This window comes from Lethenteron reissneri, chromosome 2 (assembly GCF_015708825.2).
Source record: "Lethenteron reissneri isolate LAM-NWPU_2019-01 chromosome 2, ASM1570882v1, whole genome shotgun sequence".
In the NCBI taxonomy this organism is placed as follows: Eukaryota; Metazoa; Chordata; class Hyperoartia; order Petromyzontiformes; family Petromyzontidae; genus Lethenteron; species Lethenteron reissneri.
Window position 1 is genome coordinate 811707 of NC_083780.1, and position 72089 is coordinate 883795.

The following is a 72089-nucleotide window of genomic DNA, read 5'->3' on the forward strand; positions in this document are numbered from 1 at the left end:
CCTAACTCCTACCACCACTCTACCCCGACCTTGCAGTCGCATCAGGATCAGCATTAACCTTGCCCTGTGATGTGAAATGGTCCGAGGGGTTTCCCCTCCAAAACTTCACAGAAATATTCAATTTGCAAACCAGTTCCTGGTGAATGGATATCACCACTTTTTAGTTTACGATTCGGGGTGGTGCTCTCATTTTTTGATGGAATCAGAGAGTGATTTGTGATCTTGACCACCACCCAACCTTGCAGTGCCGCACGGCTCTCCGAACCTCTGAGCGAAGGCTGCAGTCAGCCTCTTCATCCTGGGACGTGGGATATTGTAGATGGCGAGCGTGGGCCTGCCACTTTCTTTCAGCTAGCCGGAACACCTCCCTCCTTGCAGTCTTAGCAGCTACATGAGCCACAGCCCTGAAATCCACCCATTTCCCCTCGGCATCAGGAGGCTCCCTCCTCCTGGCGATGCCAACAACCCCAGCTGCAAGCGATGATGGGATTCTCTATTGCAACCTTCATCAGCCAGCCAAGACCAGGCTAGTGTGGGTTTAAATGGGAACCTGGGTGGACACCGACCACCGCAGTTGAAGGGCTGGCGCATCCTCTTGCTGATGGCAAGCCGATGGTCATTGGAGCTGATCTCTCTCCAGTCGTCTTACACACTGCACAAGGTCTCCGCACACTGTGACACACACAGACAGTACATTGATGCACTGACAGGCACACACACAAACAAGTTATCAAACACAGACGTTCACACGTGCACAAAAACGTGTTGTTACAAAGATCCCCTATATAAACTCTAACACTGTTGGGGCAAGTGCCGTTAGCGAGTACCTATGAAAGTTGGCACAGCACACGAGGTGTGACGTATGACAACACCACGCCAGTGGCGATGTTTGCACACCCATCCAGATACTTCTGTAAGGTTGAGGCGATCCATGCAGGGGAGGCTCACGACTCGTTCACTGTTGACGACCGTGAGCGGGAATCAAATTTGGGTCGTCGGGTTCACAATGCAGAGCCCTGACCACAACACCCCCCCACCGCCCCCCACAAATGCATGCACGTCAGCAGCTCAACAAACCAGTGTAAACACGTGTTACCATCATCATTAACAATTTGTCTCACAGAACTACAACCGCTGTTCACCACTAAGTGGCAGTGATGTCACTACGGCGCTTGTGCCGTACTAAGTGCACTTGAGGCCACGTCAAATATCAAAGGCTCGCTGGCAAGTCACGGAACAGACCCAGGTGATGGCTGACAGATGCACCACCTGTGCTCCACACTGTGTCATATCGCTGCGTTTAATCCACCCGGTGCTCCGCTCGTTGTTGTGAGCGTCGCTCCTTTGCCCTCCGCTGTTGCTGTTGCTGGAGGGCGACTGCCTCTAACCGCCCAGTCGCGTTCTTCACGAACCTCCTCTACGGAGGCCGATCTTGGCACCGCTGGTACCTGTCAGTGACAAGTCCACTCAGCTCCACATCCTCCCGCACCGCATCAGTCGACCTCACACACGCGCAGGCGTGCACGGGCAGGTGGTGCTCGTGGCGACATATAAATGAGCCCGCCACCGAGAAAGAGACACAGAGTGTAAGCTCACCGAGTTTAATCGCGCTGAACGATAGTCATGCCTTCTGCCCCGAGACATGCACAACTGGACGCAATCAAGCACGCATGGGCTTGACCTGGTGAAGAGTGCCAGCGAATGAGTGAGAGAGAATTAGTGTTGAGTGTGAAATAGAGTGAACATGCTCTTTGGTTCTATCGGTAAAGTCCGTGTCTGCCTCAGCAGCAGACCATGCTTTCCCACCTGATGACGGACGCTTGTGTTGAGCCCGAATCGTCGTGATTTATTTTATTTTCTACCTAAGTGACTTTACCGAAAAAAACAAAAAGTATGGATTCCTGCAGTCACGAAAGCTTCAAATCAAGATAGAGTGAACATGGTTACACCAGTCTCTTGCATTCACCCTGACTCGCTGTCACCATTGTGTAAATGAGTGAGAATAGATGGCAAAGATAGTGAATGCCTCATTCAATGTGGTGCGCAAACTCTTCCTAGGTCGACTCAGCCTAAAGTTTGTACCAGGTGCGGTGTAAACATCAGCACTTGGGAGACAGATGTGGCCGGGCGTGGTGCTGGCCATCCACTCCATCGTGTGCCTTTGCCAGCCTTCATTGGTGCTCGCTAACAGCACTTGCCCTGACAGTCTGCTAAGGCTGTTCGGAGTATCTTTATTTTTGCAACTCTCCTATTTCTCTCAAATGTTTGAAAACATCACAAACATAACTCTAGTGTCTGACTCTTCTCATCAGATTGCCTGTCCTTGCGTCTTCCCTCGACCTAACCTCAACATCCTTCAGCCTGTCACCATAAACATCGCTACAATGATATATCCTCTTTGTTTGCCCTCCTAATTCACCGTTCACTACCTCTACTCACCCCCACCCCATCATTTACCGGCCTCGTCAATGCTCCCATCTCATCCGGGACCGTTCCCTTAGCTCTCAAGACTGCTGCTGTCACTCCCATCCACGACAAAATCCACTTTGGGCCCCGACATTCCAGAACATTTCCATCCAATTTCCAACCTCCCCTTCCTCAGAGACGTCCTACACAGGGGCATCTTCTCCCTCCTCTCTGTGATCTCCACAACCCCACTCCATTCGACTGACACTGCTCTCCGACGTCTGGTCAGTGAGCTAATTCTTTGCTAACACCGTGGATCCCTCTTGCTCCGAATTCTCCTAAAATATTTCGGCTCCTTTTGATACCATAGACGAGGCGGTCATCCTTGAGCACTCCCACAATGGCGTAGGGGTCTGCGGCACACTTACCAACCCAAATGGCTCATCTACCACCTACGCGTGATTAAAATGTCCAACAGACTCCTCACCCGCACCTATAAATCAGAGCACATCTCCCAATACTCCGCTACCTCCACTGGTTCCCAATCCAATCCTGAATCAACTTCAAGATTACACTCACCGTCTTCAAGAACCTTAATCGACTCGACTCTCCCTACCCCTCCACTCACTCTGCTCCCCTCTATGCACTCTCTACCTTTTATCTCACTCTACTCCCCTCCACCCTCTCTCCTACCTCTCCCCTCTCAATTCACTCTACTCCCCTCCATGTGCTATCCCACCTCTCCCCTCTCATCTCACTCTACTCCCCTCCACGCACTCTGTTCCAGTAACCAAGTATTTCCATCGAAGCCCCCAGTGAATTGTCGCTCAGTGGCAGGTCACTTATTCTCCTGTGCTGCCTCCAAGTCTGAAACTCCCTTCCCCAGCCATCCCGTGCTGCCGTGGCTTAAGGCCGTCCTCGTTTCCTCTCCCAAACACTGGCTGCCCCTTTTTCTATAGAAGTTAAATAAATAAATAAGTCTCCTTTCACCAAGATGCCCAAGTTCCACTGCCTCTAGACAATTTCTAGAGATGCAATTGCATTTACACGCTAAAGGAATAAAAATGGTATCGTTTACCTTTGTGTCAGTATCAGTGTGTGTGTAAAGATGTTGAAGAGTGATTTGTGGTCGCGGAATTCCATCTCTGCTGAGGCATGTTCCATCTTCTCAGCAACTCGAAACCACCACTTATCCCTGTAGTGCCATATGGCTCTGTGAACCTCCGAGCAAAGCCTACGGGCTGTTATAGATGGTAAAAGTGGGCTGCTGCTTTTTCTCAACTAGATGGACCATCTCCTCCATTAGACAGTTTTGGGAGTGTTTGGACTGTATACCCAATGCAGCCAAATAAGCTGCATGAGCCACAGTCCTGAACCTCACCCATTTCCTTTTAATATTAGGGGGGGACGATGTCAACCTCAGCCACAACCAATGATCGAATTCTCACCTGCAACTTTCGTCAGCTAGACTCGACCAGGCTACTGTGGGTTTGAATGAGGTCCTAGGTGGACGCCCACCACATAAGTGGAATAATGGCAGGCGCATCTTCCAGATGAAAAGCCGATGGTCAGTGGACAGATCAGCTCCACAGTAGGTCCTGGTATCAAGATCCGCATTTGCTGTCTCGTCACTAGTTCTTAATGTCTGGATGTGCCGATCCCAGAACAATATATTGGATGACTCTATCCCAAGGGGTCACTTTAGTCATCCCCTGACAAGAGGTCAAAGACTCATAAGCCTTGTCTGCATCCCTCTACTGATGTTCATCTTCAGTGGGGGCGTAATCCCCCCATTAGAACCATTCCTCCCCTGCTGTAGAAAGGGAGGAGAGCCCATAACAGCCTGTAACTCACAGCCACTGTTACCATAATGATGTTGGGCAGGCCCAGGTAAAGCTACATAGCTGGACGTCAGAGCCATTCCATGTTTGTGTGAGTCTGCGGGCATTTGTGGGTGTCTGTGTTTGTGTGTGGTCACTGCGTGCATGTCTGTGTTTGTGTGTGTGTCTCCGTGCCAGGTACTGTCTCTGTATGTGTGTGTTGACGGGTATCATCTGTGGTTGTGTCTGTACGTGCATGTTGACGCGTGTCTATGTGCGTGTCGCTGCTCTTCACGGATGTGTCCGATTGTATGACGTGCGCTTCACTGGGAGTGTGAGAGATGTTTCCGTTGGACACTCCTGGTGCTCCGTTCTCCTGTAGTACACACAAAGACAAAGATCCCCTGTGTAGTCTTAACAGACTGTAGGACCAAGTGCCTTCAGCGAGTAGCACTGATGAAGGCCAGCAGGGCACACGAGGGGTGGGTGGCCAGCACCATGCCGGCCACCGCGACACACACCATCACAGTGCCCCACCACTCCCACTTCCTGGCATTGGAACACAAGCAGTACCACTCTCTCCATCCTCTCTCACCTTCCCCCTCGCCACACTCCCCACTCTCACCCCGCTCTCCCGCCTCTCTCCCCGCTCTCTCACCTTCCCCTCCCCACTCTCCCGGTCTCTCCGCCGGTGCACGTAAAGTGTAGAGGCCGCCAGGACAGTCACCGCCGCAGCCATGAGCAGCCACCCGGGCAGGTACACGGCACACTGCGGGCACGGGATACAGCAACCACCAACAACAATAACCCGGGCAGGCACACGGAACATATATGCAGCCAACCAATTAGCATGGCTGGCTACATAGAATACGAAAGAAGTTCAATATACATACAATACACAGATTAAACAGCATGATCGACTCCCAACAACACCTTGAGCCACAACCACTAACCACTAACAATCGGCCAAAAAGCAGGACCCTCCCGGGGAGAGTCTAAAGACTGAACGTGTCTTTCCTGTGTAAATTAATGTCACTGTTATCGTTGTTGTTTTTCTTATTCTTAGGCAGGTCCATTCGCGGTCCATCCTATGGGCTTAGCGATTGTTATGTTGTCTGAATATATTTAAACTTTTAAACTATTAAAAACAATTATTAAACCAGGTAAGGCCCACTGAGCTATGTAGCTCTTTGTCAAAAGCGACCTGGCCACAAATTATAGCTCACCGAGGTGGCCTATCAAGTGAAAATGTATAGAACCCAAATACGCTAAAATTAGACAGCCCAGAGAAAAACCCACGCGACCACGGAGACACGCAAACTCTAAATATACAGCAGACATCAGGGTCGGGATCGAACCCATGACCTCCTGCATACCAGGCGAGGAAGTTAACATCTGGCCACCATGAATTGAAACCTCGTCATGTTCCTCCCTCCACCGTCCGGTCACTCTGCATGTTATCCACTGGGCAGTGATGGCAGGACACATGAATAGGACACATCACTTGAGGGAGTTTTCGACCTAGATCCAAGCTCATCGGATGTACAGGGCCCACACTCCACCAGATCCTTCCAATCCAAAATGGGACACGACTCAACCCTCAGTGGTGTCGGACGGTAATGATGTGGTGAGCAATGGGGGGAGGTCCAATTTCAATTCGCTATTCTCTTCATGGCGTTTGTAGCCACCACAGCAGCCAAATGGGGCTCTGGATGGGTGCAAGGGGCTGGTAACCCCTCCACCTTCAACCCATTGACCACAAAATAACGTGAAAAAATCTAATCAAGCTTGTTCTGGAGGCCCCGGGGGGACAGGTGTCTATGGCGTCTCCTGGCCAAACCCCATTTGTCGTGGCAGGAGTCTGAATCCTTACCCTCGGCGTTCCTCCAGAAACTACAAAACGCCACTATGGGTGGCCACGTGGAATGTTTGAATGTTCAATGCGGAGGAGAGGTTGCCACTCCTCTGTCAGGAGCTGGACCGGTACCGCCTGGATCTCTGTGGGATTCAGGAGGTCCGGTAGACTGGCTCTGGCTCCAGCCACCAATGAGGGTGGACAGTCCTATACTCGGAGAAAGAGACTGCCAAACAACAGGGAGTGGTTCTTCTCCTAAACAAAAAAATGAACAGAGCGTGGGAGCATGACGGTGAGGCGTGGGAAGACGTAAGCCCCAGGCTACTGTGGGCTTGCCTTCCCATCAACCAGAGGCGAAGAGTGGTGGTGGTTACTTATGCCCCCGCCAAAGATGATTAGTGGAGGGTTACAGACAAGGCCGATGAGTCAGATGCATTCTATGACCCCCTGTCACAGGTGCTAGCTAAAGTGGCCCCTCGGAATAGTCATCCTGTTGGGTGACTTTAATGCCTGAGTGGGTCATGATTTTGGTACCTGGGCTGAAGTATTTGGAAGCCATAGGTTAGATCAGCTCAATAACAACGGTAGGAGGCTGCTAGACTTTTGTAAAGCCCATGGGCTTGTAATTATCAACACGCCGTTCCGGCATCGGCACATCCACACAACATCATGGATGCACAGAAAACATCATGGGACAAGCTGCCGTGCCTCAAATATTGGAAGAAGATGTCACACCCTGTGAGTGGCTGGCTCAAGTGCCATCTGTTGAGGAAGTACGGAAGGTGATCCAGAGTGTTAGACCAAGAAAAGTGCTGGGCAGAAATGATCTCCCAAGCGAAATGCTGGGGGAGGGTGGCGTTTGTGTGCAGACTGCCCTTTATGATATCATAATAACAGTCTGGACCATTGGACAGGTTCCGCAGGATTTAAGAAGGGGGACCGCACAGACTGTAACAACTACAGGTATCACCCTACTCTTTGGTTTTTTCGGTAAAGTCACGTAGGTATAAATAAATAAATGAAAAAACAACTAAATTAAATCACGAAGTTTTGGAGGCAACACAAGCTTTTGTCTTCAGGTGGAACCGTTACAGCCAATTTCACTGTAATAAGAATTTGGCTGTGACGGTTCCACCTGAAGACGGAAGCTTGTGTTGCCTCCGAAACGTCGTCATTTTTTTTTTTACCTAAGTGACTTTACCGAAAAAAACAAAAAGTATGAATCCTTGCAGTCATGAAAACTTCAAATCTAGGTATCACCCTCTTCAGTGTGCCCAGAAAGGTCCTGGAAAAGATTATTCAGCATCGCCTTACCAGGCACGCTGAGAAGCTTGCGGAGCCCCAATGTGGTTTCAGGCCAGGGTCATACTGCACAGATGCCATATTTTATTTCCGTCTGCGACAGCAGAGGTATAGGGAATTCCCACAGGACCTACATCTCTGTTTTATTGACCTGATCAAGGCCTATGATACCATCATTAGGCCTGGGCTCTGGGCTGTTCTTCGTGCTTTCAGAGTCCCTGACTCTCTACTCTCTGCTCGCAATCATTAAGGATCTTCATGATGGTGGACAGGCCCGGGTAAAACTATGTGGCTGGGAGTCGGTGCCGTTCCCTGTTCACCTTGGCATGCGAGAGGGATGTCCTCTGGCTCCCTTATTTAACATCTATTTCGACCACGGAGTTTGTGAAGCCTTCAATGGCTGTACCAGAGAACATACTCTTTGGTTCTTTCGGTAAAATCACGTAGGTAAAAAATAAAAATAATTCTACCTACGTGACTTTACCGAAAGAACCAAAGAGTATGCGTCCTTGCAGTCACAAAAACTTCAAATCTAGAATGTACCAGAGAAATTTCCATCTGGTACAGATACAATGGGAAGCTGATCGATGCCCAGGTGCAGTCAAGGGATGGCTCCCTATATTGGTCAACCATCGTATGTATGCTGATGATCTGGTGATTTCTGCTCACTCAGAGGAGGAGTTGGAGGTGCTGATGCTGAACCTGGAGCGTGCCCCTAAAAGGTGGGCCCTTACCATCAGCCCCACCAAAACTAAGCACCTGCCTAGGTATTTTATGCCAGCAAAAACTCCACCCCTCAACTCCCCATTGGTGATGGGGCAGTTGTAGAGAAAGTGGAAGGTTTTCCATACCTGGGCAGTGTGCTCATGACCAGCTCCGGTTTGACAGCAGAGGTCTCACTCCGAATGAGTCGAGCGGCATTATCTTCTCATCAACTGCGCAATGCTGTGTGGAAGCTACCTGGTCTGTCACTCCACACAAACCTTCAGGTCTTCTTGGCCACAGTAATGCCTTCCATTCTCTATGCTTGCGAAACATAGACCCCCTAATGGAACATTTTCGCCAGTTAGAAACATTTAGGCTGTCCTGCCTACAATCCATCCTGGGTTTAACCGGGCTGGATTGTGAGACGAGCTCACAAATCCTCTAAAGATCTGGACAAAGTCCCATCGGTGAGCTCCTCTGGCAGGCAAGGCTGCATTGGCTGGATTATGTAGCTCGCATGCCCAGTCAACACATGCCTAAACAGCTTTTTTTCGACCAATTAGAGGGGCTAAATGGGCATGGCACCGACTAGACAAGAGATGATACAAGAGGATGTGGAGCTGAATGGACTTGCAGATGACTGGTACCAGCAGTGTCAAGATCGGTCTCTGTGGAGGAGGCTCATGAAGGACGCTACTGAGCAGTTTGAGGCCTCCAGCAACAATGGAGGCCAGAGGAGCGACACTTACAACAACAAGCGGAGCGCTGGGTGGCTAAAGCACAGCAAGTTAGAACAGTAGGGGGCACAGGTGGTGCATCGGCCAGTCATCTCAGTCAGTCAACCAATAGCACCTGGGTCTGTCCCATGACCTCCTGCCAGCGGGTGTCTGACACTTCATGTGGCCTTAATGTGCACATAGCCTGGCACAAGCGCCGTGGTGACATCACCACCACTTAGTGGCGAATGCCGGTTGTTGTTGTTGTGACCCACGGACTAACCGAATCCCAGACCCCCGATGCCTTGACCCCCCCGCACACACCTGGACCCTGCAGGACGCGGCGGGAGATCCGGCGGGGCCTCCAGCGGCCCCCGCCACGAGGCGGAACGCCGCCACGGCACGCCGCGCATCCCCCTCCTCCTCCCAGCAGCGGTACTCGCCGGCCACGCGCGACAGCTCCGCCCCTCCTCCGTCCGTGAACACCAGCAGCCCCGGAGGACCCTCCCAGGGGGCCACGGGGACCCAGCGGGGGGTCGCCCGGGCCGAGGTCGCCGCCAGGGGACCCGCGGGGAGGGGAGCTTCGGGCAAGGGGCCCCGGTTGAGGGGCGACCCCCCCACCGCGCGTACCCCTGGATGGGGCTCCAGGTCCGACGCCACCACCAGGCGGCGTGGGGACGGCGTGGGGGGCGGGCCGGGGGGCTCCTGGCCGGGGCCCTGCCCAGTAGGGACCCCGAGCGGGTCCTGCCCCGGCATCAAAGGTCGGAGGTCGTGCATCCAGGTGGCGCGCGCCAGGTTCGAGGTCAGAGGGCACGGGAGGAAGATAGCCGGGAGCCACGGGGACACAAGGATGTCGTGCAGCGGAACTGAGATGCGGAGACACGCGGAGACACACGGAGACACGGCAACAAACACGACCGGAATTAAGACATGGAGACATGCGGACACATATGCGGACATGGCAATAAACACTATCTCAACTGAGACATGGAGAGACAGAGAGAAATGGGTACACTGAGACACGTGGGGGACATGGAGGCACAGGGAGATACACGGAGTCATGGTGGAACGTGGAGACACAGGGGCACGTGAGGGCACTTGGGGTAGGAGGGCGGGTCCACGAGGATTGAGACAGCTGCCACGAGAGACGTGGAAGCACAAGTGGCACGGAAGGTGCAAATCTATGATGGGAGATGGCGATGATGAAATGGAGATTGCGATGATGGCAAGGTATTCATGATGATGACGTGAGGATGATGGAGCCCCCACGCCTCCTCCCCTTCTTCCTCCTCCTCCTCACCTGTGGTGTCAGTGCGAGTGACATCGCACACCCTGGCCGTGATGCCCGTCTCCACATTCTGCAGCAGCCGCCCTCCCCTGTGACTGCAATACAGAGCAGAACTTGCTTAGCGCGACCCCACAGAGCGACAAATGCTCTGATAAAAGCAGATTCCACCACCCCGCGATTCGATTACCGCAATTCTTGGTCATGATCCCAGCACAGAAATTTAGACTGAGGGCATCACTAAGTCTAGATTGGCTACCACATTCTGATGAGCTTCCCCCCCTCTCCTCCCCCCCTTCAACTTGCTTATAAGGGATTACATCTTGAATTATTGCCTCACTTGATACAGCTAATTCGGCTGTGACGGTCCCACCTGATGACGGAGACTTGTGTTGCCTCCGAAACGTCGTGATTTTTTGTTTTATTTTATTTTATTTTCATTAATTTTGATGTTTTTACCTACGTGACTTTACCGAAAAAACCTAAGAATAGGCATCACTAAGACCACCGAGAGAGAGAGGGGGGAGAAAGGGGGGGGGGGGAGAGGGGGGGAGAAAGGGGTGGGGGGTGACAGGACGGTGCGAGAGGTTTGAGTCGCCGAATGGCGGGTGGATATGGACAGAATCAGAATATTTATTTATGCTGGAGGAATCCGGTGAGCTATGAAGCTTTTTTTTCCACAGATGTCCAGTGAAGAGTGAAGAGGACGAGTGGCGGAGCGGAGTATAGACGGGGCGCTGAGGTAGGGTTCAGTCACGGACTTTGATGATGCCTGTTTGTATATTTGGAGCTCGCGTGATCTCTCTCTCCCCATGGTGGTGACATGGATTTTTCTCCGGTCCTTCCGGTTTTTCCCTCCTCCAGATTTACAAACATGCGTTTAGATTATGACATGGCTGCTGCTATGAATTCATATCAGCCACTGCGATGATGCGCTACCACTTGTGGCCAGCTTATAGCTCAGTGGGCTTTATGTGGCACATTAGGAATGGATCACTCTTTTAATTATATCCTTGTGCAGCAAGGGAGTAAAAGTGTGGTTCTGTGAAGGTCCTGATGTGCTGTGCAGTGCATCAATGCATGTGTGTACAGCAGCATGTGATGACTGAGTCGGGCCTGTAGGTGGCTGGCAGGGTTAATGAATAACCGCACGTGTAAACCAGCCACATGGTTAATGGCGTCTTGGAAGATTTGCTGCTTGTAACACGCGCTGTTGCATTTTACAGGTAAAGGACCCAAAGGTTGTTTTGGATCGTTATATAAATGTTCTAGACTTGTTCTAGACTTTAAGCTTGGCTTTGAATTGTTCGTTTGTGATATATGCAATTAGAGGCGTTTTAGCACTGTGCATTGTAAAGGGATGATGCACTGTAATTTGTTACTGTCATTGTAATTCTCTAACTCTACTGTTTAGTCTATAACCATGCCCATGTACCCGGAGTATGACTACTTGCAATGCTATTGAGAATATAACACATGTAAAGTAGTAAGCTGTACAATGGTGAGATACAGTACGTATACTGTACACATACAGGACATATAATGGATGTAATATACCGATATAAGTGGATGGTATAGATAGACATACAGCTTAGGATTAAAGTAATAGTTGAATAGTGATGTGCAAATGTGATTGTCAAAGATAAGGATGGTTTATCAGTAGTAGAATTGGGTTTAAGAGAAAGGGTTAATGAATAACCGTACGTGTAAACCAGCCACATGGTTAATGGCGTCTCGGAAGAATTGATGCGTGTAACACGCGCTGTTTCATTTTACAGAGTGATGGTGCGGTTCTTCACAAGATTGATATTAACTACAATAAATAAATGTGCTTGCCCTCGATTTGGAGCACCTGCCCACGTCCTTCATTTCGAGTGTGCAACATTTACCTGGTTATTAAAAGTTTAGTTTTAGTGTAGTTAATGAAAAGGTCTACGGGCCAAGTGGACGGAGTGGAGAGTTCAGGCGAGTGGTGTTGTACATGGAGTTACTCGTTGAGTGTGAGGCATCGCAGCAGTAGCCATGATGAGTATTCGGAAGCCACTGGAGCTATGCACTTTTAAAATCTAGATTGAAAACTAATGTCTTTAGAAATGATTGTTGTGTTTAGTTTGTTGTTCTTCCCCTGCACCTCTGATGAGCACAATTGTCTACGTACGGTGTGAAAGAGGTTCAACATACGTACAAGATACACGTTATTCCTTTGCTGACATTGTTCATGAAGTTACAATAGACCCGGCCTACGTTGAGAGAGAAGCCTGCGAGTCGCCCCGATCGTCGCAGTGGCCGTCATTGCACATACACTCACAAAGCAACACTGCCCATACACATACCTCATCAACACGGAGGGTGTATGTACATTTATCTGTATGTGTCAGTACGTGTGCATGTGTGTGTAGCCGTGTTCTGTGGATCGGTAGTGTAGCGGTTAGCGCTGCACTGCGCTATGGACCGGGCGGCCCGTGTTCGATTCCCACTCACAGACACCAATACCAGTTATGATTATATGAACCGGTTTTCGGCCTCCCCTAGATCGACTCAGCCTCAAGTGAGTACCTGGTGCGATATGTAAACATCGCAAAGGCGGCCGGATGTTGTGCTGGCCACCCACCCCTTCGTGAGCCGTACCGGCCTTCATAGGCTGCTCGCTCACAGCACTTTCCCAAACAGTCTGTTAAGGCAATACGGGGGATCTTTGTCTTTGTACGTGTGTGTGTACTTGTTCGTGTGTCTGTACGTGCGTGCGTATACCTGTGCGTGTACCTGTGTGTGTACCTGTGCGTGTGTCTGCACGTGCGTGTGTATACCTGTGCGTGTACCTGTGCGTGTACCTGTGAATGTGTCTGCACGTGCGTGTGCGTGCATCCCAGCCGCAGTGCGGGTCACGAGCGAGGATGCAGTCAGCGCAGGAGGCGAGGCGCGAGCACGAGGCGGTTGGGAGCTGCAGGCACGAGGCCTCGGCCAACACAAACACCGTGCGCTGCACACACAGAGGTCCCCCGTGTAGCCTCACTTAGCATGTTGGGACAAGTATATACGTGTGTACGTTAACGTTCTTTCGCACCGTACGTAGCCAACCGTGCTAATCGGAGGTGTGGGGAAGGATAACAAACTAAACACGAAAAAATCAGTTCTCAAGAGTTTTCAATCTAGATGATTTAAAAGTGCGTAGCTTCTGTAGCTTCCTAGTATTGGATTAGCGTTCCAGACGGCCACAGAAGTGTATCTGAAAGCAAGCAATAATAGAATAATAACCTATTTTACAGTGCCTTTCATATTGAAATTTCTCAAAGCACTGGACATAAAAATGAAGCAACACTCACAAATACAGATTAAATCTAAGCGAAATAGAAAGCTGATAATAACAATATCAATCTCGAAATTCCAATAAAATGAAGAAGTATGATTCATAATTGCATAGTAATCCAATCAGACAATAGAATAGTTTTTTTAAACCTTAAGTTACAGGGAAAGCCTGTATAAATTGGGGATGCAGTGACCGTCTTTGTTCGATGGTTAGCCAAAAGGCGCTGCGAGGATGACCAGAGCTCGCAAGATGGTCTATGCTCCATGATGAGATCAGCAAGGTCTTGTGCTCTTAGTGAGGAGCAAGTACAAAGGCCGCCATGGCACACGAGGGGGCGGGTAGCCAGCATCACCACTTCTGGCCGCCTCCGTCTCCCTGGTGCCGATGCTTCTACACACCGCACTTAAGGCCGAGTCTACTTAAAGGAGGCCCTGGACTGGTTCAAATATTAACCACGATAAGAATAGGGTTTTCTCCTTTTTTTTGGCAACAAAACTGAAACCTTTTTACAAGGACTCATGTCTGCATTAATCACAATACTTGTGGTCAGAATGCAAACAAAACACACACTCTGATAATATATGCATTGTCCTTGAAACTGATTGGTCCACACCAGAGACAGCTTTCTTTTGAGCCTCGTCACCACTACTGTTGAACAGTCGACCAAATCTTCGGCCGTGAGCAGGAATTGATGCTGGTGACCGGGTTCGTAGTGCAGTGCACTAACCACGGCACTACTGCTCCTCATTATGTGCAAAACACATGTACACGCACGCACGTACATGCTGCTTTTATGGAGCGACAGGCCAAGCCAGGGAGCCGCCACCTGAGTGTTACATGGTGTGGATGCTGTCACCTGATTGGCTGAGAGAAGCAGACGGCTGATTGGCTGGGGCTCGGGGAATAGGTGAGTTTCCTCGATGATGTGTGACAACGAGCCAATTAGGACGGCCTTGTACAGCACACCTCGTTCTACAGCACACACACACCGCGTCGTCATAACATGCACGTCGTATTATCATACGACACATGCCGCGTTATCATACCATACACACTCCGCGTTATCATACCATACACACGCCGTGTGATCATACCATACACACCTTGCTTTGAACACGCATGTCATCATACACACCTCGTCATACATATCATACACCCCATCATACCGTGTACACCATCACGCCATACACACCGCATAAGGGTGAGTATTTTTAGTGTCAGTATTTATCTGAGTTAGAACCTCTGTGTTAGTATCTGAGTTAGTCTCTCTGAGTGAGCTAGTATTTCTGAGCGAGTTAGTATTTCTGTATTAGTATCTCTCCACGTTAGTATACTGTTAGTTATTATTTCTGAGTGGGCACAAACTGCTGTGTTATTTTGCGTTAGTCGCACGAAGCCCACGGAAGGCCTGGAGTAGTATATGAGGCGAAGCTGATTCCAGACAAGACTTCAGAAACCACACAGATGCAGGTTGTGCTGGGAGTGGGAATGCAACGGATAGCACGCTGCGCTACGAATTCGGTGACCTGAGTTCGACTCCCGCTCAAGGCCAATGCCAGTGACTATCTGAACCGGTCCTGGGTCTCCCCTAGGTCGACTCAGCCTCAAATGAGTGTCTGGTGCGATGTGTTACCATCGCCACTGGGGAGACAAAGGCGGCCGGGCGTGGTGCTGGCCACCCACCCTCTCGTGTGCCGTTCCTGGTACTACTCGCTAACAGCACTTGCGCCAACAGTCTTTGAAGGCAATACGGGGGATCTTTGTCTTTGGTGGCGCCGGTAGCGTGCGTGCCGTTGCTGCACGTCGCTGTTGTTTGCTGCTGTGTGGGCTGCCTGTGCTACGGCACGTGGTCGCAATTTGTGAGCGATACGGTGGCACTCACGGTGCGACATTCACCATGGCGTTACATTCCCACTCCGAGCTCACCACTCGATGGTGCGGTCCACGGAGACCGCGTGGAAGGAGGGTGACTTGAGCAACAATCATCGACGGGGTCGTGCACGAAGGCGCTCCCAAATGCAGGTTAATAGGAATTGTGATCAAGGCTGCGGAAACCTCAAACCGAAGCTGTCGTTGGTGCGTTAGTACATGCCAGTTAGTATGTGCGAGTTAATTGGTATATGCAAGCGAACGTGTTAATACCGCCGGCAAGGTAAAGCACGGGGTAGGCTGTCGCCTTCGTTGTTGCTGTGGCGACCTCCACGTGCGTCACCGCTATGGTCGCCAGCGAGTCTCCACGCACAGCCAAGATGGCCGCGGCGGTAGTGGTAAAGTCGGCGGTGGAGTCGGCGGTGGTGGTGTTGGTAGGGCTGGCGGGGTTGGTGGGCCGAACTGAGCTGAACATGAGGGGGTGCTCCAGCGCAAATGAGAGCGTGCGGTCGGGGAGAGAGGAGGAGCGCAGGAAGCCGCGGGCCCGCACACCTGCGCTCACACACTGCGTTGCCAACGACAACAAGCCCACTACTCAACACCAGGTCCAAAACTCACCACAATAACAACACAAGCATCGAACCACTCAATCAATATGCGCATGGCGAATGTGCTGAGGGGAGAACGGTGTGGTGAGGGCGGTGTGGAGAGGGCGGTGCGGTGAGGGTGGTGCGGTGAGGGCAGTGTGGTGAGATCGGTGTGGTGAGGGCGGTGTGGTGAGGGTTGTGTGGTGAGGGTGGTGGGGTGAGATCGGTGCAGTGAGATCAGTTTGGTGAGGGCGATGTGTTGGGATTGGTGCGGTGAGTTCGGTGTGGTGAGGGCAGTGTGGTGAGATAGGTGCGGTGAGGGTGGTGCGGTGAATTCGGTGTGGTGAGATCGGTGCCTTGTGGTTGTCTTCTCGTTGCCGCTGTTTGGATATAAGCGCTGGGTGCGGAGCTATCCCTCCATGGCTTGCAGGGTGACGAGGTGGCGAGGTGTTAACTACCTCGGCTGGTATGCAGGAGGTCGTGGTTTCCATCCCAACCCTGATGCCTGTATATTTGGTGTTTTGCATGTTCTCCCCGTGGTTGTGTGGATTTTTCTCCGGGTCCTCCGGTTTTTCTCTACACATTTATGAACATGCTTTTCATTTGTGGCCAGGTCTCTTTGAAAAATAACTATATAGCTATATAGTGGGTTTTACCTGCTAAAATAAAAAATGGTTCAGTTTATACTCTTTGGTTCTTTCGGTAAAGTCACGTAGGTAGAAAATTCATAGATCACGACGTTTCGATCGCAACATAAGCAATCGTCATCAGGTGGGACAACCACAGCAAGAAAAAACTGCTGAAGTAGGCGAGAGATCTGCCGTGGCACGAGGCATTATAGTAGTGTATAGTGTAGTGTATAGTAGGCCTCGGTAGTAGAGGGGGGGGGGAGAAGTGGGGGGAGAGAGGGGGCGGGGCAGAAAGTGGACCCCACGGCAGCACCCGGGTCACTGGAGTAGAGATTGGAGAGAGATGCACACAGAGAGAGAAAGACACAGAGAGTCGGAAATAACAGCTGACATAGGCAAGCAGGATGGAAACATCCCAGTCATAAGACTTTACCTGGGTAATAACGTCCTTCCAATGATTGCTCAGTTTGTACCCATCCTCTCGGTTGAAGTTGTGTCTGTGTAAATATATCTGCCGAGGCCTATATAACCTCGTGCCACGGCAGATCTCTCGTCTACTTCAGCAGTTTGTTCTTGCTGTGGTTGTCTCACCTGATGACGATTGCTTGTGTTGCGATCGAAACGTCGTGATCTGGATTCCTGCAGTCACGAACGCTTCAAATCAAGATTGAACCGCCTCTACGGGGAGGGTTTCCACACATCTGTCACCTGATCGAGTCGCTAACCTTTCTGAAGAGATGCTGCGACACCAAGGTAATACCGATCGCCCCCCACTCTGTCTCTCGCCCCCCATTCTGTCTCTCGCCCACCACTCTATTTCTCGATCTCCACTCTGACTCTTGCACCCCCCCTCCCGCCACTCTGTCTCTCGCCCCTCGCAATTATCTTTTGCTGAGGTTCACATGGGAGCTGAGGACGCTAGGGCAGCGATCGGTTGTTCGGCCGGTAGTCGATGACCTTCACCAGCCGGAGACCCTTCCAGCAGACGGCGTCGTATGGAGAGAGGGCCATGAACTTTGCACTCATCTGTAATTTGTGGTGTGGTGAGACTGGCGGTGTGGCCAGGTCCTGCTCTGGGCCGGGGGACCTGCGGGCTGTGTGGGTACGTCGGATACCCGAGTATGTGCTGCGGCGCGGTGAGGATGGGGCGGTGATAGTGGTGCTGTGAGGCCAGTGTGGTGAGATTGGGGTGGCCGCTACCGCTCCAGGCCGGGGGTCGGGCACGCCGCTGCGAGGGTAGGTGATCCACTTGCGCGTGCCGTCGTCGTGGTGACGGTAGGAGCCGCGGAATGCGGCTCTCACATCCGCCATGCGGTACACACACACGGCGGAGAGCCGGGAGCTGCACGCCCAGCACGCAACGCCACACCGAGCCACACACCACCACGCCATACCAGGCCAAGCTATGTAACACCACACCAGACCACGCCACACCGAGCCACACCGAGCCACGCAATATCACACCACGCCATACCAGGCCAAACCATACTGAGCCAAAACCAGCCACACATCACACCAAACCACACCATACCAAGCCACACCACGGCAAGCCACACCGAGGCACACACCACCACGCCATACCAGGCCAAGCCATGTAACACCACACCAGACCACGCCACACCGAGCCACACCGAGCCACGCAATATCACACCACGCCATACCAGGCCAAACCATACTGAGCCAAAACGAGCCACACATCACACCAAACCACACCATACCAAGCCACACCACGGCAAGCCACACCGAGGCACACACCACCACACCATACCAGGCCAAGCCATGTAACACCACACCAGACCACGCCACACCGAGCCACACCGAGCCACGCAATATCACACCACGCCATACCAGGCCAAACCATACTGAGCCAAAACGAGCCACACATCACACCAAACCACACCATACCAAGCCACACCACGGCAAGCCACACCGAGGCACACACCACCACGCCATACCAGGCCAAGCACACCACGCCGAGCCATAAGAACACCTTGCACGTCATGTACACCACATGAATCCCACACACCACACGCCAGACACTCACATTCATACATTCACTCACTCACAAGCAGATACACACAATCACTCACACAGTCACACAATAAAGAAAAAAATACAAATACAAAGATCCCCCGTGTAGCCTTAACAGGCTGTTGGGGCAAGTGCTCTTAGTGCTCACCAATTGAGGCCGGCATGCCGCACGAGTGGGGGGTGTGGCCAATACCATAACGGCCGCCTTTGTATCTCCAGTGGTGATATTCGCACACCACACTAGGTACTCATTTCATACTCAATCGACCTAGCGGAGGTCCAGGACCAAGTTCAACGTTCAAGTTGATCTTGTTTAACCAGGTCATAATTCAGACCGGTTCACATATTCATAACTGATGTTGGCTGTGAGCAGGATTGAAACTCAAGTCGCTGGATTATCGGCGCAGTACGCCAAGCACTGTGCCACCGCTACCCACACACAGATAAGCGCAGCTGACAAAGATCCCCCACGAGCACTTAAGATGGTCGGCACAGCACACGAGGGGGTGGGTGGCCAGCACCATGCCTGCCTGCCTTTATCTCCCCAGTGGAAATATTTTACACACCGCTAATTTAAGGCCGAGTCAACCTAGGAGAGGTCCAGCACCGTTTCAGATAATCGTCACTGGTATTGGTGGCCATGAGCGGGAAACGAACTCGGGGTCCCTGCCGAGTTTGTAGCGCAGAGCGCTAACCGCTAGTCCACTACCACTCCCAATGAGCACAGCGGACTCACACGCATGCACACACGCACGCAATGCGTTCCCTCCCCTACCCCACACGGGACTCACGTGGGCCCCCCAGTGAGAAGCAGGTAGAGGGCCCCCCGTGACAGCTGAGCCCCCCGCACTTGGGAGAGGAGGTGGGGTGGGGTGTGGGGGGTGGCGCCGCACTCCAGGTGCGATTTCAGGAAACTAGTCCAGCGGCGCTGCAGCGTGCGGAGTCCACCCACGTCTCCCTGAGACACAGAGGGAAACACGGGGATACACGAGGAGACAAAGGAAGACATAGGGACACGAGAACACAAACCCAGGGAGACAGAGACACACATGTGGACATCAGACACAGGGGACAGACACAAGAAGTGGGAGCCACAACCCAAACACACAAAGACAATTCAACCCGCGCACACACAAACACAATTCACACGTGCCTAATTCACAAATACACTGTGCATGCACACACCACCAAACCACACACCATGCACACACAAAAACACCTCCCATTCACCACTAAGTGGTTATGATACCACCACAGCGCTTGTGCCAGGCTGTGCACTTTCAGCTACGAGGCTACATGAAGTGTCGAAGGCTCGCTGGCAGAAGTTTCACGGGACAGACCCAACAGGTGCCATGGGCAGACTGACAGAGATGACTGGCAGATGCACCACCTGTGCCCCCTACTGTACCAACTTGTATTTTAGATGCCTGGCGCTCCCCTCATTGTTGTGAGCACAGCTACTCTGCCCTCCGTTGCTGCTGGAGGGCGACTGCCTCCAACTGCACATGTAGCGTCCTTCGCGAGCCTCCTCCTCTACATAGACCGATCTTGAGACCACTGATAAAAGTGATCACTACTGGCAACGAGGGCATTTGGGAGCTGCTGATTAGTTCCCTGCTGAGCTACGAGCGAGGCTCAAACTGGATTTACGATTTGTGCTCTTAACTAACACGGTACCGGAATTTTGTTCACAATTGGGGCGTTGATGGGGTGCTCTGCTCAGTGGATAATAGAGGCCCGAGGTGTAAATTGGTGCCCCACATATAGGCTATGTATTGTACACACGGTGGCTTTCAATAATCAGTTGCTTAATATTGAGTAAAAAAAACTGAAATGATAGACGGACACCCGATCATGTATTTGATGGACTTGAGACGTTTAACTCTCCACCTCACTCTCACCTTGCACATAGACACACGCAAACTCTCCAGCTCACTCTCACCTTGCACACAGACACACGCAAACTCTCCACCTCACTCTCGCCTTGCACACACACACGCTCTCCACCTGGTTCTCACAGTGCACACGCACACACATGCATGCTCTCCAACTAGCGCTCAGCTTGCACACACACGCATGTTCTCCACCTCATTCTCACCTTGCACACGCGTGCCACACGTGCCACTCTAGGCCGCGTGTAGAAGTCGTACTCCTTGGCCGTTTCACTGAAGAAGAAGTAAATCTTATCGTCGTCCTCGTCGTCATCGTCGTCCTCATCGCCATTGTCACCATCTCCGCCATCGGCACCACCGTCATCGTCTTCTCTCACAAACGCCGATCCAGCAAAAGTGGGTTCTGAAAGCAAACATCGTCGTCTTTCACCACCATCGTCAAGGTGAGCGTCTTCTTCATCTCATCATCACCATGGTAATTTTATACTCAACTCCATCACCACCATCATCATTGACATCACTTTATACTGAATGACATCACCACCAGCATCACTGGCATCATTCTATACTCAACGCCACCACTGCCATCATCGTCAAGAGTTCGTACCACATACACCCCCACACCACACCACATACTTCAGCATGCATGGCTCACAAGACTGAGCGAGCGAGTGGGCGGGTGAGTGAATAAGTGGTGGAGCAAGTGGATAAATGAGTGAGCAAGCAGGTGGGTGAGTGAGTAGATGAGTGATAGAGTGAGTGAGTGAGAGGATGAGTGAGCATGTGAACGAGTGCGTGGTGGAGTGAGTTAATATGCGAGTGGGCAAGCGAGTGAGTGGGTGAGTAGATGAGTGAGCGGGTGAGTGAGCGAGTCGGTGAGCAAGTGGGTGAGCGAGTGGGCAGGCGAGTGAGTGGGCAAGCGAGCGCGTGGGTCAGTGGATGAGTGAGCAGGTGAGTGAGCGAGTAGATGAGCGAGTGGGCAGGCAAATGAGTGAGCCAGTAAGTGAGTGGGTGAGTGAGTGGATGAGTCAGAGAATGAATGAGAGAATGAGTGAGCGAGTGGGTGAGCGAGTGGACAGGTGAGTGGGCAGGCGAGTGGGTGAGCGAGTGGGCAGGCGAGTGAGAGAGTCGGTGAGTAAGCGAGTTGCACACCGTTGAGCCAGCTGGAAAGTGGCTCAGTCTTGAGGTGGGGTCGCGACCCCATAGAGCGAGCGATCACCGACTCCGAGCCGAGGAAGTTACTCACAGTCGCTGTGTACAGGTCTCCGTCTGGCACACACACACACAGAGGTCCCCCGGGTAGCCTTCACAGGCTGTCGGGGAAAGTGCTGTTAACGAGCACCTATGGTGGGGTCAGCTCTGCGCCCAGCCACCTTTGTGTTCCCAACAAACTTCAGTGGTGATGTTTACACACTCCACCAAGTACTGATCTAAGGCTGAGTCGACCTAGAGAAGGCATAGGACCGGTTAAGATACTCGTCACCGAGGTTGGTTGTGGGCGAGAATCGAACTCGGGTCGCCGGGTACGGAGCGCGGTGCAGCACTAACTGCTGCACCACCGCTGCACCACACTAGACGAACACACGTGTGTGTGTAAACAACACACGTGTGTGTGTGTGTGTAAACAACACACACGCACACACGTGTGTAAATAATAATGGCAGCAGCAGCCGCCGCGGATCGTCTCTTGGTGGTGATGTCACCACGGTGTTTGTGCCAGGCTAGGTGCACACTGAGGCCGTCGCGTGAAGCGAGGAAGGCCCGCTGATAGCAGCAGGCGCTGTGGGTTGCACGTTGCCGTAGTCACCGTTCATGAGCGACGAGAAGGGCTGCGTCGGGTGGTAAGGACACCGGCCCCGGCCCGTCTCCGTGGGCAACAGCAGCTGCAGTGAGCGCATATCCTACATTTGCACACACACGTATACATACACACGTGTACAAAACAAAGATCCCCCCATAGCCTGAACAGACTGTTGGTTTAGAACAGAACAGTTTATTTAGAATTCCCCTGTGAGCTAAGAGGCTCTTGAATAGAGTTTCATCAACAACAACAAAACTGTAAAATTAAGAACACAACGTTTGCAACAGGTCGCATAAAAATTATGAATACAATAAATACAGCAACGAAAAAAGTAAACAAATAAAAAAATGTACAATATATTACTTAATAATAAATTAAATATTTAACTAAAGTGAACATTAAGATTAGAGAAACATATTGCAAAATAGTGCATCTAGAGTGAGGAATAAGATTCTATAAAATATTGCAAAACGACGAATTGAAACAGCTTTGCTAAAATAGTTTTCCTGTGCAAACAACAATTTAAAGTAACACTAGTAATCATACCAATCACCATGACACTGCACACATTACAACAGGACTCATAGACAGAATAATAAACACATTCCTGCGGAGGGAGGTAGAAACGTTGGATTGCTCGGTCAATGGCCAGGGTCAACGGCGGTGTGATGTATTCCGCAAATATGCCCAACTGTGAGGGCGGGCACATGCCGGCGTGAGTAGGTTAAACGTTGAGTTTTATAAGGGCACCACAGGGTGACCAGCCCCTCCTCACCCATCCCCACCCCTCCCACCCCCCACCCAGCCCCACCCTCCCCACCCAGCCCCTCCCCACCCTCCCCTCCCCACCCAGCCCACCCTCCCCACCCAGCCCTCCCCACCCTCCCCCTCCCCACCCAGCCCCTCCCCTCCCCACCCAGCCCCACCCTCCCCATCCAGCCCTCCCCACCCTCCCCTCCCCACCCAGCCCCTCCCTGCACGACGGACATAATAATCCACTGTGGGCTGGTGTAACCAGGAGGTTCCTACCAGTATAAAAAAACTAATTGTATGTCATCTACTTGCTTCAGCAGTGGCAGATTGGCAGGAATGCACTTGAAGGAAGTGATTTAAGATAATTGAGTGAAGATAGTGACTGTAAATCAAGTTTTGTGATGATATTATTCCAGTGACTAGGGGCAGCCACTGAGAATTACCATTTACCAAAACCTGTTTTGTACCTAGGAGCATTCAACAAAAACAATGATGAGCTCCTCAGGTTAGGTCTGGCATCCCGTGGTGTCAACCGATCCAACAAATACTCTGCTGAATTGGAACTAAGGACATTTTGAATAATCAAAGCCTGGTGAATCATTCTGCGATCATGGAGGGATGTTAGGCCAGTCTCTATATATCGGTCACAATGATGAGTTTTCTAAGGGGCATCCAGAGCAAATCTTAGAGTCGAATGATATATTGGGTTGGTGCAGTTTTGATAGCAATAGCAAGCACCTATGAAGGCCAGCACGGCACACGAGGGAGTGGGTGGCGATGTTTGAGGCCGAGTCGACCTCGGGGAGGCCCAGGACCGGTTTTGATAATCGTCACTAGTGTTGGTCGTGAGCAGGAATTGAACTCGGGTCGCCGGGTTCATAGCGCAGCACACTAACTGCTACACTACCACTCCCACCATTGTACAAACACAACAACAGCAACAACACCCGCCATTCGCGATCAAGTGGCGGTGACATCAGAACGGTGCTTGTACCAGGCCAGGTACACTTTGAGGCCACGTGAAGTGTCAAAGGCTCGCTGAAAGGAGGTCACGGGATAGACCCAGGTGGTATGGGGAAACTTAGATGACTGGCAGATGCACCAACTGTGCCCCCTACTGTGCGAACTTGCTGTATTTTAGCTGCCGGAAACTCCGGTTGCGGTTATGAGCATCGCTCCTCTACCCTCCGTTGTTGTTGGAGAGTAACTGCCTCCAACTGATCAATAGGGTCCTTCATGAGCCTCCTCCATAGAGGCCGGTCTTGACATCACTGGTACTAGTCTTCCGCAAGTCCAATCAGCTCTACATCCTCCTGTACTGCATCAGTCCATCTCTTCTCCAGCCCGTATCGTGCCTGTTTAGCCCTCTCTATCCAGACCAAACAGAAGCTGCTTGGGCATGCAGTGGCTGAGTATGCGGGCTACATGGCCCAGGCAATGCAACCTTGTCTTCCACAGGAGCTCACTGATGGAATGATCGTAGGGAGGCCAGCCTAAATGTATCTAACCAGAGTAGATGTTCCATTAGAGGGGCCCACGTTTCACAAGCATAGATAAGGGAAGATATGACTGTGGCCAAGAAGACCCGAAGCTTCGTGTGGAGCGACAGACCAGGTAGCTTCCACGCTGATACAGCTGATAAAAAGATAATGCTGCTTGACTGATTCGGAGTGAGACCTATGCTGTCAAACCGGAGCCGTTATGAGCACACTGCCCAGGAATGGAAAACTTTCACTCTCTCCACAACTGCCCCATTACCAATTGCGAGTTGTGTGGGTAGAGTGTCTGATAATAATTAGTGGCATGCTCTAGGTTCTGCAGTAATGCCTCCAACTCCTCCTCTGAGTGAGCAGCAATCACCAGATCATCAGTATACATATGTAATGAGTCTAACTGAGTCGCAGACGTTGTCTTGGGAGCAACACTATTTATTCAGAACTCAAAGTAACATAACACAACCTACACTTGGGTCTTGAATGCTCATCAACCACGCTACGGCAGAAATAGATAGGTTCACTATCCCGGCCCAGACCACAAGCTGGGTCCCGGACCGCGTGGCTAGAGGCTTCTTTTACCCGACGTGGATCTTCAGCACCAGCAACCCGAAGAACCCCGATCCCCTCACGGGCCCCCGTTATATGGGCCAGGGCTGGGGCTAGCTCCGCCCCTCGCCCCGCCCACATTCTAGATCTCTCCGGCTCTTTTCCGAAGGCTCCCGAGAACTCTTCTATACCACGTGACCGCCCAGCGGCCCCCGTCCACCGGTGGCCCCCCTCCAATATCATCCGGTCACGTGTCGGCAGGTCAGCCAGCGTATCATGCCCCAACATAACCCTGGCTGGTTGACGCGCCCTCTCGCTCCCTCGCCGGGAGCCCACACCGCACACTGTACGTGGTGCCTCCGCGCTGACCAGCGCTCACCCAAGCCCCGCTAGGGCTGGTACTACACCCAGTAAGCGAGCTACACATAATGCCAACACATTATCCGCCGTGGCTTCGTAAGCCCGGCACCACACAGTGACAATCACAGTCACGACACATATGATGGTTAACCAATCGGGAGCCATCCCTTGACCACACCTGGGCATCGATCAGCCTCCCATTGTATCTCTACCAGATGGAAATTCCTCCGGTACAGCCATCGAAGGCTTCACGAACGACGTAGTCGAAATAGATATGAAATAATATTGGAGCCAGAGGACATCCCTGTCGCACCCCAAGGTGAATAGGGAATGGCTCTGACTCCTGGACAAGTAGTTTTACCCGGGCCTGCCCACCATAATGAGGGTCCTTAATGATTGTGCGCAAAGAACAACCCAGAGCCCAGGTCTACTGATGGTATCATAGGCCTTGACCATGTCAATAAAACTGAGATGTAGATCCTGTTGGAATTCCCTACACCTTTGCTGTAGCAGATGGAGAGAAAATAAGGCATATTTGCAGGACTGTCCTTTCCTACAAGCCTGAGCCTCTCCTTACCAGGACCTTTCCCGGCACACTGAGGGGGGAGATGTCCCTGTAGTTGATACGGTCTTCTTAAAGAGGGGGACTACCAGGGCATTCCCCCAATCCTGCAGAACCCGTCCAGTAGTCCAGACTGTTATTATGATGTCATATAGGGCTGTCTGCAGACAAACGCCACCCTCCCTAAGCATTTCGCTTGGGAGATCTTCTCTCCCTGGTGCTTTTCCTGGTCTCAGACTCTGGATAGCCTTCTGTACTTCCTCAACAGATGGCACTTCAGCCAGCCACCCCAGGGGGTAACTACTTCTTCCAATATTTGAGGCACCACAGCCTCATCAGGTTCATCCCCACTTAGCCCCATGATATTTTCCAGGTTGAGGGATTTACCCTCCGCCAAGACCTTACAGAAATACTCAGCAAATTTACATACTTATTCCTGGGGATCGGAAATCGAATCACCTTCCTTTCTCCTAATGATGGTGATAGGTGTGGCGCTGCAAATTACTTTTTTAAAAATACTTATTTGTGATCGCGGGCTACAGAGGCAACCACCCATCCTTGCTGCGCCGCACGGCTCTTCGAACCTCCGAGCGAAGGCTGTGGTAAGCTTCATTCTCTCACGTGGGATGCTGTAGACAGTGACAGTGGTTCTGTAGCCTTTTCTCAGCAGCCGGAACACCTCCTCTGTCAGCCAGGGTCTGTGGGGAGGTTTGGTCCGTGCACCCATAGCAGCCATTGCAACTGCATGAGCCATAGTCTCTAACCTCGCCCATTTCCCCTCAGCATCAGGAGTGGGGGACGATGCCAACCTCAGCTGCAAAGGATGATGAAATTATCACTTGCAACTTTCATCAGCTAGCTGAGACCAAGCCACTTTGGGTTTAAATGGGGTCCTGGATGTACACCCACCACTGGAGTGGAAGAATGGCAAGCGCATCTTACAGATGATAAGCCGATGGTCAGTGGGCAGATCAACTCTGTGGTAGGTCCTGGTGCCGGTATCTGCTGTTCCATCACTATATAGTCCAGCAGATGTTCTTTCTTGGACCTGGCGTGCATCCATGATGTGTGGATGTGCCCATGCCGGAACAGCGTGTTGGTAAGTACAACCTCATGGGCTGCACAAAAGTCTAGTAGCCTCCTACCATTGATTTTTAACTGATCTTTCCCATACCTTCCAATTATTCCAGACCAGGTGCCAGCATCATGACCAACTCGGTCATTAAAATCACCCAACAGGATGACTCTATCCTGAGGGGCCACTTTAGCTAGCACCTGTGACAGGAGGTCATAGAAGGCATCAGACTCATTGGCCTTGCCTACATCCCTCCACTGTTTTTCTTTGGTGGGGGCATAATTAACCACAACCACTACTCCTCCCTTCTGGTTGATGGGAAGGTGAGCCCACAGTAACCTGGGGCTTACAGTTTCCCACACCTGACCGCCATGCTCCTACACCCCTTTCGTTTAATTGTTCAGAAGAAGAGACACTCCCTGTTGTTTGGCAGTCTCCTGCCCCGAGAAGAGGACTGTCGACCCCTCATGGTGGCAGGAGCCAGAGCCAGTCCACCGGACCTCCTGAATACCACAGAGATCCAGGCAATACCGGTCCAGCTCCCGACAGAGGAGTGGCAGCCTCTCCTCCGCAGTGAGCATTCGACCATTCCACGTGGCCACCCACAATGGATTTTTACTGTTTCTGGAGGAATCCTGAGGGTAAAGATTGGAGTCTCCTGGTTTCGCCAAATGGGGTTTGGCCAAGAGACGTCATAGATGCCTGTCTCCCCGAGGCATCCGGCACAAGCTTCGTTCTATATTCTTCACGTGGTTTTGTGGTAATTAATAGAAGGTGGAGGGGTTACCAGCCCCTCGCACCCATACAGAGCCCCCGTTTGGTCGCTGTGGTGGCTACAAGCACCATAAAGAAGTATAGCCGATTTTGGAATTGGCCTTCCCTCCATGGCATTGCTCACATCCACCACAGCGTTGCCGTCCGGCACCAGCGAGCAGGTGGGGGGTAGTTTTCGCCTGCACACATATGTAATGGGTTCCGGAGACACTTGTAGAGGTAACTTCTTTATTACAATACAACACTCCAACAGTCCTGATACTCTGTTACAGCCTAGGGACACAGCCTAGGGACACAGCCTAGGAACACAGCCTAGGAACACAGCCTACTCTAGCTACGCTCTGGGGTCCTCCGGCTACAATTACCCGAGGGGAGGCTACCTGACCCGACCCAGCCAAGGTGCGGGTCTAGACTCTGGCTTCCTCGGAACTCGCCCTTACAAGGGCGTAGAGCCGGGAGTCCCGGAGTCCCACCACTGGCCCGCACAGCATCCCGGCCCTTACAAGGACAAGTGGGACGAGGGGGTCCAGGGTCCTAAGCTGGCTGGTCTTGGGTCTTGAGCTGCGACTGGCCCTGATTGGCCAGGGAGCGGTCCTTTTATCCCTCTTGCCCATCGAGGGGTGGGGTTGTGTGTCCTCCCAGATACCCCACAGCCCCCCCGTTGGTGGCGCCAAGGGGCTTAGCTGTCTGGGTTGTCTGGGATCCTAGAGCCGGCGCCGAGGGCGTAGCTGTCTAGGATCCTAGAGCCCCCAGCAGCCCCTCCCCTCTTGGGCTGGCACAGTGGCCCCCCTATGACACTACACATACATACACATACATGTACACACGTGTACACATGTGTAGTGATGCCGACACACGTTCTTGCTTTACTATGAGCCTTTATGTTATACACAACGCTAATTCTAGCCCCACACTTTAGTTCATGATGCATGCACTTCATCTTCTCTCCAACCTCCCCTTCCCCTTGTGCTCTACGCTTTTATATTCCTCGAACCCCCTTTCTCCAAGTTTCGCTCAACCCATTTCCTCCAGCCAATCCTTGTCCTCTTTTCCTAACAGTTGTCAACCGTTACACATACAGTCCACCCTCGTTTTCCCACATTTTACCTTTGAATTTCCCTTCCAATCAGTTTAATTCTCTCACCATAACAAATGCTCTTTGAGCCCTCCCTGCACCAATCAGAGGCCCCTAACACACTACCTGACTGTCCGTCTGCATACGTACCACATCGGGCAAGTGGTTGATTGTTTTGGTCTTTACACATGTACAAAGACAGACCCCCTACACAGACACCACGGGTCACTCACCCCACACTCGCCCCATACTCACCCCCACCCGCGCGCCACTCACCACGTATGTACACTGGGGGTCGAAGGCGTGCGTGCCGCATGTGTACAGGTGGGACGCGTTCACGAAGTGCAGCACGCGCACAAAGTTAAGGCACTCCTTCTGCAAAGACAAAGACCCCCGTGTAACCCACACAGACTGCTGGGGCAAGTACTGTTAGCGAGTAGCAGCACCTGCAAAGGCCGGCGTGGCACACGAGGGAGTGGGTGGCCAGCACCACGCCTGGCCACCTTTGTCTTTCGAATGGAGATGTTAACTACACACCGCACCAGGTACTCATTTGAGGCTGAGTCGACCACACCCAGGACCGATTCAGATAATCGTCGCTGGTGTTGGCTATGAGTTAAAATCAAACTTGGGTTGCACACACACGGGGTCACAGAAGGAAGGCATGTGACTACTCAGCCATCATGGGCACACGATGTGGTTCTGGTACAACCCATGTGTTATACTGCCATCTCCTGGCCACCTTCTCGCAGCCCGGTGGGATTGAGATTTTCAGAAATCTCTGTCATCCACCATACAGATTCACAGGCGCGCACCACAACATCTGCCAATGCTACAGACACTGATGATGATGATGTTAGCAAAGGTGTTGGTGGTGGATTTTCTTATATAAGTAGTGGTGATGGTCATTGTCATGATGATGGTGATGGGAATGGTGGTGGTGGTAGTGATGTTGGTGGTGATTGGGGTGGTTGCAATTATATGATGGTGGTGGTGGCGGTGGTGTTAGTGTTATTGGTGGTAAGGGCACCTCAGGGTGTCTCCCTTTCCTTATGCACTCCTCTTTGCTGGCAGTCGTGGCATTCCACACAATCTGTGACACCGCACACACCACACACATCACAAGACAAAGGTCCCCCGTGTAGCCTACACAGACTTTTGGGGCCAGTGCTGTTTGCGAGCACCTATGAAGGCCGACATGGCACACGATGGGTGGTGTGGCCAGCCCTATGCTAGGCCACCTTTGTCTCCCCGGGGGAGATGTTTAAATGCCACACCAGATACTCATATGAGGCTGATTCGACCTAGGAGAGGCCCATGACCAGTTTAAATATTTGTCAACAAAGTTAGGTGGTGGCGGGTTTAACGACACATTTACATTTACATGATCTAACCCAAAAAAAAACATCTTATGGATAATGTTGGTCACGAAAGCCTATGTGTTAAAATGTTGGCTGTGAGCGGGAATTAAACTCAGATCATCGAGTTCGTAATGAAGTGCGCTATTCACTGTGCCAAAGCCCCCAAATGCATACATGCACATACACACGCTCAAAGATAAAGATCCCCCGTACAGCCTTAACAGACTCTTGGAGCAAGTGCTGTTAGCGAACACCTATGAAGGACGGCACGGCACACGAGGGGGTGGGTGGCCAACATTATGCCCGGCCGCCTTTGTCTCCCCAGTGGCAATGTTTACACACTGCATTAGGTACTAATTTGAGGTTGAGTCGACCTATGGGAGGCCCAGGACTGGTTCAGATAATTGACACTGGTGTTTGCCATGAGTGGGAATCGAACTCAGATCGCCGAGTTCGTAGCGCAGCGCGCTAACCGCAACACTACGGCTCCCCACTCATGCACGCACACTCCACCTTCACCTAACTCAACCACAGCCATTCTGCTTCATATGGCTGATGTTTCTTTAACTACTCACAAACCAACTTCCAACCCCACCATGCCATCTGACCTCCACCATGCCCCCGCCCCCCCCTGTGTAAGCTCACCGTGCGGGGCTGGCGGTCAAGCTGGTGAGCGTTGAGTACGACGAGGCCCTCGCAAGCGCCAACGAGGAGCGTCGCCCCATCCGGAGAAAGCGCCAGTGCCCCGCCTCCCCCCACGCGCACAGCCACGCGGCGGACAGCGCTGCCCAGAGCTACACACGGCGCGGGGGGTGGGGTCACGGGGGGGACATGGTTGGGGGGGGGCACCCGGGGGACAAGGGGTCACCGAGACACAGGGAGACAAAGACACAGGGAGACAGAGACACTGGCCACTCAGACATGGGGACACAGGGTGATTGGAATCACAATCGGAATCATTCGACTGGAGGAGGAATCCAGTCTGAACTATGAAGCTCTTTCCCACAGATGCCCGGTAGGAACGGGTCAGCAAGTTACAACAATAATGCAAACAAACGATAAGAGTGCAAAATAGAGAAAAGGTAAGTAAATCACGAAAATGAATAAATATAAAGTATACAATTATAAATTGCATAAGCACACACATTCCTGCCGATTTTTCGACACTAAATGCAAGCTTGGGCAAGGCAGGATAACAACAACAGTCCTAGACCACACCAAGACAACGCACACATTTACACATTAAATAAGCAAATGTGGTTGTATCCAACACGAATCTTCTTCAGGATAATGTTTAAAGATGTACTATGTTAGGGCAGGAAACGAGGTTGTTCCAATATGTTGGTGTTGTCCATCAGAGTTTTTTTGGGTTAGATCGCGTAATTATATAAATGCGTCGTTAAAACCTGCCACCACTCAACACACCTGATGAAGCTAGTTGTAATTACTGGCGAAACGTCGTACTCAGATTGTAAATGTTGTGGCTTGGCTCTCCAACACACCGGCGTGCTGCACTAGTATACTACACTATACACTACACTACTATACACAATACACTACACTACTACACACTACATTACTATACACTACACTACACCGGTTAGTGCTGTACTAGTGACGAATTGGCACGTTCTGTTTACGTGACAACCCTTACTAGTTGGATGTGTTGGGTGGTGGCGGGTTTTAACGGCACAATTTTATATTTACGCGATCTAACCCAAAAAAAACCTATATTATGCATGATATTGGTCGTGAAAGCCTATGTTTGTGTTAAATTGGCTAAGGCTTTGTCACCGATTCCAATTCTTGTTCTCAGGATAGCTAAAAGGCAATTAGGTGGATGTCTTAGGTTTCTTGGGTCTGACTATGGTGTTAATGAATTAGCTAAGTATAGTGCAGATTTGCCAATAAGGATATTATGGATGAACAGGGCCAGTCTAATGTAGATTTCTTCTTCTTGGAATGTAAGTTCTAAATCAGTCAGTAAATCCAAGTATGGGCACACCGAGACACTGAGACGCAGGGAAACTGAGACATGGAGGCACGTGCTTCATGTTGCGTCTCGGGAGTTTTTTGTCGCCGTAAGCGGCTCTCACGTTCCACGCGCACACGCACGAATGTAAGCACTGAGTGTTTGGCCAAACCTCCCAATTAGTCAGGCAGCTTACCAAAATGAAGGGGACAGGCTGGATAAAAGCAATACACTTTGTGAGTTACTTGTTTAGGTCCTACTGGTTCACTTTTTGCTAGGATCCATCAGATTTGAGATCTTGGATGCTATCACGTGACAATTTAATTTTTTGATTGCATGGTTATAAAAACCCCGAACGTAGCAGATTTATTTTAATAAGTTTTTAATGTGAAAACAATCATATCAACGATAGGTCATTATACATTTATGGAGCTCACATATAACAATTTTTTTTTAAATAAATTTCACACTTTTGTAACTTCATTGGAAACTTCGTTACTTTGAGTGCTGCAACAATGCACTCTGTGTTGGCACAATCATTTCCATTGTTTTCTTTCTTTGCAGAACATCTCTCTGCATGCCTCATTGACGGAATTCAGGTGGCTGGTCTTGTAATACAAGACGACTGTATAGCGTTCAAGCACTTTGAAGTAATTTGTTTGAACATCCAACTCGGTGCATGGATTCTCCACCATGAAGTTGAAAGCCTCTGTTACTTAGAGATAAGACTTCCAAGCCTGCCATGCTGACCTTTTCCCCTTTCCAAAAAAGGAAGAACCATATCACAGCCTGTGGAACTGTGGAAAATGGGTAAGGCAGTGGATGTGTTTTATCCTAGAGCCTGGGCGATGGCATTGATGTAAAAATTAACCCGTAAAAACAAAGTTTTTCACTATAAATCCTTTATATGCGTGGCGGCTAGAGTCCTCTCGTCCTCTGGCTTGAGATGGCTGCCACCTATGGGTCAGATGAATGCCTGGCACCATTAAGCAATTGGTAATTAAATATAATTTATTTTTCCTAAAAAGTGTAAAATTTAGGATTTTTTTTTCCACGAAAATACATTGTCACGCACAACGAGTCTGTGCAAAATGTCAGCTCGATTGGATCACGGGAAGTGGGTTAAAAAACGACCGAAAGATTTGCACGGTCGTAAGCAAGCAAGCAAGTGAACTTAATATAAAGGATTTAAAAATAGCTGAAGTTCTTCCCTGCGCCGAAGCTACTCGTATGTCAGTATCCATGATGTGAACCAAACACGTGGCAACCATTCTGCAAGGCACCCTGCAAATGAACCAGCATTCTTGTGTCCGCTTCCTCGTTGCCACATTTTGGCATGCTGCGGTTGGATCCTCTGATCACAACTCATTGATCACATGTCGCAGACGTTATCTTAGGAGCAACACTATTTATTCACATTAACACGCAACACAACATGATCTACACTCGGGTCTCGAATGCCCATATAACCACGTTACGGCAGAACTAGACACGGTTCGCTATCCCGGTCCGCACCACAAACGGTCCTGGACCGCGTGGCTAGAGGCTTCTTCTCCCCGACGTGGATCTTCGTAACACCAACATACGAAGAACTCCGAGCTCCTCACGGGGCCCTCGTTATATGCCCCCGGGCTGGGGCTGGCTCCGCCCCTAGCCCCGCCCACCTTCCAGGTCTCTCGAGCTCCTTCTTGAAGGTTCCCGAGAGCTCCTATGGACCACGTGACCGCCCCGCAGCCCCCGTCCACCGGTGGCCCCCCTCCAATATCGTCCAGTCGAGTGTCAGCGGGTCAACCAGCGTATCATGCCCCAAGGTAACCCTGGCTGGCTGACGCTCCCTCTCGCTCCCTCACCGGGAGCCCGCACCGCACACTGCTTGCGGTGCCTCCGCACTAACCAGCGCTCACCCAAGCCCCACTAGGGCTGGTACTACATCCCGTAACCCGGGCTGCCCATAATGACAACACATTACCGGCCGTGGCTTCGCAAGCCCCAGCACCATACAGTGACAAGCACAGTCACTACACATGTAATAACAACCTTCTTTTGAGTTGGGAATTCAATGACTGCTACTTTGTCCGAGAGGGAGGTAAAGAGCTGCTTGTTTTCTGGATCACACAGAAAATCTTGCCACTTCCTAGGGATATTGTTCTGACTGGGAACCTTTCTCCTGATGCCTTTGCCTCTCTTCTCTCTTCTAGATTCTTTGATGCTGCTTTTGAAGTAGGTGTCCCATACTATATCCACTCTCTTGACATTCCCCAGCTGGTTCATGATGTAGGGCATAAAGTTGTCATCGGCAGTCTCTAAATATTGTGACACTGCTTGTGGAGAGGAGATGCAAGACAGCAGCACTGTCTAGAGTGTTCATGTCAAATATATTTGGAGGCTCTGTCTGAGATGTTTGTTCAAGACAAGCTAGCAGATCAGGAGCAACATCTAGAACTGTGATGTCAATGGAACTTATAGTCTCTGTCTCAGTAGTTTGTACCAAACATGCTACCAGGTCTGTATCATCATCTAGAACTTGCATTAGAGCCTCTGTCTGAGTTGTTTCCACCAGACAAGTTAGTAGGTAAGACGTATTTCCCAGACGCAGAATGCCTCTGTCAGAGAGAGACGGGGGGTGATTTAAATGCATGAAAAAAGTACCCATGTCTGTTTCCCTGAGCTGTGCCACAACATAGAGATGGGAGAAAAGGTTGACATCAGTCTTCAAAGTTGAGATCTTGTCAGCTTTCTTGATTTTGAGTATGTGCTCAAGAAACTTGAAGAGTCATAGGCAGTTCTTCTTGATTGGGTCATGAATAACTGAGTGCAGTCGATGAGCACTGACTTGTGGTAGTCATCGTGTGGCCGGGTCGTGTGAGGGATAAAAGCCAGTGTGGAACAGGGCTCTGGACTGCTGTTGTGGGGGAACCATGGAACTGCCGTCGCCGTCGTCATCTTGGAGCGGGTCGTCTTCAACGTCCTAGAATGGGCACCTTGTAGTCTGGGAAGGCTAGCGTTATATTGTTTCCGTGACTGCTACGCGTCCGCTCCTGTGTAGCCAGCCAACTACACAGGGAGCGTCGCGTAGAGTCACATAAGTTACCCAAGTGTAAAAAGTCACACGCAGTTACTCGTTAAGTTATCAGTGAGTCGGTGGACTTTATTCATTACAATCGTACTGCTTCTTGTCAAGTGCTTCTACATTGTGGACAGTGTTAATCACAGATTCATTCAGAACATCACAAGTATCCAAAGTTATCAGCTCTGGAGTGTCGCTCAGGAAATGTTTGCCCATTTCACTGACGGTCACCGCCAGACTCAGGGCGTACAGTCTGAAATTCTTTTGAACAGACAGGCCCTCCTGGTGGTGGTGCTTTTCAATTTTCCCAAAAAAGCATTCCTAAAACTCATTCAGCAGTCTTGCTTGCTCAGATCCTGCGAGCATCCTCTTTCGGAAGGCTGATGGGTTTTCCGTAAGTGCTACTGCACCCCTAAAGCTTTTCACCATGTCATTATTTTGCTCATGGGCCTGATCGATGGATATGGCTAAGAATCGGTTCGTAGTCTTGGGAGCAATCCAATTGCCATGTTGTCAAATTATTCTTGAATGGAATGAGGTAGGTTTCCCATGTCTCGAAAGTGAACAGGGATCCAACGAACATCATTATGGGGATGCAGTTCATGGAACCAGGGTTTTCAGTAATTTCACATACATTTGGAAGTTTGCATCACAGTGAGCTCTGATGAAGATGAGACCCAGAAGTTCTAGGTTGAGGATATCCGAGTACTGGAATGTTGGGCTCCTGCTGCTGATGTCTTGTCTCCAAAGCTCTTTTGCTTCATCAGTTTGGAGCTGCTCCGTGCAAGAGAAGGCATCCTGCTGAAGCTTGGCCAAGGCCATAGAACTAATTTGGTGTGCTTGCCTTGTTCTAGTGAGATGGGAGCTGCGATTAAATGAATCTGCTGTGCCTGAGGAGGCAATGCCTCCCTGTTGTTAGTGCAGTAGTCCAACCTTAGTCATCTAGATAGTCTCCAACTGTATTATTCCACATGGCCATTTCAATGTTTGAGACCACCAAACATGACGACATACTTGTCCTCCCCATGTGTCTGAGGCCAATTCCATCGAATGTACTTTGCTAGGACATACAGCGAAGTATCCATGGCCATTACAGGAATTTGTCCAGGGTTGAGAAATTGTGTGGCTTGGCGCTGAACATCCATTCCATGGTTGATCATGGCGGCTGCTGCTGCCTTTTCATAAAAGAGTGGCAAGAGTTGCGTGAGAGCTGCTTGCTTATCCTCCAATTCGGAATCATCTTGCAGAGATGCATGGTAGGCTGACCATGCTACATTGTTGCCTTTTTCCAATATATTTTTCTTCATAAGTTCGAATGCCCTCGCTAACCAAAGTTTTTCCTGCATATTTGCTACCACTAGGTCTACACCAATTGTATCTGTTGCGTTGACAAACTTCAGTACTGCTACTGTGGTTTCACAGGCTTGTGCCATGGAATGAACCTTTTGCCATAGTGTTTAAATGGTTGTGATCCAGGTTGTCCAAGGCACCAACAGTGAAGAGACCATGACGTAGCTGAGAAGGGCACACACCACCTTCTTTCTCAGTATAGAGACAGACTATAATTGCCAACTGATTCTCAAGCTGCAAGATTCGGTCATAGCTGACACTGAGACCTGAATCATAGAGTTGTGTGATCAGCTTCTTTGATTGCGTAAGTGTATGAACATTCAGTCCAATGTACAGAGGTAGTGGTGGTTCATAGTTGTGTGTTGAGATTTGGCAACAGTGGGAGATTTTTTCTTACAATTGAAGACGATGATCTGGGATTACAATGTCAGGTGTTTCAGTCATTTTAGCGAGACAAAATCATATTTTTGCAATTGTTTTGCTTACATATGTGACATGATGATTGTGTGGTAATATTTACAAGACTCTGTTAATGGTGTTTCCTTTCATCAGCTTCATGTTAATGTTTTTGACCAAAATACGTGTTTTTTGCGATTTTCATGGTGCGGAATGAACAAAAGTAACATTTTGGCTCGTAAAAACTGTCCCTATGACTTGTTTTCGTGGATCCTCGCAAAAACTTCAAGTATTTCCTATGAAGATCATCTAAATTAAAATATGATGCTTTAATCCACTCTGTCCCCATTTCATCAAGATCCGGCCCTAAGCTGTCTGACCAGAGGTTGGGTAATTGCCAGTAGCGACGGTTGTGGCTGATGCCTTCCCTTGCGCGTCCACGTTTTTCCCTGCCTCAGAATCTCACGGAAATTGAGCGCGGCATGGTGGCGGCGTGTCATAAATGCGCGTTTTTAAAAAATATAATTATCAATTTCTCCTGCACGGCCTCCACGCTGTGTGCGTGCATGCATCACCGTGGTGCGGGATGGTGGAGCGGGGGACGGCGAACGTGTCATCACGGACCCCGCGCTCGTGGCCCCAGGTGCACGGCCCCCACGTCACCAAGGCAACCCAGATGAGCGGCCAGCGAGGGGGGGCTGGGCCCCCCACAACCAGCGGGACCCCTCCCATGGCAGCACCTACACTCACACAAAGACAGAGATCCCCCGTGCAGCCTTAAACAGGCTGCTGGGGCAAGTCAGATTATTTAGACTGGAGGAATCTGATGGCCTAGGAAGCTATTTTTCACAGATGTCCAGTACAAACATGGGGTCAGAAGTGGTGTCAGCGAGCAGCACCCATGAAGGTCGGCACAACGGCGTTTGTCTCCCCAGTGCTGATGGCACCAGGTGCCCATGTAGGGCTCAGCAGAGAGGCCCAGGACTGATTCACATATTCGTTGTCATTTATGTTGACTGTGATATCGCACCCATATAACTTGTGATCGCATGCTACTGAAGAGGTTTCCATCGCCTCAGCAACTCGCGACCACCATTCATCCTCGCAGCGCCGCACGGTTTTCCGAACCTCTGAGCGAAAGCTGTGATAAACCTCCTCTCGCTCGCATGTGGATGCCAACCACCACAGTGGAAGTATGGTACGCGCATCTTACAGATGACAAGCCGATGGTAAGTGGGCAGATCAGCTCCACGGTAGGTCCTGGTGTGAAGGACATGAGCCAACATTCGCTGTTCCGTCACTATATAGTCCAGCAGATGTTTTTGCTTGGACTCGGCGTACATCCATGATGTTATGTGGATGTGCCGATGCCGGAACAGCATTGAGCTGATCTGGCCCATGCTTCTGTAGTAGGTTCCAGGAGACTTGGACGACGTAGTTGGAGGCACACTTATTTATTAAGCACAAAGTACATAACAGGCCGAGATGTACAACACTTGAAGGGGTATCGGCCCCTTCACCCGTCTAACTGGGAGATCCACACTCTATGTCACAGCTAGCCTACTCCTAGGTCCTCCACTACCGGGCTAGGGGAGGCTAGCTAACCCAACCCTGGTTAAGCTGGGATTGCGGCACCCTGAGTCCCCAGACCGGCTCTTACAAGAGCATCGGCTCTGGGCTCTCGGGGCCACGCCACTGGCTTGCCCTGGTCGGTCCTGAGAAGGACAGCGAGCCAGGGGAGTCCCAGGGCCTATCTAGCAGGTCTTCTTGCTTCACTGGTTAAGGCTGAACACTGAACCCCGAGCACTCCGGCTCACCGCCTTATATAGCAACTCCCCCCACTGAGGGGTGGGGCCGTGGGGGATCCCAGCTCGTGTCAGCCCCCCAGGCTGAACGGTGCGGACGTCGATGTAAGCGCCTCTCGGCGTACGGGCATAACCATGCCCAGTGTGTTTGTTAAGCCCTCCGTAACACCTCTACATCACCCCCCCCCCCCCTGTACAGCCCGCAGCCGTCCCGGCTGCAACAAAATCTCAATAAAGATGCATCCCTCCAAATCCGTGTGTGCCTCGCGTAATTTAACAAGAACAACAACAACAATGAACAAGAACAACAAGAAAGAGAAAAATAACCCGGCGCACCCCCCCCCCCCCGAATAAATACCGCATCCCGTAAAAACCCAACATATATACAATTTCCAGGACCCCCCCCCCACTCCGCGACGCCCGCAAGGGCCGCACAAGCGGCCGACCTCATAAAAGTCTGCGCGTTTTGGCGCGCGTTCTTGCAGCGGGGCCGTCACAAGGGGCAACCCCGGTTGGCCCAGTGGTGGGTGTCAACAGTCCGGGTGCGAGAGAGTCAGGCTTCGCTGCTGAGCGACCCCCGACCCCCCCGGGAGGGGTTGGCGGTCGTGAGCACGTCAATCCTGGTGTACCTGGAGGTGGAACAGTTGGTGGCAAGTTAGGCGAAAGCAGCGAAGTCGGACTCCGGGAGTCGGTGGACCCCTCACATGTTTGGCCACGCATGTGTGTGGTAGGAACATGGGGCGCAACGAACGGTTTCAACCTGGAGGGGTGCACGAACCACCTACGCTTCCCCCACCGGATACGCACACATTGTGGCCGCAAGACCTGCACCACTTCCACGGGCCCCCGCCACGGCCGCACCAGCTTAGACGAGGTCGCCAGTGGTATTTGGGGACAGTGCAACCACGCCTTGTCACCCGGTTTCCACTGGAGCACATGTGCCCGACCCAGCCTGAGCCTCTCATTCGCCATTTGGCGAAGTTCTGAATTCTGGATGGCCGCCTCCCGCGCCTCTGTCAATTTAGCGATGTTGAATTTGACATGACCGGCCAATTTAGATTTAGCATGCGGCGCGGATATCTGCAGCTGAGTCGTGACAGGTGGGTTAGCCTCGCGGCCATACATTAGGAAAAAGGGCGAAAATCCGGTCTCCGCATGCGGAGCCATTCTGTATGCCGCCAAAACCCCCGGAATATGAAGGTCCCAATCGGTCTGGGATTCCGAGACCTGTTGGGACAGCATGGACGTGATAGTCCGATGCAGACGCTTCACCATCCCGTCAGTTTGCGGATGATATGGGGAGGTACAAATTTTCTTCATTCCCAGGAGCTCGCATACTTCGTGGAGAAGTTTACCCGAAATTTTTTTACCCTGGTCGGTCAGCAGCCGCTCCGGAGCACCCTTGTCGAGGACGTAGCCCTGGACAAAGGCCTCCGCGATGGCTGCTGCCGACTGGTTGGCGAGGGGCCAGGCCATAGGCCATCGCGTAAAATATTCTACTCCGGTCAATAGGTATCTATTTCCCCTAGGTGTAGCGGGGAATGGGCCCAGAATATCAAGCGCAACGAGCTTGTTAACCCGGGAAACTTTGATAGACTGCAATGGTGGGTTGGACCCCCGCGCTGGTGGCTTCCATTGCGCGCACTGAGTACACGACCCTAAAAGATCATCCACGTCCCTTGCCATGCCCGGCCAAGAAAAATCCAGCTGGAGCATGGCAAGGGTTTTGTGAGTCCCTAGGTGAAGGAGTCGCTCGTGCGCAGCCCACACCACTCTACCCCTCAATGCGGAAGGCACCACCAGCCGGTGGTGGCGGGATCTCCCGTCCCAATGCATCAAAAGACCTTGAAATAACCCCCAAGAGTCGACATTTTCCGCCCCCCGACCAACTCCCCCGATGCGACGGCACAAAGCGAGGAGGGAGGTGTCCTCGATTTGGAGGCGCCCCCACTCCGCAACCGACAACCCCTCCCATCGTGCTCAATAGGACCGGCACCCGAAGGCGCATCAGCGGCGGCCGCAAGGACCGAATCAGAGATCACATTCGGAGGTCTGCAACGCCCCGAACCCAGGAGGCAAGCGCACTCGGAGGTGGGCGGCAAACGCGACAGAGCGTCTGCGTTCGTGTGGCGAACGCCCTTATGATAAGTAGTTTCAAAATCAAAATCCTGGAGAATCTCCAACCATCGAGACAATTGGCCCGATGGCTGTTGAACCCGCAAGGCGTACTGCAGCGCCGCATGATCTGTGCGGACGGTGAAACGTTGACCGTACAGATGTAGGGGTTATTACGGGAGAAACGGCGGACGAGAAACACAGGGGTGTCTGCACTCACACACACGGGTGGTCACACCGACGTCCGCATCCGTTATCCCCCACGACCCCGCCTCTCTGAGAAGATCTCTATAAAAGGCGGGGAGCCAGAGAGCTCGAGGCAGTTCGACACGAAGCTGACCAGTGAAGATCGAAGACTCGGAGATTAGGCCCTGGGACTCCCCTGTCTCGCTGCCCTTGTCAGGGCCGAGCTGGGTAAGCCAGCGGCGCGGCCCAAGAGCTTCCGGACCTCTGCCCTTGTCAGGGCAAGGCCGGCTTAGCTGGTGTTGAGATCTGTGCTTGCCAGGGCCAGATCAGTCAGCCTCCCGTAGCCCATTAGAGGAGGACTGGGGAACAGGACAGAGGGCTTAGTACTAGGGTGGGTTTCCCATAGTACAGGTGAAGGGGCCGTTATCCCCTTCAACTATTGCGCCTGTCACTGAATTAATAAACAGAGTGTGCCTCAACTCCGACCTCGTCTCCTCGAACTTACTACACAGATATAGGCGATATTGCTGAATGAAGTAAACGATCGCCAATAGTTCCCGACGGGTAACACAGTACCTTTGTTCCGCCGGAGACAACACCCGACTGCCGTACGCAACCACATGCTCTACGCCCCCAACAACCTGCGAAAGCACGCCCCCAATGCCCGTGTCGCTTGCGTCCGTATCGAGCAAGAAGGGTTTCGTAAAGTCAGGGTAATTCAACGGTGGAGCCCCCACTAGGGCGTCCCGGAGGGAGCGAAAAGCAGCCTCCTCCTCCTGACCCCAATGAAACTTGACCCCCTTGGATGTCAAGGCATGTAAGGGTTTTGCAATTGTAGCGAAATCAGCGACAAACCGACGGTAATACGACGCGAATCCAATGAAACTCCTGACCTCCCCCACCGAGGTGGGCGTCGGCCAGGAGCTGATACATTGCGTTTTGGCGGGATCTGTGGCAATACCTGAACGCCCGACAATGTGACCCAAATACCGCACCGATTCGTGGAGCAAATGACACTTCTGGGGCTTGAATTTGAAATTAGCAGCCCGCATTTTGAGAAAAACGGCACGCAACCTCTGGAGGTGTTCATCGAATGTTTTACTAAAGACGATGACATCGTCTAAGTAAATCAAACATGAATCCCATTGCAACCCCGCCAGGACCAATTCCATTAATCGCTGAAAAGTTGCCGGCGCTGAATGTAACCCCATCGGTAAACGGTTAAATGGGAAAAAGCCATGCGGCGTACGGAAAACAGTTTTCGGTTTAGATTCATCATCCAGAGGGAGCTGCCAGAACCCGGACAACAAATCCAATGTGGAGAAGAACCGCGCCCCTGCCAGGGCATCAAGCGATTCATTCATCCGAGGAAGCGGGTATGCGTCGGCTACAGAAATCTTGTTTAGCCGACGAAAATCGACACAAAACCGCAATGAGCCGTCGTGTTTTTTAACTAAGATGATCGGCGCATCCCAAGGGCTGGTAGAAGGAGATATAATATCCGCAGCTAGCATGTCATCTACGGCCGATTTGACATGATCATTTTCGGCGGGACTCAACCGAAAAAGATTTTGGCGAATTGGCGCGCTGTCACCCGTGTCAATATGGTGTCGCAGCAGTTTAGTACACCCAATATCGTATTTGTTTTGACTAAAAACGTCGGAAAACTCGCGCAGGAGGATTCGAAGCCTCTCACGCTGTGAGTCGGACAGGTCCGATGATCCCGCACAAAGCGCATCCAGCCACCCCTCGTCACGGTCCGAATGCGGTCGCGCCGGCGGAGTGGCGCTCACCTGACCAATAACCGGTTCCTCACAGGGTACCGGCGTCGCATGCGCAAGCACGGTCCCTTGAGGAACCACAGCCGTTCGCGATCCCACATTGAGGACCGCGATGAAGGGATCCCCGTCCCCTTTTACAATGGTCAAATCGGGTCCGTTGACCCCGGCCCTAGACGGTCCCAACAGAACCCCCCGATCCCCAACGCCCTGGGCAAATGGTCGCCGCAGCCTAAGAGGCACGAGCATCTGAGCTCCCGGCGGTACGCGTACCGTCCTCGCCACCAGCGCCCGTACCGTCGCAAATGCCGTACGGACAGTAGCGGGAGAGGACAAAAACATCATACGTCGGCCCGATGGGAGTTCGATGCAACCCTGGTCGACCAAGATACGAATCGGCATTTTGGCCAAGAAATCCGTCCCCAACAGGTACGGAACCGCCAGCGAGGAGGAGACCAATATGGGGCCAGATAATTTGATGTCCCCAATACAAATTTGCGCACGGATCTGTCCGATAATGCCCAGCGAGCCCCCGTTAGCAGCGTAGCATGGAACATCAACGGGGAGCAAAGGACGGCTTTGAACGGGGAGAATGTTATAAATCAAATCGGACACAATAGTTGCCGATGCTCCCGTATCAACTAAGACCCGCACCTCAACCCCATCAATATGCCCCACAACGACCGACGACCCCGACGACGCGGCAACAACACGATGGGCCAACTCGGACCACTGGCCCGGTTGGAACGCACTCCCCACTGTGGTACGTTTCGGCGCGACGACAGGCAATTTTTGACCCCCGTTCGTTGCAGTGCGTGTGTCACAGGTGTGTGCGTAGGCCAAACATGTGGGGTGCCACGACTCGCCAGAGTTTGCTGGTGAGGCTTGGGTAGAGGCGCAACGTCCGGCCGAGACGTCGCCCCGCGCTGTCGAGGAGCCCGGCATCCCGAAGCCACATGGCCCTGGAGGCCACAGTTGTAGCAGCGCGTGAGCGCCCCAGATGGCTTTGGCTGATCCTGGCGGCTCGGTCCGTCCCGAGCCGGTCGTCCCCCGGCTCTCCACTCCATCGGCCGATCCACAGCGCAGACCTCTTCCGATGGGAGGGTGGTTGCAGCCACGGTATGCCCAGCCGCCGCCTTGCTGGCCTTGCGACGCTGGGACAGCAAGTTAGCGTGGATGTGCCGCGCGGCCCGCAGGGAACACATCTCCGTGTCGTCTTGCGCCAAGACGACAATGTCCAAATCGTCCTGCCAACAGCAGTATCTTCTCTGCCACCATGGCATCCACCCCTTCCTCGTCCATCCGAGGGAAAGCCGCCTTCGCTAGGGCCAGGAGAGCTGTGCGGTATGCCAAAGGCGATTCCTTGGCACCTCGCTGGCGATCGTAGAACAGCTGCCTGCAGTCCGAAGGTGGTCCATAGACTGCAGACAGGAGTTGAAGGGCCATTTGCAGCGTGGCGCGCTTCGCTCTTGGCGCCGAGGTGAGGGTAGCGAGGGCGTCACTGTCGAGCATCGCCGGTAGCGCGCGTAGCGCCTCGTCATCCATCCATTGTGCCATTTCTTGGTGAGCGAGGAAGCGTCTTCGGAAGCCTCCCCAGTCACCGTCTTCCCCCACGAACTCCTTGAGAGGTGGTAATCGCTGCTGTAACACGGCGTCCGCAGTTGAAGATCGCGCCCCGTCGTTCCCGCCACTCCGTACAGTTTTGGCGGGAAGGGCGGGTGGCATCGGCGGTCACTCTTCTGGTGACACGCCGGCCGCCATTGATGACGTGGCGGTTCCTGGTTGGTGAGAGTCGGTCGCCTGACGTAGCCCGGCTCCGCCCTCAGCACCCACTGTACTGATGGCGGCAAATCCGACTTCCAGGCCCGTAGAAATGGCGGGAACCGGCGCCACGTGTCGTCCGTCGTCGCCCCGTGCCGCTCCTCCAGCCCCCAGGCGAGTAATTTCCTCCAACGTGGCGGCTGCCGCGTAGAGTAGCTCCGCCAGGCGGGAGTGAGCCAGCCGTAGTCCATCAGCCGACGGTCCCCACCTGTCCTGCCGTTGCGGTGTGGGTGGACTCGGCCCCGGTTGCTCGGATTCGCCCTCCGCAATCTCGGGCTCTGAGTCGGCCGAGGTTTCCTCCTCCCCCGGTTCCCTGGTATGAGCCGTCCGTCTTGTATCCATCCTTAGAAGACCCCACTTCTGACACCAGTTGTAGTAGGTTCCAGGAGACTTGGAAGACGTAGTTGGAGGCACACTTATTTATTAAGCACAAAGTACATAACAGGCTGAGATGTACAACACTTGAAGGGGTATCGGCCCCTTCACCCGTCTAACTGGGAGATCCACACTCTATGTCACAGCTAGCCTACTCCTAGGTCCTCCACTACCGGGCTAGGGGAGGCTAGCTAACCCAACCCTGGTTAAGCTGGGATTACGGCATCCCTGAGTCCCCAGACCGGCTCTTACAAGAGCATCGGCTCTGGGCTCTCGGGGCCACGCCACTGGCTTGCCCTGGTCGGTCCTGAGAAGGACAGCGAGCCAGGGGAGTCCCAGGGCCTATCTAGCAGGTCTTCTTGCTTCACTGGTTAAGGCTGAACACTGAACCCCGAGCTCTCCGGCTCACCGCCTTATATAGCAACTCCCCCCACTGAGGGGTGGGGCCGTGGGGGATCCCAGCTCCGTGTCAGCCCCCCAGGCTGAACGGTGCGGACGTCGATGTAAGCGCCTCTCGGCGTACGGGCATAACCACGCCCAGTGTGTTTGTTAAGCCCTCCGTAACACCTCTACACTTCTAATCATTTCAACCTAGGTGTCTGTGTCATGACCCACACAGAGATTAAAGTCAACCAACAGGATGACTCTATCCCGAGGTCATAGAAGGCATCTATCTGACTCATCAGCCTTGTTTGCATCCCTCCACTGATGTTCATCTTTGGTGGGGGCGTAAGTAACCACCACCATTCTTTAACTCCTATGCACAACAGAGGCACACACTGTAAAATAATGAACAAAGCAGACACACATATAAACCCATAGCCACAGACAGCTACACACATAGATACATTAACACAATGTTACAAAGAAATGTACAAGAATAGAGCTTGTATGTCTATGTTGAACTTCTTTTGCAGTGTACGTAGACAACTGTGATAATCGGAGGTGCAGGGGAAAGATAACAAATTATTGCTATAACTGACAAAGATAAATACTATATAGAAATAAACGAAATATTTTAAACGTTTAAAATTGTACAAAAATAATTGGTTTAACTTGTAACTTATGGAAAGCCTAAGGCCCAGGTCTGGGTGAGGTGCTGGGCCTCACCTCAGTCCTCGCCACAAAAACGGCGACATCCAATGTAGAGAAAGAGCAAGGAAGGTGATTTTTTATTAAGTAAAAAAAATACATCCACAAATATACGAATGTACATAGACGAGTACAAATACATCACCACTACAATTCGCCACGTGTTCACAGACATAGCCACACACACTCAGAATGCATCCAAAGATAAAGATCCACCGTATAGCCTTGACTGTTGGGTCAAATGCTGTGAGCAAGTTACATCTAAGAAAGCCAACACGGCACACGAGGAGGTCGGGTGCTCAGCACCACGCCCAGCCGCCGTTGTATCCCCAGTGGCGATATTTACACATTACACTAGCTACTCATTTGAGGCTTAGTCGACATGTGGGAGGCCCAGGACCGGTTCTGATAATTATTCATCGTCACTGGTGTTGGTCCGTGAGTGGGAATCAAACTCGGGTGGCCGGGTTCGTTGAGCACCACGCTAACCGCTGCGCCACCACTCCCAACAATATACAAAGATTCCTCATATAGGATTTAACATACTTCGGGTAAATGGACGAACTGGCGGTACACTCGTGCAGTATAAAAACACGGGTCCTCATGGAACAGTGTGACCGTGTCGCTGTTACCCCTTGAGTGAACTGCAGACTCTCCATCAGACGTTTCACTTCGATTCGTATGGTGGTGTTGGTGACGCCACGAGTCCGAATCTTTTGATGCCACCGTCCGCCAAGAAATTATTATGGAATTAATCGAGGGTACGAGCAGTCAAATCTCCCTTTGGAACACGGAGCCAGCCAATTCTATACGGCAACAGACTGCGAAGCTTCGTGTTCAGCTGCGTCGACATCACGAGAACTGATTTTGACGCACCACAACCACCACCCCACGATATTTTCTGACTGAGGTCTGGAATCAATGGAAAATAAATAATAGTTGCGAAAATTGTACAAATTATTTTTTTGTATCGCGCTACACCGGCGTACCGCCAGTACGTCCACGTGCTGTGAGCGAGCACCGATGAAGGCCAGCACGGCACACGAGGGGGTGGGTGGCCAACACCACGCGTACACCGACACACCATGCGCCTCTCTGCCACCGTGACTGTCAGCAAAGCGCTTGTGCCAAGCTAGGTGCATATACTCACGTGCACATGCTTTGTGAGTGAAGTCTGTCCGTGGCCGGCACTTCGATGAATGATGCTGATGGTGGTGATGATGCTGCTGATGGTGGTGATGATGCTGTTGGGTAGTGTTGCTGATTATGTTGATGATGATGTTGACAATAACAGTTGTGATGACGTTGATATGAATACTGCAATAGTCATAATGGTGATGACCATGGTGTTAGTCGTGATGTTTACGTTGATATTTTAAACCGGTAATGCGCCGCACCGTATTGACTCACTCTGAAAGAGAACGACTCAGAGGCGCGACTGCCCAAGTTCTTCGGTCCTCTATGTATCAAAGTGTTGTCGACTAATTAATCAGTGTTTACATTTGGATGGAAACCAGAGACACCTCGGAGAAAACCCACGCGTGCGACGGGGAAACGCTCTATCCGATTCAGTCGGGATCGGTGGAGTCCACATTTGTTTCTGTACCGCATTCTCCTGGGGAGCCCGGGCACCTCAACACCCACGGGATGCAAATGTGCGTGATCCACCACCCCCCGCCTCCAGCACTGCGTTACAGGCCACGTGCAGAGCCACCACCAAGTGATGTTGAAGATGGTGGCGACGATGGTGGCGATGATTGGGGTAGTGGAGCGGTTAGCGCGCTGCGCTACTAAACCCAGCCACCCGAGTTCGATTCTCGCTCAGGGCCAACACCAGTGACGATTATCTGAACAGGCCCTGGGCCTCCCCTAGGTCGACTCAGCCTCAAATGAGTACCTGGTGCAGTGTGTAAACATTGTCACTAGGGAGACAAAGGTGGCCGGGCGTGGTGTTGGCCACCTACCCCCTTTCGTGCCGTGCCGTGCCGGCCTTCAATAGGTGTTCGATCACAGCACTTGCCCCAACAGTCTGTTAAAGGCTATCCAGGGGATCTTTGTCTTTGGTGTTGATAATAATGTTGATGAAAATGATGGTTTACGAGGATGATGTTAATTGTGATGATGGTGACAACAATGGTGAGGATGCTGGTGATGATGTTCATGTGGTGATGTTGGTGATGAGGATAATGAGCGACTACGATCGAATTACCAATTTGCAGCGTGCTTCCTCCCTCCCTCCGCCACGTGTCAATTTGTGTTGTTGTCCTTCCCCCGTACCTCCGATTAGCACGGTTCGCTACATACGGTGCAAAAGAAGTTCAACATACATATTGTTCACATGCCACCTATTGTCTCTTGCTCACCTATTGCCTCTTGGTCACCTATTGTCTCTTGCTCACCCATTGTCTCATGGTCACCCATTGTCTCATGGTCACCCATTGTCTCATGGTCACCCATTCACATATTCGCATATTGTCTGTTGATACCTGTGTATTTTCTATTGTCCATTGCTACGGCAGTTGTCTATGTTAGTGGACACGGACCGCATCCTCCCATTGCTCACCGCTGCCCGGGTGTTGAGCTATTCAGCATCTATTCCCAACTGCTCCTCCACCATGTATCTGTTACAATGTGCATCGTTAACACGTTGAATCACCTGCTCCTATTGTCTATCGTTCGCCTATGCACAGTCGATTGCTCTGTATCGCCTCTTCTTCCGAATCCCAAGAGTGTCCATCTACTGCTTATTGTCGAGTGTCCATGAGTGACCCGCTGTTTAACGACTCCGCTCCGCTGCCGATTGATTGAGTCGCCTCTGCTCACCGCATTAACGATGTACCGTCCATTCGCATCGTCAATCTCAACCTCGGCACCACCTATGCCGGCATGACCACCACCACCAGCACGATCACTCTCTCTTAACTATTGGCATGTATTCCATGCACACCCATACAACTACACCGACACACACACCTACACATGTACACACACGCATGCACGGACACACCTACATAAGCACACACACACAGAGTGTGCACACACACAGAGGATACACACACACATACCTAAACACGCACACGTCCATACGCACAAAGATCCTCCGTGTAGCCTTAACACGATGGGGTGGGTGGCCAGCACCACGCCCGGCTGCCTTGATCTGCCTCGCGCTCTTCTCACATCACAACAGGTACTCATTTGAGGCTGAGACGACCTAGGGGAGGACCAGGACCGGTTCAGATGATCGTCACCGGTGTTGGCGATGAGCTGGAATCGAACTCGGCTAGCCAGGTTCGTAGCGCATCGCGCTAATCGCTACACTACCGCTCCCCATAACAAGGACTCACACAGCCATTCGTATATAATAAAGACACAGATCCCCCGTATAGCCTCAACAGACTGTTGGGGCAGGGGCTCTGAGCGAGCATCTATTCATATATACACAGCGTGCACTCAACCCACACAGCACTCACCCACACAGCACTCACCCACAGCACCCACACACAGCACCCACACACAGCACACACACAGCACTCACGCGTGCACTCACACAGCGTGCACACAGCACTCACCCACACACAGCACCCACACACAGCACCCACACACAGGACCCACACACAGGACCCACACAGCACTCACTCACACACAGCACTCACACAGCACTCACCCACACAGCACTCACCCACACAGAACTCACCCACACACAGCACTCACCCACACAGCACTCACGCACACACACAGTACTCACCCACACAGCATTCACGCGTGCACTTACACAGCGTGCACACACAGCACCCACACACAGCACTCACACAGCACTCACGCACACAGCACTCACACACAGCACTCACGCACACACAGCACACACACAGCACTCACACAGCACTCACCCACACAGCACCCACGCGTGCACTCACACAGCACTCGTGCCAGGCTAGGTGCACTTTGATGCCGTCGCGTGACATGGGCGCGCTACAGGCAGGAAGAGAGCCGGGCAGCGTGAAATCCCTCGCACTGACCCACGCACACCCACGCACACCCTCGCACACACCCACGCACACACACACCCACGTACACACACACACATGCACACACCCACGCATGCACACGCACACACCCACGCACACACACCCACGCACACTCACGCACATGCACACCCACTCCCACGTACACCCACACACACACGCACACCCACGCACCCCACGCACATGCACACCCACTCCCCCTCGCATACCCCCCCACGCACACACACACACACCCACGCACACACATTCATCATTCCCACCACGCAAACACACCCATCCATCATCCCTCCCAAGCACGCACACACCCACGCATACACCCCCCCACGCACACACACGCAAAACCCCATTCATCACTCTCCCCACGCACACACACACCCAAGCACATCCGCAGCACACCAATCACGCGCACACATATCTATTACACTCCCCATGCATGCACGCACACACACACACCCACCTCCATGCACACGCACGCACACCCGCAATGCACCCCCACGCACCCCCGCAATGCACCCCCACGCACACCCGCAATGCACCCCCACGCACACCCGCAATGCACCCTCACGCACACCCGCAATGCACCCCCACGCACGCCCGCAATGCACCCCCACGCACACCCGCAATACACCCCCACGCACGCACACCCGGCCACACCTGCGCGTGTCGCCTGTGCGCCCGGCCCGCCCGGGGCCGCTCCCCACGTCCCTCGCCCCGGGTCCCTCCTCCTCCTCTCTCTCCACCTCCTCCCCCCACCCCTCCGCCTCTTCCTCCTCCTCCTTTTCCCGCCATCAGCCGCTCCCTGCACAGCTGGAGGTGACGTCATGCGGGTGGGATCAGCAGTTGTGACGTCTTGGAGATGGGATCAGCTGTGACGCCAGGTGGGTGGGATCAGCTGTGGTGACGTCACGTCGGAGGGATCAGCTGTGTTGACGTCACGTCAGTATTATCAGCAGTGATGACGTCATGCGGGTGGGATCAGCAGTGGTGACGTCATGTCGGTGGATTCAGCTGTGTTGACGAGAGGGGGGTGGAATCAATTGTGGGGACGTCCCGTTAGTGGGATCGGCAGTGATGACGGCATACGGGTGGGATAGCTAAAGTGACGTCATGTCGGTGGGATCATTGTGGTGACGACCAATATCGATAAGTTCTTTTTGGGTTAGATCGCGTACATTTCTAAATGTTGTTAAAACCCGCCACCACCCGACACACCTGATGAAGCTGATTGTAATTTCTAGCGAAACGTCGTACTCAGATTGTAAATGTCGCTTGGCTCTCCAACACACCGGTTAGTGCTGTACTAGTGACGAATTGGCACGTTCTGTTTACGTGACAACCCTTACTCGTTGGCTGTTTCAGTTTTCAGTTTCATTTATTCGGTATAGCCCTGTGAGCCATTCGGCTCTTGAATCGGGTGCAACCGCAACAAACAAAAAACATGAACAAGAAAACATCTTAAAGTGACTATGTGACTAAGTGCAAACAGAAAATTCGGGAAAAAAAACAACAAAAATTTCAGAAAAAAAGCACCGTAGACCAACGCTGTGTGCAAAAATTCCAGTGGGATGCAAGTCAAACAACAACAACCACAAGACAACTTAGATTAAGGCCATCAGTCTAACTCCGTGCTACAATAAACAAACATGGCCAAACCAAAAAGATGTGTCGGGTGGTGGCGGGTTTTAACGACACATTTATATATTTACGCGATAACCCCCCAAAAAAACTATCATGAATTATTAATGATAAATACATTATAGGCTTCACTCTTTTCGGCAATATCGGAGCTGTGAAGATTGTGTTAGGACAATGCATTTATTATCAAAACACGTTTGCATATTTACCACAAGAATGTGTGTATGCATTACTTCTTTGAACTTAATCGGATGTCTGGTTAAAGAAGATTATTTGGTGATTGAACATCTGCACACCTATTCGTGTTATTGTCGGAGAGGATAAATTCGATTAATTTTTTCGTAATTTTGATACCGGCCAAAAGAGTCCCAACAGTTATTGATTAAGTTTTAGAGCCAACACTTCTCCCACTTTTCACCCAGCCAACTGGAGAGTAACACAGGCTTAGTGTTTCTGACATGACATTAAACTATCAATTGCATATTTAAGTAGCACTGTTAAGCGACGAACATATATAATACTAGCTGTACTACCCGGCTTCGCCCGGGACTTGGATTCACCACGCCCAACCACCTTTGTCCCCCCAGTGGCGATGTTCACGCACCAGTTACTCGTTTGAGGCTGAGTCGACCTAGGGGAGGCCCAGGACCAGTTCAAATAATCGTCACCGGTGGTGGCCGTGAGCGGGAATCGAACTCGGGTCGCCGGGTTTGTAGCGCAGCGCGCTAACCACTACACTACAATGCGTTACGCTTCCACATGCGCGGGTCACCTGACAGATTTGACCTCACTGCTCACTTGCCGTGTAAAAAAAATCTATGCATTATTGACCCCCCCCCTCCCCCTTAAAAAAGTGTATTTTTATAAATTTTGCATGGATAACAGTCTGGAAAGTACCCACATGGCAAATTTCAAGTTTGTTGCATGTCGGGAAGTACGCTAAATATTTTGAACAGACACACACAATCACAACTTTGCCTTATATATATGGAGATGTATTACATATTAGATTGTCCTGCGCTGCCCTCTGCTGGCCGGACTGTGTTGCTGGCCGCGCTGAACGTGGCATGGCAGCCAGGGTTGGTGGATAACGCACGGATTGTGAAACTCCCTTCTACCCGAAGGCGGTGCAGCGAAGTGTGTGGACTAATCTCCATCTGTCCCTTCTGTATGGAATTGATTATTACCCCCTTGGCACGCTTCGACATCTGTGAAAAAGAGCTTTGTATCTCATCGGATTCCTCCAGTATGAATAAAGATTCTAATTTCGGTTCTTTGCGTGCTCCGGTTTTCCTCCACATGTCTTAATACAACTCGTGATTTGGCTGAAAGCATCTTAATGTAAAGATGACTGCAGATCTTTGTTGGATGCTGGCTCACCCGCCTGGCTGCTGTCCAGCTTGTGTGCGGTTCCTCAGGAATTGTGAAGTGCCATTTGGCATAAACGACTATGCTTTATGCAAAACTAAGCGTTATAGCTACTTGACAGTCATCTCTAGCAGGGCGACGCGCAGGTGGTGCATCTACCAGTCATCTCGGTCAACCCGTGGCACCTGGGCCTTTCCAGTGACCTTGTCAGCGAGCCACCCACACTTCACGTGACAGCCTCAAAGTGCACCAGGCCTGGCACCAGCAGCGTGGTTATGTTGCCGTCACTTAGTAGGGAATGACATCTACTGTTATATGTGTACTTATATACAGTTTGTACATAGATATAGATGTGGACATGTGCAAGTACATATAAACGGTATACTGTACTGTAATGTATTAGTAGCCACAATTGAAAATCGTGGTTTGCAATGTGATGAGAATCATCCTTTAGTTATAAGAATAGGGTTTCTCCTTTCTGGCAATAAAACAGGTGCTAAGATGTTAAAACACCAAACTGAAACGTTTTGCAAGGAATCATGTCTGTGTAGCGTGCCAATTCACAGACACTAGGAGGCAGTACTCTCTCTTTTATGTCGGCCTTCACAGTCCAAGGGGATAACTACACAGCCAACATGAACAGAGTGAAGATCACGACGATGACGGAACGACGACTTCCATTCCAGATTGCAGCAGCCCCGACTGTGAGTCGGAGCTCGGCTTTTATACTCCCCAGCGTGGCCAGGCTCGGCCCTGCACCCCTCTGGATCCCACAGAGGGCCCCGTGCATTGCCCACAGGTGCAACTGGTAGAACGGGCTGTTACCCCTAATTCTAATGTCTACCAATCTACCAGCGGCACGCGCTACAGTCACTCATTCAATGTCATTGCATTAACCACATATACTTGTGGTGAAAATACAAAAAAAAACATGCTCTGACAGTATATGCATTCTCTTTGGTTCTTTCGGTAAAGTCACGTGGAATAGAACAAAAAATAATATATCACGACGTTTCGATCGCAACACAAGCGGTCGTCCTCAGGCGGAAAAAATAATCCAGCAATGGAACTGCTGAACCAGCGAGAGAGCTGTTACAACAAGAGGCTATTTATGTGGCGATGGGCAGGCAAGCGGCGTCTGAGCTGGAAAGGAATTACATCCCCGCACGCAAGCACATCAATTGTGTTAATGGGGGAGATTAGGGAAAGAGAGATTAGGTAGAGAGATGAGCATGAAATGAGCTTCCGTCGCCGCATAAGAGTATCGTCCCCGCATATGCGCACAACAGCAGTGTTAATGGGAGATTAGCACTATGTTGATGGGAGAGATTAGGGAGATTAGAAAGTTAATGTCATGTCTATGTGTAACACAAGCTCCGACGCTGCCAACTGCGCTGTGAGGCAAGCACGTCGACGCAAGAAAACCACCACAATGGTGATCACGCCAGTGAGACACAGAGCCCATCACACAGCCAGAACCATCGATTCATCGAGGTTAAGGGAGCAGAGGTGGCCATGTTAGTGAGACCCCAGCCCGTTAATGCAGAGGCACCTCACAGGGCAATTCAATTCAGAGAGTCGGAGATAACAGCCAAACGGCAGGGAAGAATGGAAGCACCACAGCAATTTACGACTTTGCTTAGTTAAGATTTCTCCATGAAAACATTCGCGACCACTTGTGATAAGGGAGAACCCAAAGGGGTACCTTCATTTTGTTTGTAGAATGTATCATTCCAGATAAAGTAAGTGTTGGTAAGGCAGTGCCTCACCAAAGTTGGTACATCAGGATTCAGTCCCTGTTGGACCAAGTCTTCAATGATTGATATGGTGTCAGGTACAGGTACCTTGGTGAACAGAGATACTATTTCGAAGTTGACAAGCAAATCATCTGGACATAGTGAAATGTCCTTGATTAGAGAAACCAAGTGAGCTGAATTAAGTTTAACACGTAGGCTTTCGCGACCCAAAAACGTTGATTATGAGCTGAATTAAGTACTGCTGAGGTGGTCTTGCCCGTGAATGGAAGCAGGGTCTCAGACAGAAATCGGGCCAGTTTGTAGGTAGGTGAGTTGATGGTAGAAACGATAGGACGGGACGGAGTGGAGTACCTTCTTTATGTATTTTTGGAAGACCATAAAATCTGGGTGGTCTAGCAGCCGAAGGTTTTAGAGAGAGCTGCTTGGTCGGTTCGATTAGAGAAGTCGAATTAGTGATGATATTGTTGGTCTTTGTAGCCAGGCGGTTGGTAGAATATTTGTTGATTTTAGTATAACTGCTATCATTAACACATTCCTGCGGAGGGAGCTGGTAGGAACGTTGGGTTACTCGGTCAATGGCCAGGGTCAACGGCGGCGTGGTGTATTCCGCAAATATTCCCGACTGTGAGGGCGGGCACAAGCTGACGTGAGTAGGTTAAACGTTGAGTTTTATAAGGGCACCACGGGGTGACCAGCCCCTCCCCACCCAGCCCCACCCCTCCCACCCCCCACCCAGCCCCACCCTCCCCACCCAGCCCGTCCCCACCCTCCCCACCCAGCCCCTCCCCACCCTCTCCTCCCCACCCAGCCCCTCCCCACCCTCCCCACCCAGCCCCTCCCTCCCCACCCAGCCCCTCCCTGCACGACGGACGGACACAATAATCCCCTATGGGATGGTGGAACCAGTGGGTTCCTACCAGTAAGAAGGTCCTGGATTTTGTTGTTGTATGTGGTTTTATCCATGATGACCGTGGCATTGCCCTTGTCGGCTGAAAGGATGACAATGTCATCTCTCTTTTTCAATTGAGCGAGTTCAGAGCGCTCGTCCCTACTGATGTTACTAAGGGGTTTCTTAGCATTTCTGAGGATGGCGGCGATTTTAGATCTTGCCACGTCTGCTAGGATGTGACCTAAACCTTTCAGGGCTACGTCAACCTGGGCAATGATATCATCCACTGGGATGTGTTTGGGGGTGACTGCAAAGTTCAGCCCTCTAGCTAGTACCGATTTTAGGATTTAGGAAATTGGGCTGTTACTCTGCTTGATGACAATCTTGTTAACATCTAGCTTTTTAACGTGTGGATCTGGCTTTTTTTTTGACAGGATGTTGAATTTAGCAATCAGGTTAACTTTACATTTGGTTGACATTTTCGCGGCAGAAGAAACAGTCATGTTATCTACAAGGTCCCAATCAGATGTGGACATTTTATCTGTTAATGCTAAGTGTAATTTTAAGAGACATTTGTCTAAATTATCAAGTTCAAAACGGAGCAGTCTTATCCTCTCTGAGATTAGCGATAGGCTAGCTTTGAACAGGATCCGTTTAGCGTTAGGAAAAGTGACAGCAGCAGATGTGAGTGTAAATGCGATCGGTATTACCTTATTGTCGCGGCATCTCTTGAGAAAGGTGAGTGACTCGATCAGGTGAGCCTTCTTGTCTCGCAGTCTGTTAAAAGCTCTACCTAGATGTGTGGAAACCCTCCCCGTAGAGGTGGTTCAATCTTAATTTGAACCTTTCGTGACTGCAGGAATCCATACTCTTTGGTGCTTTCGATAAAGTCACGTAGGTAGAAAAATAAAATAAATCCTAAAATAATATATCATTACGTCTCGAACGCAACACAAGCGGTCATCCTCAGGCAGAAAAATAATCCAGAAGTGGAACTGCTGAACCAGCGAGAGAGCTGTTACAACGAGAGGTTATTTATGTGGCGATGGGCAAGCAAGCGGGGTCTGAGTTGGAAAGGAATTCTATCCCCGCACGCAAGCACGTCAATTTTGTTAATGGGGGAGATTAGGTAGAGAGCGATTAGGGAGAGAGATTAGCATGAAATGAGCTTCCGTCGCCGCATAAGAGTATCGTCCCCGCATATGCGCACAACAGCAGTGTTAATGGGAGATTAGCACTATGTTGATGAGAGAGATTAGGCAGGGAGATTAGGGGGATTAGCAAGATTAATGTCATGTCTATGTGTTACACAATCTGTGGCGCTGTCAACTGTGCTGTGAGGCAAGCGCGTCCAAGCAAAACAGTATATGCATTGTCTTTGAAACTGATTGGACCACACCAGAGACAGCTTTCTTTAGAGCCTAGTCTCAAACAGTGTTAGACCAGAGGATGCCAAAAAGCGAACCGCACAAAGACAATGCACTATCGGGACATTGAGAGCTCTGGGTGAGTAGCTACATCACGGCACCTCCTTTGCCAGTATCACAATATAGGAATAGGTTTTCCCCTTTCCGGCAATAAAACAGGCGTTAAGATGTTAAAACATCAAACCGAAACCTTTTGCAAGGAATCATGTCTGCATTAACCACATGTACTTGTGGTGAAAATACAAAAAAACAAAAAGTTTCAAAGTCAATGCATATGTAGTATGGTTCAGGAAGACTTGGACGACGTGGTGGAGGCACACTTATTTATTAAGTACAAAGTACAGAACAGGCAGGGACGTACAACACTGGAAGGGGTATCGGCCCCTTCACCCGTCTAACTGGGAAGTCACGCTCTAGGCTACACCTAGCCTACTCCTAGGTCCTCCACTATCGGGCTAGGGGAGGCTAGCTAACCCAGCCCTGGTTAAGCTGGGATTACGGCACCCTGAGTCCCCAGACCGGCTATGACAAAAGCATCGGCTCTGGGCTTTCGGGGCCACGCCACTGGCTTGCCCTGGTCGGCCCTGAGAAGGGCAGCGATCCAGGGGAGTCCCAGGGCCTATCTAGTAGATCTTCCTTCTTCACTGGTTAAGCTCAATACACACTGCCCCGAGCCCTCCGGCTCACCCCCTTATATATCAACTCCCCCGCTGAGGGGTGGGGCCGCGGGGGATCCCAGCTCCGTGTCAGCCCCCCAGGCTGAACGGTGCGGACGTCGCTGTAAGTACCTCCTCGCGTACAGACATAGCCACGCCCAGTGTGTTTGTTTACCATCCGACACAACTCTATAACACCCCCTCCGTAACACCCCTACATCACCCCCCCCTGTACAGCTCGCAGCCGTCCCGGCTGCAACAAAATAACAATAAAGATGCATCCCCCCCAAATCCGTGTGTGCCTCGCGCAATTTTAACAAGAACAACGACAAAAATGAACAATAACAACAGGAAAAAGAAAATAACCCGGCGCACCCCCCCGAATAAATACCGAATCCCGTAAAAACGCAACATATATACAATTCCCAGGACCTCACAAAAGTCTGCGCGTTTTGGCGCGCGTTCTAGCAGCGGGCCTGTCACACGGGGCAACCCCGGTTGGCCCAGTGGTGGGTGTCAACAGTCCGGGTGCGAGAGAGTCAGGCTTCGCTGCTGAGTGACCCCGGACCCCCCCGGGAGGAGTTGGCGGTCGTGAGCACGTCAATCCCGGTGCACCTGGAGGTGGAACAGTTGATGGCAAGTTAGGTGAAAGCAGCGAAGTCGGACTCCGGGAGTCGGTGGACCCCTCACATGTTTGGCCACGCGTGTGTGAAGTAGGAACATGGGCCGCAACGAACGGTTTCAATCTGGAGGGGTGCACGAACCACCGACGTTTCCCCCATTTGACACGCACACATTGTGGCCGCAAAAACTGCACCACTTCCACGGGACCCCGCCACGGCCGCACCAGCTTAGACGAGGTCGCCAGTGGTACTTGGGGACAGTGCAACCACGCCTTGTCACCCGGTTTCCACTGAAGCACATGCACCCGACCCAGCCTGAGCCTCTCATTAGCCTTTTGGCGGAGGTTCCGAATTCTGCATGGCCGCCTCCCGTACCTCTGTCAATTTAGCGATGTTGAATTTAACATGCTCGGCCAATTTAGATTTACCCTGCGGCGTGGAGATCTGCAGCTGAGTCGGAACAGGTGGGTTAGGCTCGCGGCCGTACATCAGGAAGAAGGGCGAAAATCTGGTCGCCGCATGGGGAGCCATTCTGGATGCCGCCAAAACCCCCGGAATCTGAAGGTCCCAATCGGTCTGTGAGTCAGAGACCTGTTGGGACAGCATGGACGTGATAGTCCGATGCAGACGCTCCACCATCCCGTCAGTTTGCGGATGATATGGGGAGGTACGAATCTTTTTCATTCCCAGGAGCTCGCAGACTTCGTGGAGAAGTTTACCCGAAAAATTTTTACCCTGGTCGGTCAGTAGCCGCTCCGGAGCACCTTTGTCGAGGACGTAGCCCTGGACAAAGGTCTCCGCGATGGCTGCTGCCGACTGGTTGGCGAGGGGCCAGGCCATAGGCCAGCGCGTAAAATATTCTACCCCGGTCAATAGGTATCTATTTCCCCTGGGTGTAGCGGGGAATGGGCCCAGAATATCAAGCGCCACGAGCTCGTTAACCATGGAAACTTTGATAGACTGCAATGGTGGGTTTGATCCCCGCGCTGGTGATTTCCATTGCGCGCACTGAGTACACGACCCTAAAAGATCCTCGACGTCCCTTGCCATGCCCGGCCAAGAAAAATCCAGCTGAAGCATGGCAAGGGTTTTGTGAGTCCCCAGGTGAAGGAGTCGCTTGTGCGCAGCCCACACCACTCTACCCCTCAAAGCGGAAGGCACCACCAGCCGATGTCGGCGGGATCTCCCGTCCCAATGCATCAACAGACCTTGAACCAACCCCCACGAGTCGACATTTCCCCCCCCCCCCCGACCAGCTCCCCCGATGCGACGGTGCAAAGCGAGGAGGGAGGTGTCCTCCATTTGGAGGCGCCCCCATTCCGCAACAGACAACCCCAGCAAGGAATCCCTCCCTTGTTGCTCAATAGGACCTGCAATCGAAGGCGCGTCAGCGGCGGCCGCAAGGACCGGATCAGATATCCCATTTGGAGGCCTGCAACGCCCCGAACCCTGGAGGCATGCGCACTTGGAGGTGGTTGGTAACCGTGACAGAGCGTCTGCATTCAGTGTGGCAAACACCCTTACGATACGTAGTGTCAAAATCGAAATCCTGGAGAATCTCCAACCATCGAGACAATTGTCCCGATGGCTGTTGAACTCGCAAGGCGTACTGCAGTGCCGCATGATCTGTGCGGACGGTGAAATGACGACCGTACAGATATGGGCGATACTGTTGAATGAAGTTAACGATTGCCAATAGTTCCCGACGGGTAACACAGTATCTTTGTTCCGCCGGAGACAACACCCGACTGCCGTACGCTACCACACGTTCCACGCCGTCAACAATCTGCGAAAGCACGCCCCCAATGCCCGTGTTGCTCGCGTCCGTATCGAGCAAAAAGGGTTTAGTGAAGTCAGGATAAATCAATGGCGGAGCCCCCACTAGAGCGTCCCGGAGGGAGCGAAAAGCAGCCTCCTCCTCCTGTCCCCAGTGAAACCTGACCCCCTTCGATGTTAAGGCATGTAAGGGCTTTGCAATTGTCGTGAAATCAGCGACAAAACGTCGGTAGTATGACGCGAATCCAACGAAACTGCCTGACCTCTCCCACGGAGGTGGGAGTCGGCCAGGAGCTAACACATTGCGTTTTGGCGGGATCAGTAGCAATACCTGAGCCTCCGACAATGTGGCCCAAATACCGCACTGATTCCCGTAGCAAATTACATTTCTGGGGTTTTAATTTCAAATTAGCAGCCCGCATTTTGAGGAAAACCGCACGCAACCTCTGGAGGTGTTCGTCGAATGTTTTACTGAAGACAATGACATCGTCTAAATAAATCAAACATGAATCCCATTGCAACCCAGCCAAGACCAATTCCATTAATCGCTGAAAAGTTGCCGGTGCTGAGTGGAGCCCCATCGGCAAGCAGTTAAATTGGAAAAGGCCGTGCGGCGTACGGAAAGCAGTTTTAGGTTTTGATTCGTCATCCAGAGGGAGCTGCCAAAATCCTGAAAGCAAATCCAATGTGGAGAAGAATCACGCCCCTGTCAAGGCATCAAGCGATTCATCCATCCGAGGAAGCGGGTATGCGTCGGCTACAGAAATCTTGTTCAGCCGACGAAAATCGACACAAAAACGCAACGAGCCGTCATGTTTTTTTACTAAGACAATCGGCGCGCCACAAGGGTAGAAGGGGATATGATATCGGCGGCTAACATGTCATCAACGGCCGATTTGACATGGTCCTTTTCGGCGGGACTCAACCGAAAAGGATTTTGGCGTATTGGCGCGCTGTCACCCGTGTCAATATGGTGTCGCAGCAGTTTAGTACAACCCAGATCGTATTTGTGTTGACTAAAAACGTCGGAAAATTCGCGCAGGAGGATTCCAAGTTTCTCACGCTGTGAGTCGGACAGGTCCGATGATCTCGCACAAAGCGCATCGAGCCATCCTTCATCACGGTCCGCATGTGGTTGCGATGGAGAAGCAGTGCTTACGTGACTAATGACGGGTTCCACACAGGGCACCGGCGTTGCGTGCGCAAGCACGGTCCCTTGAGGAACCACAGCCGTACGCGACCCCACATTGAGAACCGTGATGAAAGGGTCCCCATCCCCTTTTACAATGGTCTGGGCCGATATTAAGTCAGGTCCGTTAACCCCGGCTCTAGATGGTCCCAACAGAACCCCCTGATCCCCAATCTCCTTAGCAAATGGTCGACGCAGCCTAAGAGGCACGAGCATCTGAGCTCCCGGCGGTACGCGTACCGTCCTCGCAACCAGCGCCGGTACCTCTTCTTGGTTCTTTCGGTAAAGTCACGTAGAAGGGAAATAATATAATAATAAAAATAAAACATAATAAAACAATTCTCACGACGTTTCGGCCACAACGCAAGCAGCCGTCCTCAGGTGAAAAAAAACCAGGTCCGTCGAGGCGACAGAGTCTGAATGAAACAGCACACGAGCTGTTTCATTCAGACTCTGTCGCCTCGACGGACCTGGTTTTTTCACCTGAGGACGGCTGCTTGCGTTGTGGCCGAAACGTCGTGAGAATAGTTTTATTATGTTTTATTTTTATTATTATATTATTTCCCTTCTACGTGACTTTACCGAAAGAACCAAGAAGATGAATCCCTGTAGTCACGAAAGCTGTAAATCGAAAAGCGCCGGTACCGTCGCAAATGCCGTCCGACCCGTAGAGGGGGAGGGCAGGAACGTAAAACGTCGGCCCGACGGGAGTTCAATGCAACCCTGATCGACTAGGATACGAATCGGCATTTTGGCCAAGAAATCCGTCCCCAACAGGCACGGAACCGCCAGCGAGGAGGAGACCAATATCGGGCCGGAAAATTTGATGTCCCCAATACAAATTTGCGCGCGGATCTGTCCAATAATGCCCAGCGAGCCCCCGTTAGCAGCGTAGCATGGAACATCAACGGGGAGCAAGGGACGGCTTTGAACGGGGAGAATGTTATAAATCAATTCGGAAACAATAGTTGCCGATGCTCCCGTATCGACCAGGATCCGCACCTCAACCCCGTCAATATGCCCCACAACGACCGACGACCCCGACGACGCGGCAACAACGCGATGGGCCAACTCGGACCACTGGCCCAGTTGGAATGCACTCCCCACAGTGGCACGTTTCGGCGCGACGACAGGTAATTTACGACCCCCGTCCATTGCGGTGCGTGAGTGTGTGACGGGTGTGTGCGTGGGCCAAACATGTGGGGTGCCACGACTCGCCGGAGTTTGCTGGTGAAGCTTGGGTAGAGGCGCGACGTCCTGCCGAGGCGTCGCCCCGCGCTGTCGAGGAGCCCGGCATCCCGAGGCCACAATTGTAGCAGCGCGTGAGTGGTCCGGATGACTTGGGCTGATCCTGGCTGCTCGGTCCGTCCAGAGCTGGTCGTACTCCGGATCTCCACTCCGTCGGGCGATCGATGGCGCAGATTTCTTCCACTGGGAGGGTGGTTGCAGCCACGGTATGGCTGGCCGCCGCCTTGCTGGCCTTTCGACGCTGGAACAGCAAGTTCGCGTGGATGTGTCGCGCGGCCCGCAGGAAACACATCTCCGTGTCGTCTTGTGCCAAGACGACAATGTCCAACTCGTCCGCCAACAGCAGGATTTTCTCCGTCACCATGGCGTCCACTCCTTCCTCATCCATCCGCGGGAAAGCCGTTTTCGCCAGGGCCAGGAGAGCTGTACGGTACGCCAGGGGCGACTCCTTGGCGCCCCGCTGGCGATCGTAGAACAACTGCCTGCAGTCCGAAGGTGGTTCATAGACTGCAGCCAGGAGTTGAAGCGCCATCTGCAGCGTGGCGCGCGTCGCTCTCGGCGCTGAGGTGAGGGTAGCGAGGGCATCACTGTCGAGCATCGCCGGCAGCGCGCGGAGTGCTTCGCCATCCGTCCATTGTGCCATCTCTTGGTGAGCGAGAAACCGTCTTTGGAAGCCTCCCCAGTCACCGTCTTCGCCCACGAACTCCTTGAGAGGTGGTAAGCGCTGGTGTAACGCAGCGTCCGCAGTCGAGGATCGCTCTCCGTCGCTCCCATCACTCCACACGGTTTTGGCGGGAAGGGCGTGTGGCATCGGCGGTCGCTCTGTTGGTGACGTGCTGGCCGCTCCTGACGACGTGGCGGCTTCTGTTTGCCGAACGTCGGTCACGTGACTTAGCCCGGCCCCGCCCTCAGCACTCACTGTAGCCATGGCGGCAAATTCGAAATCTGGCCCCGTGAAAATGGCGGGAACCGGCGCTGCATGTCGGCTGTCATCGCTCCGTGCAGCTCCTCCAGCCCCCAGACGAGTAATTTCTTCTAATGTGGCGGGTGCTGCGTAAAGTAGTTCAGCCAGCCGTGAATGAGCCTGCCGCAGTCCGTCAGCCGATGGCCCCCATCCGTCCTGACGTTGCGGTGTGGATGGACTTGGCCCTGACTGCTCGGTGTCGCCTTCAGCCATCTCGGGCTCAAAGTCGGCCGTGGTTTCCTCCGCCCCCGGTTCCCTGGTACGGGCCGTTCGTCTCGGGTCCATCTTCGTAGAAGACCACTTCTGACGCCAGATGTAGTATGGTTCAGGAAGACTTGAACGACATGGTGGAGGCACACTTATTTATTAAGTACAAAGTACAGAACAGGCCGGGACGTACAACACTGGAAGGGGTATCGGCCCCTTCACCCGTCTAACTGGGAAGTCACGCTCTAGGCTACACCTAGCCTACTCCTAGGTCCTCCACTATCGGGCTAGGGGAGGCTAGCTAACTCAGCCCTGGTTAAGCTGGGATTACGGCACCCTGAGTCCCCAGACCGGCTCTGACAAGAGCATCGGCTCTGGGCTCTCGGGGCCACGCCACTGGCTTGCCCTGGTCGGCCCTGAGAAGGGCAGCGATCCAGGGGAGTCCCAGGGCCTATCTAGTAGATTTTCCTTCTTCACTGGTTAAGCTCAATACACACTGCCCCGAGCCCTCCGGCTCACCCCCTTATATATCCCTCCCCCGCTGAGGGGTGGGGCCGCGGGGGATCCCAGCTCCGTGTCAGCCCCCCAGGCTGAACGGTGCGGACGTCGCTGTAAGCACCTCCTCGCGTACAGACATAGCCACGCCCAGTGTGTTTGTTTACCATTCCACACAACTTTATAACACCCCCTCCGTAACACTCCTACACATATACTGTCAGAGCGTGTTTTTGTTTGTATTTTCACAACAAGTGTATGTGGTTAATGCAGACATGATTCCGTGCAGAAGGTTTCAGTTTGGTGTTTCAACATCTTAACGCCTGGTTTATTGCCAGAAAGGGGAAAACCTGTTTCTATATTGTGATACTGGCAAAGGAGGTACCGTGATCCTTTAGTTGCTTCGTTTATTAAGTTTTAGAGCCAGCTGGCCAGGATTGGGTAAACCTTAGATCACTTTTCATCCAGGCAACTGGAGAGTAATGCTGACTATGTGTTTCCAACCCTAACATTATAATGTACAATAACATATTTAAGAATCCCAGTTCAGAGACAAACAATATGCATATACGATTTTAAAAATGATTCAATTGTTTTTTTTACTTAAAATCTCATAAATTTCCACATTCGATTCGGGACGCTATTGGTCTAGTGCCTGGCCAGGCTGCTATTATTAGTATTTAATTAAAAACACAATGAGCCACCAACTAAACACCGCAAGGAAAATCTTTTGCAATTTAAAAGCAGTCCAGGACTTTTAACGGCAATTGATCCAAGTGAGAGTCCAGAAGGTACATTTTCCCTTCAACTTTTACATTTTTTGTTTTCTTAAATAGACTTGTGTTTCAACAGGAGGATAGAGCTCCTTATCTTTCGATCTGCTAATGAGGTTCCATTTCGTGAGCTCATTGAGGAGATTCGTGGAGTGAGGTACGTGGCATCTGAGATCAAGTGGAGGTGAGAGTACAAAGTAACATCAAGACCATTCAAGGCCCTGGCTGAGGTGAATTAATAGACTATATCGGAATAGTCAGAGACTAGGAGGGTGCCTATTTAAGGCTGCCTTAAATAGACGAAGCCTCCATGCTTGACTCATGTCCAACTTGTGCCTGTACCAAAAGTTCATATTCTGCCTTAACTTAAAATTAATGTGTTCAATTTGAGACTCAAAATGTCGCTTCTCTTTGATACAAACGCCAAGGTATTTAAATGTATTAACCCGGTCTAAAGAGTCACCATTCTTAAGTTTAATGGACACTTCAATACTAACAGGCCACAAGTACGTGGAGTTAATGCAGACTTGATACCTTGCAAACGGCGTCTATTTGGTGTTAAACATCTTAACACGCCCTGTTTTATTGCCAGAAAGGGTAAAACCTATTCTTGTTTGATCACCATTTTTATATTGACAAAAAGGTCCCATAGATATTAGGAAAACATGTACTGTATACGGTTTTTTAGCGTTCCATATGAGTATTTGACAATGAAATCAATCCTCGATTACGGGGCCGTCCATAAATGACGTCACGCGATTTTGGACGATTTTTGACCCCCCCCGTCCCCCCCTCGTCACACAGCGTCACAAAAAGTCAGACCCCCCTAAAATATGACGTCACAAAGCTCTGCCCCCCCCCCCCAAAACCATATTTCCATTTTGAAAATAAAACATTCTTAAAATCACTTCAAACTATTGTCATTGTAGTGCGTATTTAATGTGGCGCTGCACTCTGATGTTGTAGGAGAAAACATGTGTAGCGCCATTATACTGGTAGGAACGAAGTGGACCAGCCTACAACAGATTATATCGTCCGTCCGTCCGTCCATCCGTGTAGCAACATCGCCCCCTACTGCAAACATTTGGCATGACCCTACAAAAACCTTTAGACTCAGTGATGCTTTCCTGGCTAAACAAGTGTAACATTCCCTTATAATTCCCTCAGATAGCTTTTAATTAAAACTTTTAAATTAAAATTTAACTCACAGCGCCCTAAAGCCTACAGCTAGGCCTAAAGCCTCGAACTACGCCTCAAACTCTCCCTTCGTATCGTACCCCCGTGTGTGTGCAAGGGAATTAATGTTTAACAATGTTACATTCCCTGATGCTTTTAAATAGAAACATTTAAATTTAAAGCTTTTACATTACTAATAAAAACATTTAAATTTAAAATTAACTCACGGCGGCCTAAAGCCTACAGCTAGGCCTAAAGCCTAGAACTAGGCCTCAAACTCTCCCTTCGTATCGTACCCCCGCGTGTGTGAAAGGGAGTTAATGTTTAACAATGTTACATTCCCTGATGTTTTTAAATAGAAACATTTACATTTAAAGCTTTTACATAAATAATTAAAACATTTAAATTAAAAATTAACTCACAGCGGCCTAACGCCTACAGCTAGGCCTAAAGCCTAGAACTAGGCCTCACACTCTCCCTTCGTATCGTCCGATTCGGTGTAGCAACATCGCCCCCTACTGCAAACACTTGGCAGGACCCTACAAAAACCTTTAGACTCAGTGGGGCTTTCCTGGCTAAACAAGTGTAATAATACATTATGTTTATATTCTTTGGTTATTCGTTCCTACCAGCCCACCCCGCAGGGTCCTGTTTAAAGCGCTACGTGAACGTTAGGCTGCTACTACACCGATAGATCAACAGGGGGCGGATGGGAGGCTTAGTAGGTTGAGTGGTAGTTAAGCCAAGATAACCGCCCCTGGGTATCTCGTGACCGTAGGGGTGAACCCCGGCTAGGGGCGGAGTGAACCCCGACTCGTGTATAAAAGCCGGTCTTCTCAACGGGACCGGCAGTTGTCGTCCACTCGAAGAACCGAAGACATCTTAAGTCTAGAGCCCTGGGACCCCTCAATCGAGGCTCTGTTCAGAGCCGGGTTCGAGTGGGCCAGGGGTAAGACCTGGAGACCCTGGCAAGATCGGGTCAGAATAGCCTCCCCTAGCGGAGGACCCAATAGATTGCATAGTCCCGAGTTGAATAGGACACGCTAGCCCGGATATCGGGTGGAAGGGGCCGTACCCCTTTGTGTCAGGGACAACTGTTATTGTGTTTACTGTTAATAAACATGTTGCCTCCAAGAGGAAGTCTCCTACAAGTTTCTACCCACTACACATGTATTAAAAAGGTGGCGTTGGAAAGCTGAAATTTAGCATAAAATTTACTTGAAAATATTCAACGTCTAACTAAAACTGCAGATTTTTAGATTTAAAGCTTTCGTGACTGCAGGAATTCATCTTCTTGGTTCTTTCGGTAAAGTCACGTAGAAGGGAAGTAGTAAAATAATAAAAATAAAACATAATAAAATAATTCTCACGACGTTTCGGCCACTTCGCAAGCAGCCGTCCTCAGGTGAAGAACATGTCTGTCGATAAGACAGAGTCTAAATGACACGTCTTAGGCTTGGAGTGTCTATTTAAGCTGTGAGGGAGGAGGAAGAGAGCCTTGACAAAAGAATTTGCATTTGAAGAGGAATTTAGCATATTTATGGGAAATGCAGGAATGCGAATAGTGCTCACAATTAGCACTATTCGCATTCCTGCATTTCCCATAAATATGCTAAATTCCTCTTCAAATGCAAATTCTTTTGTCAAGGCTCTCTTCCTCCTCCCTCACAGCTTAAATAGACACTCCAAGCCTAAGACGTGTCATTTAGACTCTGTCTTATCGACAGACATGTTCTTCACCTGAGGACGGCTGCTTGCGTTGTGGCCGAAACGTCGTGAGAATTATTTTATTATGTTTTATTTTTATTATTTTATTACTTCCCTTCTACGTGACTTTACCGAAAGAACCAAGAAGATAAAACTGCAGATGTTCAGAATATTATATTGAAATTTTCTTATAATTATAAAATATTAAAAGTAATTTTAACTATAAAAAAATACTTGAAACTTTGTAGTAGAACGAAGTAAAATGGAGAGTACAATGATAACAATCACATATACTCTATTTCATTATACCTGATGATGATTGCTTGTGTTGCAATCGAAACGTCGTATGCTATTATTTAATTTATCTTTTTACGTGACTTTACCGAAAGAACCAAAGAATAATTCCTGCAGTCACGAAAGCTCCAAAATTAAGATTAATCACATATACATTTCACACTGGTGGTGGAACTGTCAACTGCATCAGAACATAAGCACCAGGCCGATGCGCTTATCTCCTTCATGAATGGAAAGTTAGAGACACAAAGCACAGGAGTGGCCATGCAACACAAACTATGGACCTGAAAAGGACAAGGAAGAACAGCAAAACGACACGGACTCTATCTCTCTCTGCTGAAGCCCTCTTGCCGTACTCTTTGGTTCTTTCGGTAAAGTCACGTAGGTATAAAATAAAATAAATCACGACGTTTCGGGCGCAACACAAGCGTCCGTCATCATGTGGGAAAGCATGGTCTGCTGCTGAGGCAGACTGTTTTAAAAGGTTTGAAATGGGTGTAGCCCAAAGGTCATAAAGAAGTGGCTGGGGCTAGAGACGTTAATGTGAGAAATTAGCATGTAGCTGTAAGATAGCAGCAGACCTCGATATTGGCATCTAGCTCCTGAACACATTGCTGCCAGTATACGCAAGGCTAGAACAGAATTAGTCTTGATTTGAAGCTTTCGTGACTGCAGGAATCCAAACTCTTTGGTTCTTTCGGTAACGTCACGTAGGTAGAAAATATGTTATACCTACGTGACTTTACCGAAAGAGTATAGAACAGAATTACTCGTTTGGGATTACGCAGATCAACCATCGGCCCCTGCTAGCAGATTCGTGCTCACTTGCAGGCCAGTTGATCACTCCCCTCTCCCGCCAACCTCTACACTAAGGCCGTAATTATAATATATATTAGGGGGGACATATCCTCCCCAATATTCAAATATGCTCTAAATGTTACCCCCCCCCCCCCCAATATACTGCTATAAAAAATAATTGCTATGCTATGTAAATTAAAACAACTAATTTGCTAAACTTTGGCCACTATATCTGGAATTGTCTTCATTTTTATCAATGCATAGATTTCTGTTTATATGATTTTGGTTATGTTTGTACTTTATTATTCCCCAATGAAACAAGAAATGGTAAAAAAGTAAAAACAGAGCAATGTAATACAATACACGATTAGGCATTATTGTAAAAAAAAAAATGAAAAGTCCATCCCATGTGTTAGTAAAATTTTTTTTTATTTTAGGCAGGAAATTCGTTTTCAAATTTAGATATTTTTATGGGTTGGGGCCCCCAGACACCCTGGAAGATTTGGTCCCCCCCAATGTTGACTCCAAGGCTACGGCCTTGCTCTACACTATTTCATGTTATGCAACACCACAAAGAATTTGATAATTAATACAACTTTATCTTTAACAAATCACACGCTCATGCACCGTGTGGTTAATGAGGGTGCACAGCCAAGTGGCCGTGGCGTGATTTTGGCTGCCAGTCCCCGTCTCGTCCCCTCGCGGCGTGGCACGGCGCCAGCCGAGGGGGGGATTCCAAATCAGAGGTGAGGATTGGGCGTCGGGGGGTGGCCACCTCGCCCACCCAGCCCAGGTCTCACCAACATTGTGCAGTCTCCCACACACTCGGGTCCTCTACACTGCAATACAACAGAGCGACAGCGGGTGCCACATCCCAGTACAAATACATTCCTGCCGCCCGAACACATACGCCAATTTCTGGACTGTGGTAGTGTAGTAGCCTCTTGGATGGGTGAGGGGGAGTGGGTGAGTGAGTGAACAAATGCATGAATCAATTAGTGGTTAAGTGAGTGAGTGGATGAGTGAATGAATTAGTGAGTGGTTACGTGCATGATCGGGTGAGTTACTAAGTAACCTGCCAAACCAATGAGTGAATCAATGAGTTAATTAATGAGCGGATGAGTGAGAGTGAGTGGGTGATTGAGTGACTGAGCGAAAGTGAGTGAATTGCCACGTTGTCCACATTCCAAACCTGGACACGAGTCTCAGTCAGCTCAAGACTATCCATACTGCGCAGGAGTATCCTGTAATACGGCTCAACACGGTACCACCATATCCCTGCAGGAATCAATTCCTGCCATCCCCGAACCACAGACACGAATTACCAGACTCTACCGGGTTAAACCCCGGATAGGTGCTAACACTGCCAGGTGCCACTTTAAAACAACAACGCTAGCAATGCGATCCCTCCCCCACTCCCCCTTACTGAAATACTGAGATAGACAGGGACCCCCTGAGGTCCCAGACGAGACGCCACTGATTAACGCAGCCCCCGCCGTGCCAAACTGCTGCTGGGCAATATTTACCGCATGGCTGGAGCCCAATACACCAGGTTCCCACGGAACGGGGCCCTGCGGGTGGCCTGCCACGGTTTCTGGGCCCCCCTAGACCTCGATCAGGGTAATGGGGGGGGGCAAGGAGACCCCCAGACTGTTTACCCTGCAGGGAGAGAGACGTGCTTATGTGTGTGTGTGCTTAGTGGGGAGCGGTGGTGCAGTGGTTCACGTACTGCCCTCCTAACCTGGCGATTCGAGTTCAATTCCAGCTCACCACCATTAAAAGCGAATTTGTGAACATGTGCCTCCCCTCGACTCAGCCTTAAATGAGTACCTGGTGCGGTGTGTAAACACCAAAACTGTGAAGACAAAGGTGGCCCGTAATTTGTTGACGGCCACCCAAGCTCCTTACGTGCCGTGCCGAATTTCATAGGTGCTCACGAACAGCACTTGCCCGACAGTCTGTTAAAGTATATACAGAGGACCTTTGTTATATCTACCTGGTGCGGTGTGTAAACATCAGCACTGGGGAGACAGGCGGCCCGGCGTGATTTTGGCCACACCACTCCTCTTGTGTGCCGTGATGGCCTCAATCGGTGCTACTCATTAACAATACTTGTTCAACAGTTTAGTAAAGACTATATGTTTTTTTTTGTCGTGTATGTGGGTTGGTGTAATGATAATGATGAAGCATAAGTGTAGAAATGTGTAAGGGTTATTTGAGTGTCTTTGTATGTGTAAGCATAAAAACAAGTGTGTGTAGGTGTATACAGGTGAGTGTATGTGTGTAGGTGCATGTAGAGTTGTGTGGGGAGGGGTAGTGAATCAGTTCGATTTCCGACCCCCCGGAACAATACTCTTTGGTTATTTCGGTAAAGTCAGGTGGGTATAAAATAAAATAAATCACGACGTTTCGGGCGCAACACAAGCGTCCGTCATCAGGTGGGAAAGCATGATCTGCTGCTGAGGCGGACTGTTTTAATAGGTTTGAAATAGGTGTAGCCCAAGGGTCATAAATAAGTGAGAAATTAGCATGTAAACGTAAGATCGGAGAGCGGCCTCCTCGACGAGGGCATGGAAGTGGCTATGTTAATGTGAGAGATTAGCATGTTCATGTAAAATCGAAGAGTGGTGCAATACAAATGCGTGAGAGTGCAACCCAAAGGGTGCAATCCAAAGGGCATGTAAGCATGAGGGTGCAATCCAAAGGCATGAGGGTGCAATCCAAAGGCATGAGGGTGCAATCCAAAGGCGTGAAAGTGAAATCCAAAGGCATGAGAGTGCAATCCAAAGGCATGAGAGTGCAATCCAAAGGCATGAGGGTGCAATCCAAAAGGCATGAGGGTGCAATCCAAAGGCGTTAGGGTGCAATCCAAAGGCATTGGAGTGCAATCCAAAGGCATGAGGGTGCAATCTAAAGGCATG

General features: G+C 51.1%; 1 protein-coding gene across 6 annotated transcripts; it reads right to left on the minus strand.

Annotated features, from left to right (window-relative positions):
- Positions 1-1611: 1611 nt before the first annotated feature.
- LOC133340264 (semaphorin-4C-like) lies at positions 1612-50915 on the minus strand. Of its 6 annotated transcripts, none has more exons than XM_061548396.1 (18): positions 50841-50866; positions 49256-49375; positions 37568-37732; positions 30853-31001; positions 29877-29939; positions 29123-29221; positions 22212-22305; positions 21557-21673; positions 20611-20807; positions 19304-19470; positions 17682-17823; positions 15539-15830; positions 14253-14368; positions 12921-13069; positions 10105-10187; positions 9129-9670; positions 4885-4995; positions 1612-4602 (listed from the first exon to the last, which is right to left on the minus strand). In XM_061548396.1, exons 3-18 carry the CDS (start codon positions 37722-37724, stop codon positions 4381-4383), a joined length of 2700 nt encoding a protein of 899 aa, XP_061404380.1. In that variant the 5' UTR covers positions 37725-37732; positions 49256-49375; positions 50841-50866; the 3' UTR covers positions 1612-4380. The 6 variants fall into 6 exon arrangements, with proteins under 6 accessions (XP_061404380.1, XP_061404336.1, XP_061404354.1 ...); XM_061548352.1 differs by lacking the exons at positions 49256-49375; positions 50841-50866 and adding exons at positions 48374-48460; positions 49230-49246; XM_061548370.1 differs by lacking the exon at positions 49256-49375 and having other exon boundaries at positions 37568-37778; positions 50841-50915.
- Between the last annotated feature and the right edge of the window lie 21174 nt (positions 50916-72089).

What these genes read in the sequence shown, in the direction of transcription:
- LOC133340264 (XM_061548370.1), bottom strand. Translation starts at nt 37,724, where the DNA reads ATGGGAGGGGTCCCGCTGGTTGTGGGGGGCCCAGCCCCCCCTCGCTGG. An exon ending in CTTCTCGTCGCTCATGAACG is followed by an intron (nt 21,674 to 22,211) that starts GTGACTACGGCA and finishes TGTGTGTGCCAG; the next exon opens with ACGGAGACCTGTACACAGCG. An exon ending in GGGAGAGTGGGGAGGGGAAG is followed by an intron (nt 4,603 to 4,884) that starts GTGAGAGAGCGG and finishes TGTGTACTACAG; the next exon opens with GAGAACGGAGCACCAGGAGT.